Source organism: Ostrinia furnacalis, unplaced genomic scaffold (genome assembly GCF_004193835.3).
Source record: "Ostrinia furnacalis isolate ACB-3 unplaced genomic scaffold, ASM419383v2 OfSCF6681, whole genome shotgun sequence".
NCBI lineage: Eukaryota > Metazoa > Arthropoda > Insecta > Lepidoptera > Crambidae > Ostrinia > Ostrinia furnacalis.
Genome location: NW_021136920.1, coordinates 617855 through 689943, shown reverse-complemented (window position 1 = coordinate 689943; position 72089 = coordinate 617855). Strand labels below are relative to the sequence as shown.

At 36.2% G+C, this 72089-nt stretch overlaps 1 protein-coding gene across 1 annotated transcript; it reads right to left on the bottom strand.

Annotated features, from left to right (window-relative positions):
- Positions 1–50142: 50142 nt before the first annotated feature.
- LOC114362673 (uncharacterized) lies at positions 50143–52393 on the bottom strand. The gene is made up of 2 exons (XM_028318144.1): positions 51506–52393; positions 50143–50393 (listed from the first exon to the last, which is right to left on the bottom strand). The coding sequence occupies exon 1, from the start codon at positions 52253–52255 to the stop codon at positions 51521–51523; it is 735 nt and encodes a 244-aa protein (XP_028173945.1). The 5' UTR covers positions 52256–52393; the 3' UTR covers positions 50143–50393; positions 51506–51520.
- Positions 52394–72089: the final 19696 nt, after the last annotated feature.

Here is a 72089-nt window from a genome sequence, read left to right as displayed (position 1 = left end):
TTTTCTGCCTCGGCTGAAGTAAGCCGAGAGCCGCGTGGGTGAATTTCGTGATAGACGTTTACAGCACTTGCAACTTACTACGTTCCCCGCGGGCTAAAACAGGATCTTTTTCATTCGTCTACCTATCGGAAAATCTAATAAAATTATAATAAAAATAAACTGTTTTAAAAACAAGCTTTTATTCTGAATTTCAAAAGCTTGTATCGCGCATGGAATTTATTCCTCTTTTTCTTTGTTTGCGCTACAAGCTTTCTAAATTCAGAATAAAAGCTTGTTTTTAAAAAAGTTTATTTTTATTATAATTTTATTTTACACTTTTTAGTTATTATCTTAATCTGAGGACCCTGGACATTATCTAACACTTAAGTGCTCGAAAAGACAAATCCAACGAACCCAAACTCGATGAGTTTCCGCCGTTTTGTTTAGGAGTTCCTATGGCCACCTCCCGACTCCATCATCAGACCAGCTCAATGGTTCCATAATATTGCAGTGTCATCGTACTTACATAAGTATACCAAATTTCAGCTCAATCGGTTGAAGAGAACTGGTCTTAAATTAATTTGCAAGATTTGTCCCACACATACTAACAAGTGAAGTCAATATAAAGCTTGTAATAAAAAGGGTTGAATGGTACTTCGAACCTCATTTTTGCACCATATCCGTCTTGAATAATATAGTAATTCTATTCATATTATTTGTATAAATATTTATTGTTCATAATGATTATTAATTTTACTTGGCAGTTGCCTAATTTCTGTTGTAAATTGCAGTTCGGATAACAACGCTTATATTATTATTTCCATCAGCTCCGATATTATCCTAATTTCATATTAATAGTCCACTCCGTAGCATTTTAGCTTGTCATAAAATTAAGCTAACATTAAATTGGCACGAAGACTTAACAACAAAAACGGTAAGTTTAAAAGGATTTTGGGAAGTTAGTGAAGATGTAAGTAATATCGTTTCAATTCATCATCATCATCATCGTCATCTCATTTTTTAAACTTTCATGTTTGTGACCACGGCTACACCATAGCAGCCGAAACGTCAAGCCTAGAGTACATAATATCACTCATTAATAAACATCGCGTTAAGATTCGTGTCTTACTAATTTAATTATCATCTCAGCCACAGGACGTCCACTGCTGAACGGCCTCACCCAATAACATCACCCTGATGGTAACGGCCTGCATCCAGCGCCTTCCTGCTACCTTATAAAACCTTTCGTTTCAAAATTTTAAAAAGAAAAGGCTTGAAAAATCTGCGGAAATATTATATGACTGCTTTAATTACCTACCCATATCTCCTCGAAGGGATGAAAAGTGAGCTGAAGGTTGAAGGTTAAAACCTGCTACATGTTTTTACCCCGACTGTACCAGACGTGATTGATATGAGGTCACATTGGTCGATTGTCTATAGTTTATGGCCCGGTGCTTTTGCGAGCTTTTACAGGAAAATACGTTGCGCTCCAATATGTTGGGGGGTAATTTATTGGACGCAATATCACCTATGGATTGAAGTAGTCATATCTCAGGTGCATGTAATGCAGGTGACATTTTTGCTATACGAGAATAATATTTTATGAGTGATTGTACTGAGTGTTTTAGAATTACTGTTACTTAAAAAAATTAGTTATAACGAGAAGTTTGTCTATTACCTAATATAAACAAATGCATACACCTATTTGATCTCGAAGTATAAATATCCATTGGTTGCTGATAAATACGTAGATTTTTGTTCTCACATAAGTTAATAAACATTTTGGTATAAACAAAATACCTAGGTTAAAAAAAAGTGTTAACATTCTTAATCCTATTCAACCATTCATCAACAGTGCGCTTGATAAGTTAGAAATTAATAAAAATAATCACTTACCCAACTTTCCCGAACTTCACCAAAACTTTTTACACGCCACCGATCTAACAAATCCACTCACACTATCAAATATTTTCTCAGTTATGAACTTTCAATTGTTTTTCACGCTGTCATTATTTCGAATTTCGAACGAGTTTCAACATCGGCGGTTTGAGGGTAGCGCACACCCTCCCCGTATGAAGGTCCCACTGAAACTGCGTTGAAACTGAGTTGAAGGTGGTGAGATCCCATCGCGCACACGCGCACAAATTCCCGTAACTTTTCTTTTAGTTATTTATTACATCTTGATTGTGTCGTTTATTTGGCAGTAGTTTGTGATCGATATTTTCCTTGTAATCACACTGTTTGTTAACGTTGACAAATAGTGTTTTTGGGAAAAATAAAAATTATTTAAGACATCAAATCACGAAGGATTCCGTACAGGAAAAGTTGGAGAATTATCCTGACGTCTTTTTTTGTAAACTGTTAATTTTTGTTTGTTTTTTTAACTTCATGCGGCAATTCTGCAATACTACTAAAACTACTTATCTGCCTTTTGCGGTTCATGAGACATAGATATTTCACTGATAGATAGGAAAGATAGCGAAGGTTGAAGGATCCTGTTGGCACCCGTTGGGTACGGAACCCCATCAACTCAATAAAAGGGTCTACTTATTCCGAGAAATAAGAATTAAGCCTATTAAAATGTGTTGAGTCTCGACGATTCTTCAATAAAATTATGGGAAAGAAAATTCGATTTCATGGTCGAGAAAAAGGAGTAATTTATCAAATTGAGCATGTAAAACGATTACTTATAAAGATTGCAGTTCGTTCAATTTTATCTTTTGTTGAATTTTGGGATTAAATTACTCGATTCTAACAAGAAATTACTAATGACGAATTACGATAATTAATTTAAGTCTAAAACGTCTATTGTAGCTTCATTATTATAATAAATACAGTGTTGTTATGTACAAAATATCCAACTTTTGAAATGAGAGAATTACCTAGGAATAAAAAGAGACCTTGTTAGTTCAATTTTTAATTAAAACCACAGGGAAAGTTCATTGTAATAGATTCAGGGCCATATCTAAGGCTGAGTTTCATCACCTTATTTTAACCGTAACTACGTTAAATATAAATCGTATAACTATAACCGTTTTTTTTTTGTATCTATGGAGTTTGATAGACTTTTGATGTTTGTTAAAGTTAAAGTAAGATGGAGCAACCCAGCCATACAATAGTTTTATTCTGATGCATGCACGTTGCACACAAGCTTTTCTTTCAACAATACCGCGGCATTATGTGTAAGTTCGGTTATTTTTGTGTCTGTACAATGTCTTATTAATACTTACTCTTACATTCATTCAAATCAGATACAATTGTATTTCAGTTGCTTTAAAAGCTTCACCGAGTCGATAAAATAAGATTTAGTACTAAGTTTGCTCTGTACCTTTAATACCGGCTACAATGTAAAGCCAAGCCAAGCGTGTAATTGAGAAAACAAGTTTATTGGGAATAAAAATGAACATAATAACTGTTATCATAAAGCGCAAGGACCAACTTAGTAAGGGGTGTAAATAGTTTAAAAGCCAAGTCAACCTTGAGAAATCGTTAATAACATAGTGGGAATTTAAACAACATTGTTATTTAAGAGCTGGCACGTGGAAGGTGGAAGTTTGGTTAAATTTTAGTATGGCGAGTTTGATATACAGTCTTGATGGCACTCATTAAGGTTGTTAAGTTGAAGTAAATAAGGAATACGAGTAAACTAGCTCTTCACTCTAATTCTCACACTCATAATTTGTCGATCAACTAACGATATGTTATCCATCATACATTTCAGCCATAGGACGTCCAGTCCACTGCTGAACATAGGCCTCCCCCAATGCATTCCATGTTGACCGGTTGGTCCTGCGTCCAGCGCCTTCCTTTATGATATCGTCGGTCCACTTTGTGGACGTCTAACGCTACGTTTCCCGGTACTAACGATATTATATAAATAGTAATTCATGTAAAATTGATAAGCTGATTTTTAAGAGATTTACACAGAACTTTTAAGAGATTTTATATCTAGGAGTAAATCGTGTTAAGGTGTTAAAATGTTCGTTTTCATTGACTTGATTTGATTTGGACTTACGAACAAAGACAATAATTTGTGACTGTATGAACCTAATAACATTTATGATCAATTAGATAACATCATCGCTTCTTTCATTCCTTAAGTACAAAACTGTGGATGTTTGAATCTTGGTTTAATGAAATTAACAACGCTGTTATATCGTCTACAAGTAATCCACTTAGTCTAAATTGGATCTCAATCATCAACTTAAGCACGCCACCCAAATTGAAATATCTGAAATCCTAGTTTCGATCGTTTTTCCTTCTCGACGTGCAAAATTAATGAGCTCTTGAACCACTCCATCAATCATCTGTCATATCAACTATATGATTTTAATTACGCATTTCGCGTTTAATCTGCTGTGCAGTATTTACTAATTAAGGCTTTTATTTAATGAAGTTTTCCACGGACAGTTTTAAGGTTGTTTTTGGACTGTTTGATACGAAACATAGGAAGAAATCCTTCGAAATAATAATTGTAAAATGTCATGTCTTTTGTACGATCATGAAATTACTATAACCTACTCGTACTAATATGTTTAATTTTGCAATACACCACACTTAATCTATGAAGTATCTGAGTTAGCTAAAATGGCCTATAATGTTTTCTAAAACATTAGTAAACGTAAGTCTACACGATTTGTGTCTACACGTGCGTACACGTACACGTAGGTACACTACTCGTTTTCGACCAATTTAAGTTTTACATTTATACGAGTATGTTTTAAAGGTAGGACTTTTGCTACATGGCCTTAATAGGCAGACTAGTTTATCAATACAACCTTTCACTGCTATGAATATTCAAGTTTCAGAAGCGTTTCAAATATAAACTTAAAAGCAGTGCCTTACCTCTAGCACGAAAACCTTTCGACTTCGAATCGTTTGCGTATTCGAATAATTGCCATCAAAAGATTAAAAGATTTAGTATGAAAACCCTGTGAACGAAACGTAAAATGAACATAGTAATGAGGAAATAGTAACATGAAATTTTGAAAATCGAGATCGTCAAAATGTTTTCATTGAATTCGAAGGCTGGGTATACAATTTTGTCGAATACGCAAACGGTTCAAAGACGAAAGTTTTTTGTGCTAGAGGTGCTGAATGAAGTCTGAAACTCGCATAGCTGCTGTCCGTAAACTGCTGTAATATGACGCTTGTGTGCTTGCTGAGAGCTTTGCTGAGAAATGGGCAGAGATAACTTTTTAAAAAAATAAAACCGACTTCAAATGCGTGAACACAAAAAAAAACTAAAAATTGAAAATATTGGGTATAAAAAAGTTCATCCCCAATTTTCCACCCTTGGGGGTGAAATATTTTCTTCAAATTCGCATGAAACCACCCTTTTGATAATACCTATTCAACAAAAAAATAATCGTTCAAATTGATTTATAATCGGCGGAGATATTGCGTATAAAAAAGTTCATCCCCAATTTTCCACCCTTGGGGGTTGTTTTTTCTATTATTAAATTTAAATGGGACCACCCTTGAGGTATTACCTATACGCAGAAAAAAGATTTGTTCAAATCGGTTCATAATTGGCGGAGTTATCGCGTAACAAACATAGAAAAAAAAAACATACGGGTCGAATTGAGAACCTCCTCCTTTTTTGAAGTCGGTTGAAAATGGGACTTATGGACAGCGACGGAACGGAGTAAGAAACGGATATATGTTTTAAAGCAAAAATTTAAATTTTTCTTAACAAGAGGTTTTTTTTTTAATTTGGAGTAAAAATTAGTCATTTACTCAAAAGAGAATTTTACTAAAAATGGGAACATAAAAGAATGTGATCACAAGTGGGTAAATATTTAACTTTTTTAACTTTTTCAAAGGATAAGAAAAATAAAAACAATAAAATAAATATGAGATGTAATAGTAGTTTAATCGGTGCTAAGGTAATTAACGAAGCTAAAGGAGAGTCCGCTACGCAACCTCGCCGCTCATTTTCCTAGCTATTTTCTCGTTAAAAAACAACCATATTACTAAAAAACTTTGTATAAATTTAGTGTATGAGCTCTTAAGTTCTGGAACGGCCAACATCATGGTTATTACATAGACAGTACAAGCTTTGGTCAAATAACTCTGAAACAACTTTACATTGGCAATAAAACTTGTCATCAGAAATTCTCATCATAAGTTATTACTTATAACTTGGAGCAGACATTCTAGCTATTAACTACAATGTAACATTGGTGTAATGTTATGGTTTTGACAATGTTATGATTTAAAGAGAAATTGCGGTTTGGCTTTTATTGTCACTGTTTCCCTGACCTTATGACGATACAAACAGTATGAAGTATTAACGCCGGCATTCACAAACATTACTAGGTGTGGTCTCACAGTGCGCGTGGACGCATAGGGTGACACACGAACGAATCACTGAGCTCTATTCAACGCTGTGCGTTCGATTTGCTGCTTCATGCTGCTGCAAGAATCGTTTGTGAATACGGGCGTTGAAAGTGTGATAGTGAAGTAAGTAATTTCATTCCAATATTCAAGCGTTTACTTAGTCTATTCGTATTTTTTTTTACGAGCACAACGCCATAAGTGATTTATAAATACAGATTATACTTATTTATAAAATAAACATTCTTATTGCTTTTTAATGTAATCTATATATATAAAAATGAAACCCGTTTCGCGTTGTCACGGCATCACGTGTGAACGGCTGAACCGATTTCGATAATTCTTTTTTTTAAATGTTTGTGGAAGTCCAAGGATGGTTCTTACGGAAAAAAATATTAAGAAAATCTCTACGCTAAGGCGGTACGAAGTTCGCCGGGTCAGCTAGTTAAAAATAATATTACAACCATCATGCTAATTATAATCTTCTTTTTCCCACATTAGCGAGTTAATGTACCTGTACAGAAATATGAGTGACTCTCTTTTAAGTACTTTTTACCTACCTACATTCATGAGTGAAAATGCATTTTTCATTAACGATTTCCTTGGAAAATGATGAAGCCGTTCCGACTATGTAGTCAGAAAAGCCGTTGTTCCGTTCAATCTGTATTCAAGCATACTTCGAATAGTTCTGGAAGTTATCACTCGTTTTTCAATTAGGTTAGCTAGATGATGATGATGATATTGTGATCGTCTGTATTCAATTTCAACTTATATGAAGTACCTACTTACTACTAGTTTTTGCCCGCGACTTCACCCGCGTAAACGGTCTGCTATAAAACAACTTTATAGCCTACGGCTGTTCCCATCTCCAAAAATCGTATCAAACTACATAATAATATTTCAAAATAAAGTTTCATATAATCGATTATATATCGATTAATCGGTTTCAAAAAGCTTACTTACAATAGAAATGATTGTTTGAAGCGTAAAAAGCTCAGAGATAGGCAGACAGTTGCTTACTTTCGCATTATATGTATAATGTGTAAGGTAGTATGGATGATAAGTTACGTAACAGATTTCCCGATATACCCTGAGGTTAACCGAGCCCGTTGTGAATGACGGGCGGAATGCTCGCTGCCGCTAGACATCGCAGTATGCAGCTTGACTGGGCTGTGGCATTTCCATGAATGCTGTGAAGTGCCTAGACTTCAGTGATAATGCCCTGTGTCATGTCATGTGTTTTATTATAATATCTTTACTTTTCATTTTGATTTTTTTACAAAATTCTCACTATAATATATTTTTATTGTGCAAATGCGGGTGGGTGAAGAAAATTGAACAGACGTCGTCGGGTCGAAGCGTTTACCTTTTTAAAAATGTTTGTGTGTTACCAAATCCTGTTCTAGCTAGAATTTATGTCATATGTTATTATTTATGACATGATTGTAGTTTTATTTCCTGATGAAGGCAGATTAACGTTTTTTTCATTTTTGAATGCTCGCACATGTAACACGTAGGTATGTATGAGTACCTTGGTACTATTACTTATTCTGCGGTATGAGATTAACAGGGCTGTAGCATTTCCAGGAATTCTGTGATGTGCCTAGACTTTAAACGCAGTTCAGTGTGAGGGTCGTTGTTTTATTTCCTGGAAGCAGATATTACGCTTTTTCAATTGTGAGGGGTTCGCGGTTTTAGTGATGGATGGTTTATTTCGTGGGAACAGTTTTATTGGAGTGACGCTGTTCTGGTTCAATAAAATCGTATTTGTAGTGACGTTTTTTTTTAAAAAAAAAAGGCCTCCGCAGAATAAAAGCGTCCTGTTCTGGGACCTACTTCAGAGCAGGACACAATGCTGAGCGGATGCCATTTTGGTTCAAACATGTACAAGTGTACTTTGTAACTGTAAAGTTGTAATAATTTTGTGTTTTGGACCAAATAAAGATGTTTAATTCTTTCTTTCTAGTAATTTCAGTAGTTCACCTGCTAAATTATTATTCGCCGACCAGTCTGGTTAGACAAATCGTAATCTGATACAGTATTTTATAGCAGGCGTTTTGTCAAACTATCGTAGCAACTTGGCCTGCATCCGAGTAATTTTGATAGATAAAATGTAGCTAGCTATTACCAAGAAATTGTTACGTTTCATCAAAGTAGTTATAGTCTCGAGGAGAAATATTTCTTGAATTCACAAATGAATGATGATTAACAATAAGTTACTTCTTGGAAAGTCAGTTTTACAGCAAAATTTTGACTGCAGACTAGCTCCTTCTAAACATTTTCTGAATAACTATTTCAAGGTTCTGCATTAGTACAAAACTTTGAAAATACTTTGTGAAATTACAATACATCAGAGAGTTTATTATTTAGGTAATTTATGCAAGTTTGGTACGCTGGGAATGTTCTAGACCGCCTGCAGCTACAAACACGGACCATGAAATTTCCTAGGAATTCCAAGGCAAGTTTAAGGACAGCATAGAATTAAACTACTTTATGAGCTCTACCTACAGTTTCACGGTGTAAAATAACGTTTCACAAGGTTTCACCGTGCTTACTTTATCTTAGAAAAATAACCGCTCCTTAAGCGGTATCATAATTTTATAATAGACTAGTAACTCGCCCCAGCTTGACACGGATATAAACCTTTCTTATGAAACTATCTACTATTGCTGAAAACTGCAATAAAATCCCTTGAAAAGATCTAAGCGTACAGACTGCGGGAGTGGCTTTGTTTTATACGATGTTAAGATAATTTATTTTGTAGTTATCCCTGTCAATTGTAATTAACATAAAAATAATTTCTTCTTCTTCTTTTCAGCCAAATGACGTCCACTGCTGGACAAAGGCCTCCCCCAAGGTTTTCCACAATGAACGGTCCTGCGCTGCCCGCATCCAGCAAAAATAATTTAAGTACCTTTAATATTTAGCTAGGTTCCAAGATTTAAAAGGGGTGACTGTACATTCAGCGTCTACTATTTCCTTCTTAACACCCAAAGTAGCCAATAAGTTCGCAACACGTCTTTGTTACAATTGAACTAAGGTTGTGACTTTTTGGCCACTTTGGGTGTCACAATCTTTGACGCTGCTGTAATCATCAACGGCCCTTTGCAGTCCACTGCTGGACTATGAGCCTCCTCCACTATAGTGGAGGGTTTTGCCATAATCTCCACGCTTGGCAGGCGGGTTGGAAATCGCAGTTTAAAAGATTGATGTTTTTCAGAGAGCGCTGCTGCCCATTCTCTGTTTGATGTGTAGTCCCTAAGTCGCCTCTTACGACACCCGCTTACGACGCTTACGACGCTGCTGTAAACTGCTTCAAAAAACCCCCAAATCGAACCAATTCTGAACAGTTCGTATATCTAATGTTGCAATTAATGTAACATGAAAATTAGACATTCTCATATTGCGGTACTAGGTATATAACAAAATACCTGCTCAATCGAAATTGGTAATGCAATTTCGCGTTAACTAATTATTCTGCCGTTGAGTTCGCTCCAGCTCAATATGTTTCAATATTCAGAAGCAATATAGGCTGTCCGCATATCTGGGTGGACAATCTACTCAATTAGTCCCTTTCAACGGCCTAATCTACATTCCTATGTCTATGACAATTGACAAGGTTAGATAGCCAATTTGGTTATTATTGTATGATTATACAGGGTGTAAAGAAAGTACTTTAAAATTAAATCGAGTTAACAATACAAAACATGTGAAAAATCCAATGAATTCAAAATCGTAAATAATATTGATATTTTTTTTTTATTTAGATTCTATTTATTAAGGTGTAGTTACTCGTACTTTATCTCTATCGTTGTCTGGCCTGATGCCAAGTGAGGTTGCGGGTTCGGATTCCACTAGAGACAAATATCGGTGTGACAACTACGAGTGTACCTATTTATTAGTGAAATATTAGTGTGATCATTGGGATAGGCATTTGTTCAGCAGAGGGGTTTTGGTTGAAACGAAAAACTACGAGCACATTAATTGACAACACACCATACTAAACAGGTTTATTGCAAAACTAGCGGCCGCCCGCGACTTCGTACGCGTGGATCCCGTTTTACCCCCTTCATCTATCTTACGCGGTTTAGATTTTTTCATACAAATGTTTTTTTCCGCTAACTCCCGTTCCCGTGGGAATTTTGCAATATCCTGTTGTAACTAAGCTTCAAGTTTACTAAGGTACCTGCATGCCAAATTTCAAGCGTCTAACTTAAGCGGTTTAGATTTTTCATACAAATGTTTTTTCCCGCTAACTCCCGTTCCCGTGGGAATTTTGCAATATCATGTTGTAACTAAGCTTTAAGTTTACTAAGGTACCTACATGCCGAATTTCAAGCGTCTAACTTAAGCGGTTCAGATTTTTCATACAAAACGATTTTCCCGCAAATTCCCATTCCCGTGGGAATTCCTAAGTATCCTATAACCTGCCCAGGAGTATGAAGAATAATTGTACCAAGTTTCGTTAAAATCCGTCGAGTAGTTTTTGTTTCTATAAGGAACATACAGACAGACAGACAGACAGACAGATAGACAGACAGACAAAAATTTAACTGATTGCATTTTTGGTATCAGTATCGATCACTAATCACCCCCTGATAGTTATTTTGAAAATATATTTAATGTACAGAATTGACCTCTCTACAGATTTATTATAAGTATAGATTAACCCTAATACAACCACCTACGGTCTTTTGTATTTGCTAACGTGCCGTTGTCTATACAAAGGACGCGTGTATCTCTAACCAATTTCCCAATTATTAATTTATTCATTCAGTAGGTACAGATGAAATCAGTCCTTTCATGAACACAAGCTCTTTGTTCCCGAATCGATATTGCTGTGGCAAGTGAAATATGAAACGATCGTCTATCGTCCTATTATAATAGTCAAACAACAGAATTCCCAGAAATTTAGTTTCTATACAGTTGGATGCAAGCGGCTATAGCTTACTATTGAACAGGATGAGTTGCACCACCTAACTTTAACGGTAACAATGAAGGTAACCGCTGCTTTTTGTATGGAGTTTGACAGATTTTTGACGATTGTCGAAGTTAATGTAAGATGCTGCAACCCATCCTTAGTAAATGTGTACTGTTACTAAATGGAGAATATCTTCCAATGGAGAGTATCAATCAACAATAACTGAGACAAGACAACTGTTGCCTGCGGCTTACTTAGTTGCCCATGTGTCTCCATCGAAAAACTTATTACATTACCTACAAAAATCGAAAAACTTGTTTTTATTCCATTAATAAGAAATGATATGATCCCTAAGCAAATATTCGTCTCCTATTTCATTTCGTGCACAATTTCTTTTTGCGGCAAAATGTGGCACTGGTCATTCTCCTAAATCCTACACTCATCGATATAACAAAATTTATCGAAATTACATAAACAATTTATCAATGTGGTAACAGACAAACATAAATAACAATATTTATAATTATAAACAACCTATGTGTTACAATGAACTTGAATGTTTCATTTGAACAAAACAATTATCGTCACGAAAAAGCCTGGCACTCAAGGAAATTAGGCTGAAAATCCTTTAAGAGTTTGTGGCACGTACAATTTGAATGAGACATCACGCAATATACGAATTTGGCGACACGTGCTCGTTCCCTAAAATACGTCATTGTCTTTAAATTAATCCGCATTATACATTTCTCATTTACCACTAACAAGGAAATGGATCTGCGATTTAATTCAAAATCGGTGGTTCATAAGACTGAGTTACATTATTTTGATTCAAATTACAAGGAAGAAATTGTGAATCAACTCGAAGGTTCTGAAAGATTAAGATTGTGTCAGAGAGCAGGTTGTGTAGTTGTTGATCTAATTTAGTCGTATTAATCGCTTATGAAAGTCTATAGGCCTTTAAATTATTCTTAAATAAAAACATGATTTCGCATAAATCACCGATGTAGTTAGTGCAAAATATTTTTTTCCGTTCTAGTTACTTTCCAGAACATGAAATGAAAATAATACAAAAAAAAGTTTATCTCTTCTCTTCGCCGATTTGTATTCTGGCAGATCTTTTGTTACTATTTTTGTAGGTAGGTATTTGTTTTTATTATTTAGTTTTCAGTCTTCGAGTTCGATATGCAGTGAGGTTACACACTGTTCGTGATTTTTCTTCCAGCGCGTGGCTATGAAACACTGGCCAACTTATCAAGAACTGGTTTCGCTTCTGTGGCAAAGGTTTCGTTCTAACAAAAAGGCGAAATGAATAGCGGTTGAGGGCTCTAGCTCTCTGGCTTTTTGTTACATGAACGTCGGGTTATTCTATTTTAGAATGAGTTATTTACACAGGACGTTGCTTTATGCGTTTGTTCCAGTCGCTGACCCATCATAAAGTTTGTGCTCTTTTTCTCGTCTGGGAATTAAACTAAAATCATTATGTAGAAAATAGCTTGAGGTATTTTATGGCCAGAACCTTTTTCTTGGGATTAAAACATTAATTTAAACTTAAGCTAAAGGCGCCAGCTGTAGTTGATAGAAATGTTAAGTATAATGTGCGACTTTCAACAATTACGTGACTTGTTGAGGTCATTTTGTAAGTATTATACTGTAGGATTTTCGTTTAAAATGTTTTAATGGACCTTAGTAATTTGATGGATTTGAAGACATAAACAGAATGATTTTTAATTAGAATAGTTTGCGCTATAGGGCTATGTACACAACAACCGATTAAACTTGGATCTCGGGAAGCTCTCGATTCAATATTTGTACCGGTAACCACAAATGGTCAATCGAGACGGATAATAAATAAGACAGCAATAAATAAGAAAGTACTATTTTATCTGCCAGTTGGTATTAACTGCTAAATAGCGATTTGTAAAGTGTAACAGTGACGTGGTTTATTGAAAAATATCCTAAATTGTTTCACTGTGCGGCGGAATTATGCTACAAGAGTAATATTTAAAAAAACGCTCAATTCGTTTCTTTTTTTTCAATTAAGAGATTAGTTAGTGTTAAATTTATTTCTAAGACCGTTTGCATAATGATAAAGCCTTAGTTTTCTTTTATTTTAAAATTTGAAACCGATGGTAAAAATTAAGTTTATTTTGACAGTTAATAAGTGGCGATGTCAACAGCAAAAGTATAAAACACTCCGCCATCTTGTTTCATGCATATCTTTTAACTGAGGAATAAACTTGTCATTTTGACATATTTCCCATACTAAAACTGTCAATATGCCTAACTTATTCTTCAGTTAGTTCAGTTAAAAGTTAGATTGAAAAATCAGCCCTAAATAAAAGGCTGGACACTTAACTTTTATATTACATTGCCTCATTTTTAAATACAATTCATCACTTAGCACAAAAGCTCGGGAAGTATTCCCCGCGTGTCCCTCTAATCCTACGTTTCTAGTGTGACATTGACATTACGTCAATGTCACTATGACAGCAGCTCATTAGCTATATCGATACTGTTATTTTAACGTTTTAGATTTTTCACAATTAACAATACCAAACAAGATGGTCACCTCAGAAATGATATTCCCAGCTAAGGTCCCGTTAATTAAGTCCTGTAGCAGACGTTGCTATTGTCCTGATCCAGACTTAATACTAAGGACCCTGGATATGAATATTCATCCCGACTATTCTACCCCATTAAACATATTAAACGAGATCCATTCATTCCTATTTTACATATTCTATTATTAAAACAGATTGGCTATCAGTAACGGAAAATATTTTTTCACTTTGACTTTAATGAATTTGTAAGCGAGCTTCCACTGAAAGTTTTAATTAACTGGCTGTGTTGGAAATTTTATATTTTGAAATACGTTAGTCTATAGGGTGTAAGAGACGTGTTTTGAAAACATTGACCTGTTGAGTTATTGTCACTTTTAAGTTGAAAGTTATTGTCGCACACTATCGCACTTTTTCTAAAGTTTAACTCATAATTTCAGCTCTGTATTTTACTGAAAATTATAGAAATAATAAAAACATTTCTTAATAAATAAAATATAACTTCACCTAAGCAGTTTGATAAAATTGATTACCCACATAACCTAAATAACTACAAGCACACTGTTTTATTTTAGATACATTAGAAGCAAAAGTAGAGACTACCTCGGAATACATAATGCTATCACTTTTCCTCGCCGCCTCACATTAAATCGACTTATTTAAAACAAAATTATAATAACGTTTTTAATATAGCATCGTAGTATTTACGTTAACAATTTGAAGACGAAAAATACCTCTGGCTTGATGACATCTACCGTAAACCTCTAAGGATTACCAAAAGTTTTAAGCTCTATTTTTTTTATCACAGTTTAATATTCAGATCGATTAAATAAAATATCTTACCTAATATTTGCTCAAAAGATCGGGACTTTTATAATTGGTCTGGAGCTCTAGAGATTTGTTTTTAAACTTGAACTAATGTTTAATTTGCCAAAACGGTCTAGTCATGCATTTGTTTTAAAATGAATTTTCATTCCTTCGGGAATACTCGTGAAGCGTCGGTGCTGAAGGAATCGCTACTCAGTGAAAGTTCTATAGGACGTTCAATTAGATCGGAATTATCTAATCCATTTAACATGTAAATCGATTCACTCAACCGTCCGCATAGAGCTTTGGCCATAGCCAAAAGATATTGACTGGGTTATGTTCGTAAAAGTTCGTAATAATGTTTTATCGCATGATCATAGGTACTTCTTTGCTGAAAAAAGTGGTTCTTCTCATTCAAAGCTATTTTTAGTAACGGATAGTTTCCTATTCATTAGGACTCACTCCTGTCTGTCAGACCCTTTGTCCCAGGAACTCTTGAAGGTGTTAAAATTTATACCTGGGCACTTCTTTTTACCTGACTTTATAAAGATATTGGCACAATTAAAGGAAAAATTCAGAAAAAAGTTCTTAGTTCTTAAGAGGAATAAATTAATGAAATCTTTTTTAGTATACAATTTCGAAGATTTTTTAACTTATTAACTCGCCTACTACTACTGTTACGTAACGATAGTTACGTCACAGAAAAACTTTGGAATATTTAATCATTCTAACAACCGTGGGAGGTAAAAATAGGATTAGCTGCTCTTGTCCATACTATGCTTGAGTCCTATCGTTCTTTAATTAAACTTTTAAGTGTCCCTCGAGAACGGGTTCATTTGTCTTAGAACTGCAGGTTCTATTTGACCTGAGACGGATTGTTCTTCGTTTCACTCTTTTGAATATCGATTCGAATCGTTATTTAAATTTTGATTCAAACTTTTGCAAAAATATTTATTAAAATAATACAATAATTTTTAATGTTTTGAAAAGTTCAAGATTAGGTTTAACAGATTTTATGAAAGCTATTAGTAGGATGTAGGTAGGTAGGTATTAAGAAACTTTAAATTTAAAAGTAACTATACGAGTAGTTTACTGAGTACGCCATCATAATACTAACTTAAAAAACTTTATGTATTCCATTTATCCTACCCCGCATTACTTGAGTTCTTTTGAAGGTAAGTAAATAAAATACAAATCTCTTATTAATTGAAGAAGTTGAGTCAGCACTCACAACTCTCAGAGAGTAATTCAATTTTTAATCAAATCAATTCACTGACACTAGACAATCAAAATATCATTCGATCGTTTTGTATTCCCCAGGAAGGCGATATTGCTGCTACTAACTTATTCACGCACAAATATTTGTATGAGAAACCCTTTTTATCCTGTAGTCCCTTGTCAAACACACCGTATTTGCTATCGGAGGCAATCTGAAAACCGTGAAAAAATTGGAGGAACTTTAGAAAAGGCAGTATACGAAACGAATACGAATTTTCAGGAACAATTTAGTGCGACGTTGCCCTTATTTTAGAAGGTTAGGTTACTTCAAGGATCATGTTGATAAGACTAGTCAATCACTTACAATAGGAGGTCACAATCCCCATCTAATATAGGGTAAGGTGGTGTAAGAGTGCGCGGGCGATAAGAGTGCGCATCGCACGTCACGTCGATCCTGGGAGGGGTATGCGGCTAGCTTTAGTTGTGTTTTGATCTGTTGGTGATAAAGGTTACGCTGCCGAAAAAAAAACGAAATTGGTTAAAAACAGGAGATACCACGTAAGTCGAAACTTTTTTACTCGTTTTGATCTAATTTTATTGCGTTTGGCAAAGATTTCTGTTCGTAGACTTTCAGTTTAACAAAATTATTCAATTTTTATGCAAATAGCTTACCTACTTAGCTAACCGATTCATTTGAAAAACTTGCCCGAAAACTCAATACATGGCGGCAGTGGTTCATTTTGTTTGAAAAGGGTCAAACGTATAAGAGTGCGCGCGGAGTGTGCGTATAAGATTGCGCGCGCACTCTTATACGACGTTTATTTACTGAAGTGTTGTGGGTAAAATAAAATATCATTTATTATGCTTATATTTTATTTTGTGTATTTACAGCATGTCTCGGAGAAAGAAGAACTTCTTCCCGACAAAACAATACGAAGAATGAAGTTGTAAAAGAGTTCAGGTACCATTTAAAAACATGTACTTTGGATTAACCGCAAAGGTATTGCGTGGGCTAGCTTTTGAGTATGCTGAACTATATGATATACCAAACAGTTTTCATGCAGAATCTAAATTAGCTGGAAAAGAATGGTTGAGGTGTTTTTGAAGAGATATCCTGATATATCATTGAGACAACCAACTGCTACAAGCGTTGCTAGAGCTATGGAATTCAACCAGGCACAAGTCGAGAACCTATCACGGAAGATTGGATCGAGTGCTCAGTGTGCCGGTAATGGTGGCATGAACACTGTACTGGCTACTTAGGCTAAGGACTGTATACGTGCGACTTGTGCATTAAGAATTAATCCGCGCACTCTTATACGACTCAACGCGCACTCTTATACACCTGGGTGTATAAGAGTGCGCAATTTTCATTTTTTATATATCTTCAGTTCCTACCTTAATTAATAACATAAGCGTGATTTGTTCTTCTATAATTTGTTGACAGATAAACAGAGTTAATAAATAAATAAAGTTGATTTTTCTAAATGTGGTATTTTATTTTTTATGGGGTCTCAAAATTAAAGTGCGCACTCTTACACCACCTTACCCTAGGTGGTATTATTAAGAGTGGGTACTTCCGTACGTAAATGTTTCTTAAAGCTTTATTTTTTCCGGTTTACTTTAACTAATATTAATAATTCCGTAGTAAGCTAAAATTAAATAATATGCTTGTATTAGGAGTGAATTTACTACAATAGTCCAACCCGCGTTCCTCGGATCACGAGCCGGCCAGTCCGACACTTCAATGAATCTGTTAAGTTGTAAGTTGCCAATAACCCTGTATAACAATATTATTTTATGCACTTTCGAACCATCCATTTCATTGAAAAAAGTGTACAGGTGTGGGTGGAAAGGGTAAAGTAAAAAGCGCATTCTGCGAAGTCTACTAATTGGTAAACAAGCAAAGGTCACGGGTTCGCTTCCGCTCGGTGCAACGTTATGATTTATTCAAACAATTGCAAACTGTCTAGAGATACAAGCTAGGGAGTGAGGGAGAGAATATTTTGCTATTAATTAACCACTTTGTAATTTTTGACACTTAGAGTAGGCGCACACCGTTGATTTTTAGTTGGCCGATAGTTGTGCCCGATTTCAATTTGTATGAAGAATCGGCCAAATTGACACGGCGTAGTGTGCGCACTCCCATACATGCCCATACTGATCAACTGCCCGACTAAACTATCGGCCGACGAAAAACCAACGGTGTGCGCCTACTCTTAGGCTGAGCACCACCTTACTTTAACTTTGACAAACGTCAAAAATCTGTCAAACTCTTCAAAAAGCATCGGTTAATGTTATTGTTCGGTAAAAAATAAGGTGGTGCAACTAAGCCTTAGTTATTTTGACTTTGAATCAAAGAACTGCGTCTGTTCCTTGTCTGTTTTAAGATCTACCTTATAATGTAGGTACCTACCTACTTCCCAAGTAACTTAATAAAAATGCCTGCGGATATAGATCTTTAGATTCAAACCACGGACGTAGTGCGATGGTTCAAAGGTAACAAAGCCCCTTTGAAAGCTCTGAAAGCTTTCGCGCGAGATATTGATCTAATTGCGCCTCTTCTGGGGCATTCTCTCTTTTAAATGCATCGGGATTAAACGTCTTGCCCCCATTTTAGGGGTGCGGTTAACTTTAATTTATGGCTTTGTTAAAATTAACCGGGGGATGAAGGGAGAGTAAGATGTTTGGGATCTTATTGCACGAAATACAGTTAAAGTTTAGAAACTGTTGACTGTGTGGACTAATCTTGGATTTTGATAAGAAAATATAATATTATTATTATTTTTAACTTAACATCGTTGCGCAAACGAACTGTGTGTGCCTAGACCTACTGACAACGACTTTAACATAGTTAATTACCTATCAATATAATAATATCAATGAGGTGTGATCAAAAAACAAAACTATGACAAAACTCTCAGAAAAAATACACGTTTGTTTCATAATCTAGCTGTGCACAAATACGGACGTAGTATTAGGAGGCTTGAATCCGGTGTAACTTAAAAAAAGCACGATTCCAGACCCTAACCTTATTCCTGACCTCAAGCCTAAAAGCTAGCTTTCCCTGTTACCAAAACACTTAAGCCCCAATATGGCGGCGAAAAGTTGCGGCGACCGATGACCATAAACGTCCACCTAATTTATCCCGGTGATCACGTCCACTTCACGGTTCACGTCCAAACAGTACGTGACGGATGTTGTTTATCGCCGTGTTCCACAAATGGAACACGCGTTCCTTGTTTGAGCCATTGTTTGAAGGTTTAAGCCCGGCCTTTGCATAGTTTTTGAGCCAGATGCGTAAAAGCGTTGTTTAATGTTTTTGTACGTTGTGTGGTTATTCTGTTTCTGTGAGCCAATTCTATTTTGCATGACTGGATGTTTATGCTAGTATAAGCTTTTAAATGTCAATGAATACGGCAGAAAAGCTCTTGTAAGCTTCAATTTGAATAAGTAATAAAATATTAACGAAATAAGATCGAGAACAACAGAGGAATAAAATCAACATAATATTTCAACTGTTTCAGATTCAAGATATTTCAATTGAGTCAATTGTCACTATATTGTTCTCAAAATATCATTTACTTAAATATGATATTTACAAAGAAACCTAACAGTGGGTACTAATTTGTTGTTGTTTCTAATTCAAGTTCATTTATTTAGTAATTAACGTTTAAACATATTAAGTACATGTTTCAGTTTTAGAAATCAGTAATAATATAAATCGTTGCATTTGTGTTCATAAACTATTTACCCTTATTCTTTAAAAATAGTGATGTGAATAAGATACTCGTACATTAACATAAAACTTCATCTTGCAGTCAAAAGAACAAGACTTCAACTAACTAGACTTTAACTTCAAACATCTAACACTCCAATTAAATTGAAGTTGATTGTTTTTGTTTTTGTTGCCAAAAATCCCTTGACAGTGATAATTTCAAATTGATGGAAACAGAAAATCTCCGAGTTTTCCAAACAAGGAAATGTGGTTCTGTAAAATTTGGACGTTGCTGGCTGTAGAAGACATCGGGTAGAACCCTTTTCATTGCCTTTAAATTTATTCTGAATCCTCCCTGCATTAGTCTTTTATAAGCGCAATAAGAAAAATTAGAATTAAAAATAAAACATTACGTACAAAAAATTGTTGGGTACACTTATTCTTTGACTAGCGGCCGCCCCGCGACTTCGTACGCATGGATCCCGTTTTAACCCCTTAGGGGTGGAGTTTCGTAAAATCCGTTCTTAGTGAGCACCAACGTTCTAAGGGGAACTCCCATGCAAAGTTTGAGACTCCTAGCACTTGTAGTTTCTGAGATTTCGTGATGAGTGAGTGAGTCAGTCAGTCACCTTTTACATATAAATATAGATTGTAAACATTTTGAAATCATAAATATTTACTATGTAACTACTAGTTAATACTAGTTTGTACTTGTGAATTGGACCGATTCCTTTAAACACGGAATTGACAAAGTTGTCTCAGTTTCGAAGATTCTCGAACATAAGTACTAAAGTGGCGCGTTACACGCTCAATTGGGTAAGGAAGGCAGGTAATCTTTCGAAATGCAAGCAAACGTGTGGACTAACTTCAACGAAAACTGCCATTTTGTACCCAGGGGTTTGTCACGTTCAAAGTCAAGCGCAGCTTATAGCAGTCCCAAACCCAGACAAAGGGTAGTAGAACGTGTTACAAAATAGATAGAAAAAATATCGAAAAACTGTAAAGTAAACATTTACAAAAAATATTAAAAGAGCTAAGCTAATTGAGTATTACTTGTGATAGGATCTTCAAATCGGTAGTTCGACAATGATATCGCTGGGCTTCAATAGTTTATTCATGTTGTCCACTTTCGACTTATTTCACAATCCATACTAAGCTCTGAGACTCTATGAACGAGCACTTACACCGTAATACCTAAATATCAGAGTTGAATAGGCTGAAAGGACATTGGGAACTTTAATATGAGAAAATGCCCCACGGCGGACAAAGATGAAACGTATTTTATTTCAAAGCTTTATACTTGTAGGTATATTCACTTAAAGCGCTATGTTGTGAGATATGGGAATTCTGAGATATGACGAGTCTAAGTTGAAAATATATTTGTCTAAAATGATTTGATATTTTTATATGTTATGTTGTTTGGCATTGCAGAGTAACCAATAAAAGTAAATGAAATAATATAAATAAATAAAAAATAAGTAAAATAATATAAATAAATAAAATATTATAAATACTTAAATTAATATTAGACAACATCTCATATATTACTCCAACCCAAAATAAGTAGCTAAGGCATTTGTGTTATGGAAATCGGGAACGACAAACCACAACACACCCAAACCAGAGACAATGTGATAAGATCGTTTTCTATATTGTCCCGGCCGGGAATCGAACCCGGGACCTCAGGATTGGCCCGGCACATCTTGAAAACCGGTGTGTGCGCCTCTCCGCCACCGAGGTCGTCAAAAATGTTACCTAAATGTAAAATAAAATAAAATATTAAAACTTCATTTTCTCAATATTCCCATATAAGAGAGAAAAAAAAATGCACGGAAATTCATTGGATATTAGTATGTATCATCTGTGATAGGTTTCGTTTGTGTCCGCTACTTTTCGAAAAGTGGGGCAAAAAGTTCCCAATGTCATTTCTGAACTCGTAAAATGTATGCAAACACTGCGAACTTCGTTGAAAGTTTGCAAGCTACCCAGTGCAATAATTGTCTTACAGTTCGTGAAACAGATAACAACATCTTTTTACCACATACAGCTTATTTATTGAATGAATTGTCACCTTTTGTGCCTTTATTACCCTATGACATAACCTGTAATTTATTTAAAGAATCTTACACTACACTAGGGTCTTTTAGAAAAAGGTTGAATCAAAGGTTACTTTGAAACTTTTGTAGCAAACTTTCTACGAGTACGTATGGACATCGAACCGATGACAATGGTCCCTCCATTATTTGGCATCCGAATGTCCATCAGCAAACGAGAGCGAGCTATGTTTTGTGTTCTATTCGCAAGAGAACTTGGATATTCTACACAATAATTGAAGATCTGCTTAAATTACTTCAGGTGACCTACATACTTGTTCGCAAAAACAATTCTTTATTTTTTACAAGTTTTATTCTATCCCAAATATTCAACCAACACGCTTTGGCTAACCTGAATAAAGCGCCCGAGATGCATTTTCTAGTTCCATCTTTTGGTCTTATTTTCTAGTTTTCTGGTAAATAAAGTAAAAACCCAAAAGTACGGTTACCGACATCTGCTGAATACGCTAGCCTGTGAAATATGTTCGCCTCGGAAACGTGTATCGTGCGAGTAGTTCACCTTTTTGCTTAGACCTCGGAACAGAGACCTTTTAGCAATAACGACTGGTGACTGTTATCGCATCGAGACAGCAATATTACCTACACTTGGAATTGAAGTCGACAGAAGGGAATTTCTATTATCTTTAGGTGCTTGCGTGATAAGATAAAACAGTTTAAAGGTTATGTAAAAACGTATTTTCCATGAAGGGCGCTTGAAAAATGAGAGAAAAATATTGAATTGTAATATTTTCAGTGTCTAAAATGAACTAGGTAGTTTTAGTTTGCTCACATTAAATTTAACTGAATTAACTCATAGTTAATTTTTACTTTAATTAATTAAACTACAGCTATTTAACGGTTCATTAGAGGGTGTCATCTGTCTTTTGCGAAACAGTTGAAAAATAAAATAGTAAAGAGGGACATAAGGTAGTGGGGTTGTAGGTATGGATGTTTTTGCTCAATCGCGCAAATTAATCCTACGTGGCATCAAATTGTGCAGTTATTTATGTATAGTTTACGTAACTTATCTTTAAATTAGCTGTCGTCGTTTCTAAAAGCGTGTTTGAACGGCTTGTATAAAGTGTGAAACTACAAACACTATGTCGCGGAGTTGACATGAGTTCTGCACTTGTCCGTATTGAAATAGAAATTGGAAAACTGTTGCGTCAAATAGATATTTGCTTTTCGTTTTGATGCTTATGTGTTGTGCAATAAATATCAGAATATGCAGCTAGCACATTAGAATACCATTTTTTATTGCATAATAAATACATAATGCCGGTGTTTTCTTCATAATTTGTACATTGAATAATAATTTCTATTATTGTATTGTTAGTTTAGCAGCGCAGAAATTCACTCAAATTATGCTCGTAAATATCAGACCTGCCAGCAGCATATAATATAAAAGCATATCTTCGGAACTTTAAATCTATTGATACTACTCCTTTTTTTGTAGACATTGTGTCTTTTCTTTAATTAAAACGTACCTATCTCACTGATCGTACTTTATTGTTGTTGGTTTAACCTTGCATAATACAAAATAGTATACCTACTACAAATTGAAATCCTTTCAAGATTCCTGTTTAGCAAACTAGTAGAGCTGTAGAAGATTAGATTATCTAGATCTAGACCTAAATAGTTTACAAATTGGACTTCCTCGGAGTGCTTTCGGATTGAGAAATCTGGGTCTGAATTTGCAAGATTGGGACCTAACCTTGCGTGAAAGGAAAACAGCAGAATCATTCCAGTTTTTCACACTTTACCACAAAAGGGTAGAACCTTTGTTATCCTTTTTAACCAATCATGATTCAGGCAATTTATTAATATTAATATAGTAACACAAGCTGTGCCCGCGACTTCGTACGCGTGAAAACATAGGACTTTCATACAAACTTCCAACCCCGGTTTAACCCCCTTAGGGGTGGAGTTTCAAAAAAAGAGGTAAGATAGCCAGTTCCTCCGTGGTTGAGGATTCCGGGTGAAGCTCGCTTCCACCTTCGGCCTGATCGTCACTTACCATCAGGTGAGATACAGGCCAAGAGCTTCCTCGTTGTGGATAAAAAAAAATCAGTTCTTAACGAATACTTAGCGAAGGGTGTACCTGTGTACCTACCTATAAAGAACCTTGTAGGTGTTATAGTTTCTGAGATTTCGTGATTAATCAGCGAGTGGTATTTCACTTTTAATAAATATACCTAAATGAAGAAGTAACCAAAGTTACGCAATTATAATATGCCCAAACAAAGGAATAACTCATTTATTATCAAACATATAAAATGCTTAACTGTTTTACATCCACGCGTAAAAAGTAACATCATAACATTTAATATCTGAGAGCAAATAAACTCGGCCCAGGCTGAAACATCAATATTTATGACTGGCAATACAAATAAAAACAATTTTTAGCCGCTGTAGAATGAATGATGAAAAAGCCAAATAAGTCCTACATTTTATTTGCGTTAGCCAGAATTGAAAACAATATTTTTCGATTATTAATAAACCTTTTGTGATAGAACTCATAAAATAAGATTTTAAACATTCGCGTTTCGTTTCAACTATAAAATAGAGAAACACAGGTCTCCTCAACGCATAATATGGAAACAATTAATATGAGTTACATTAGTAATCACGACTTGACATTTCGGCTGCTATGCTGCAGCCGTGGTCACAAGCAGACTGGCGGCTCGCGGCGTAACTCGTATAAAAAATGACGTGTTTCTCTATTTTAGAACTCTGGGCCAGTGTACGGTCCTACAATAGGTCCTCCTCACTTGTCAAATGGGGGTAAGAGAGCCAGTTCTTGCTTGCTCCAAACTATTGCAAACGCTTAGTTCAGCAGCTGTGAGTATAATGTTCAATTCCTCTATGGTTGTTGATTCCGGGTGAAGCTCGCTTCCACTTTCAGCGTGATCAGAGCATTCTATCAGGTGAGTTACAGGAAAAGAGTTTCCTCTTAGTAGTTAAAAAAGTAGGTACCTTTTATATAAATGTTAGTTTAAACGACAAGACCATTAAAATTGTGCTCCAAATTCTTATAATTTCGAAACTTTTTCTAGTAATAAAAATACCTCTCTAAGCAAAATTTTATTACGGATTCTAACTAAACGTAAAAAGAAGACAAAACGGGAGACTGCATGCAAAATGAAATAACTGAGCGAACGTTATACTGACGTTACGCACGGTTGTGTAATAAGGAAAAAAATCAAATCATCCCCCCGAGACGCGGTGAAATATTTAGGAACGAAGTTATCTTCATTTTACGTTTGTACTTTGGTTTTTAGAAACCATGAAATGTTAGAGATGATTTGAAAGAGGGGTATTTTGATGTACTAAACGTTCATGTGCTGTAAAGGTTTGATATTTATGCTATGTTTTTATCATTCGTACTATTGAAATTGGCTTATCATTCATGACATACTACCACTCAATCCATGAGGATTGTTTTTAATCTAAGGATCTACGATAGATATTCAGCTGTAGATATGTATTTCATAAGAAGTTAATGTAATGTATTCGCTTAATGAATCTATTTGCTTAATCCTTCGTCAGCAGACGTGCAGCGAAGCGGCGGAATCCGAGTGACAGCTTATAGAATCGATAATCGATATACAGCTGATAGCGATTGCACTAACTGAATAGTTATAACAGTTAACGGCAGTGGGATATGTTGTACTCCAAAATTTATTTGTAGTATCAGAGGTTTAACTGACTTTATCGTACGTTATGAACTGTCAAATGATTACGATTGCTTTACACAATTCCACCTCAAAAATAGTAAGTTATTTAATCATCTATTTTATCTTTAATGCAATTTAAATTGATATTTAATGCGAGCTGCTTAATTCCAGGAAAAATTATCTGCCAGTTATACTTTGTTAGTAATTTTCATATCATGATCTCATTCATTAATTCATTGCTTCATTTCATAAGATATTATAAGCACTAACAATAAATCTACTTCATTTCCAGCTATCCAATGTGTGACAGCTATAGAGCTTTGACACAGAAACGGTGAGTATAAAACAAGTAGAGGTACGAGTAGATATAGATCTACCTCTACTTGTTTTATATTCACCGTTTCTGTGTCAAACTTTTTGTAATAAACTTGGGGAAGTTTTAATTTAAAAAGGGGCAGGCATTTGCAAGCCGCAGTTGGCTTCAATCGACGTTCCGAACTGGCAACATTCTGCGGATTTTGATACCTGAAATCAATTTAATCAAATCAAACGTGTGCGTGGGTGTATTTATTCTGTGGCGTGGGCGAAGTCACAAAAAGAAGTAATTATCAAAAAGTTTGAGTACTATTATATACTAATATCAATTTAAGTTTATTTGTAGAAATCATTATTATTAATTTAAAAAAAATACATAAGAAAGCTGAGCACCAAACAACCATAACCATAACATAAAACATTTTAGCGCGAAAATCTATAAACAAAAGACAGTTGATAAAATAATGTCCAATAAAAACTAAAAAAGTTTCTTAGTGACCAGACTCTTAGCTGAAAAGTTTGGCAGTCTATGGCCTCAATATAAAACGTATGAGGAATCACATTATTTAAGTTGCAAAACATGTTGTTTGCTTTCTTTGTAACTAACAACCTAGGATGGCCATTAAGAGAAAGATCAGTCTTCCATAAGTAACTAAACGCAAAAGTTTTATACAAGAAGTTATAGACTCAGTACTACTCGATCCCAGAACTTTCACCGTATAATGTTTGATTTGATACATAAACATAATACTACGTTTAAGTATTTTGTCCTATTACAAAAGAAAACCATCGAAAATTAGGTACTGCTATTTGTTTAAAATTACTGCAATTTAATTTATTTGCCTTCTTCTTTGGTAATGTTATTGTGTACGTAAAAAAACTCAGGACCTGAAAATATTTTGTTTCACAAGAAAACATTTGGATGAAAAGTTACAGGCAATATCAAAGCGTTAATAAGTATTATTAGTCACATTTAACTTCAAGATTCATTACCATTCTTTAAATAATACCCAAGCTTTTCGTTTTATTACAAACGATAGGAACAAATGAGTGTGATCATAGCTCGTAACTTGCTAAATGCTGAGCCCTCATTAGTGTTCTCGACTGGTCTTACTCTAAGAAATACACTAGCATCCATTTTAGCTCAGAGCTAAAAGGGTGGGCGTGTGTTACAAATAGTATTCTTAAGACGTACAGTGGTATTATTCATTTAAAGCCCCCAGCTCGATGGACCGACGAGTTTAATGATAGATCGCCCGGAGTCCTGCCAGCAGGACTTAAAGTACTTCCGGTAGGACGCAAAATTAAAAGATCACAGTTTCGTAAGTATACATTGTACAAATTTCAAATTTACACGAAAAAATAGAGTGTTTCTCTCTCTTTCACCCAATAGTGCCCAAGATCGAAAAACGCGACTAACCGTTAGTCGGAGCCCGATGGCGCACGAGTATACACGGGGGCAGCGCGTTCGCGCTCGCGCGACACATTTTGACGCGCCGGGCGTGGAGTCGGCAACATTTTGGCGATAATATTATAATGAATGTGAAGTATTCCAGCCTAATCAAACATTTATAATTTATTTCTTGTTTTTGTTTTTAATTTGTAGTGTATTTGTAAGTGATAGGTGTAATTTCTAATACAAAGTGACATACCAAAGTAATTAATTTAAAGTTCCTTATTATAGTTCCTATTAGTTAAGTTGAAAGAAGATAAAAAAGTTTATAATATATTAAGAAAAGTAAAATACTGGTTAAACAAAATGATTCTACGACATGACTTTTTATTTAATAAACACTAACCAAGTGTTTACTACTTCTGGTGAGGATGAGTTCAAATTTGAAGGTCACCGTACTGCTGGAAGGACCAGCAAGCAAACACGTACAAATTGCGTACTGCGGGCAGGACTTGCGATAATCTTCTGGCAGGACGTTTAGAACAAAAGACCAGTCCTTCCAGAAGAGCTTCCAGCAGGACAAAGCACCGGGCGATCTATCATTAACGCCCGTATTCACAAACATTGCTATGAAAGAAAGAAAGAAAGAAAGTGAAGTATTTATTTGGTGCGAGTATTTAAAGCATTACAAATAAATAACAACTTAAGCACTATGACTAAATAATATTTAAGGTCTCACAGTGCGCGTGGACGCACATGGTGACACACGAACCAATCACAGAGCTCTATTCAACACTGCGATTATTTATTTACTACTCGTAAACGACTATACTTAGCATACTTACGTTCACAAAAACTCATCTATCTATACTTATAATAAATCTGTAGAGAGGTCAATTCTGTACATGAAATATATTTTCAAAATAACTATCAGGGGGTGATTAGTGATCGATACTGATGCAAAAAATGCAATCAGTAAAATTTTTGTCTGTCTGTCTGTCTGTCTGTCTGTCTGTCTGTCTGTCTGTCTGTATGTTCCTTATAGAAACAAAAACTACTCGACGGATTTTAACGAAACTTGGTACAATTATTCTTCATACTCCTGGGCAGGTTAAAGGATACTTAGGAATTCCCACGGGAATGGGAATTAGCGGGAAAATCGTTTTGTATGAAAAATCTGAACCGCTTAAGTTAGACGCTTGAAATTCGGCATGCAGGTACCTCAGTAAACTTAAAGCTTAGTTACAACAGGATATTGCAAAATTCCCACGGGAACGGGAGTTAGCGGGAAAAAACATTTGTATGAAAAATCTAAACCGCTTAAGTTAGACGCTTGAAATTTGGCATGCAGGTACCTTAGTAAACTTGAAGCTTAGTAACAACAGGATATTGCAAAATTCCCACGGGAACGGGAGTTAGCGGAAAAAAATCTAAACCGCGTAAGATAGATGAAGGGGGTAAAACGGGATCCACGCGTACGAAGTCGCGGGCGGCCGCTAGTCAATAATAATATCATAAGTTGTAACTGTTCATTTTGAATTTAAAAATCAAATTGGTTTAAAAGCAAATTGCTTTACGTAAAATCTCAAAGCCTAGATTAAATTCTGTCGACTTTTATAGGATGGCATTATTTTGATGATAATGATGATGATAATGACAACACTGATAGCCGCCTTAATAGCTAGCTTAATACTTTTACTTTTGATCACTTTTACTTCCAAACAATCATTATTTGTACGTGCAGTTCAATTTCAAACAGGCGTAAATAAAAGTATTTGTATTTAAATTCAACATTTCTCGTACAATTATGTAATGAATGTTTACGTTATCGCAATAATTTAATCTTTATTAGATACAAGGACAACCACAACGGTAATAAACACGTCATGGCGGAATTTATTGTAAAAGCTAATGGTTTGCAAGTCAGCACGTAATATAATAAGGCACAGAAAACCTAGGCTAAAGAGCCTAGTATTTATTAAAGGTAGACCGACGATTCCTGCATCGTCGGTCTACCTTTTTTGATGGGTGGACGTCCTACGCTGCGCTTCAGAACCTTGTCACACTTGCTGTCCCATCGGCCGTCAGTTCTTGTGCCCTGCCCATTGCCACTTCAGCTTGCTAATCCGTCGGGCTATGTCAACGACTAGTTTTTCCAGTACATTCGTTTCAGCCTAATGACGTCCACTCTGGACAAATGCCTCCCCCAAGGCTATCGCCATCGCCATCGTTAAACTGTGGTACAGTTTCTCCTTTGTGACTCTAATGTCTACTGGACTACGGGTCGGGGGTTCGATCCCCCCACAATACAACAAACACTTTTTGTGTGCGTGAACTGAACATAATATATTGGTCTTGGTGGTGTTCTCTATGTATTGACAAAAAAGTATATGAGAGTATGTTTTTAGCCGTAGGTTCATAAGCTAGAGTGAAGTTTGGAAAATTAACACAATGGCGTTACTGTCGTAATTTTTAATTGTGGTAACATTAAGTCAGATAAAGATTCTTATTTATGGTTTACATATTCTGGTTAATTTTCTCTTGAAATGCTAATATGAGTGTTGATAATAAAACATTAATTTCTAGTCTATGTAATTATTCTAAACAAAAATGTTAACTGTTACCTATTAAGAATACACATTAATTTGTAGTCTATTTAAGAAAAAAAAATCACCAGCCGTTCTTCTCGTAAAATAAAAACAAATTTTTAAATCACTATTAATTAAAATCAGTCTCAGTTACTTCCAGCTTCGTGCAACATTTTATGTAAGTAAGTATACCTACATTTGGACATCACTAAAAATACCTAAAATTATTTTTTACTTGCACCGCACGCATAAAACCCTTTCCCTGTAGCCTATTAATTACTCATTTGTTCCAAATCTAAATAAATCATATTTTCAAAGGGTTGCCAGTAATCTGTTAAAGTACCAACTTCCACACACGTCCCGTGATACCCGAGATTAGTCCGAGGACAGAGGATCCGAACTACAAACGCTCATAATTACCGGACTCGGCAACTGTGGACATGAGCGAGTGGCAACCCTAATTAGTGCCGTCCTTGATTCCCCATTAGCGTTTGTAACAAAATATCGTGCGCTGAAATTTTTGCTGACTGCTTTAGTATTTTGGGGCGAAAATCGTGTGTATTTTTTTAGTCAAAGTTGTTAGGTACAGAGGGAAATTACCCTAACTGGCTAGTTAAAGTAATTAGGTATTATGATAAAAGGAAAGAAAGCAAGAAAGAAAGAAAGACATTTATTTGGTTCCAACTTAAAATAATATAACACACAGAATCAGATAACAAAAAACAAGTACAAGTTAGAACCAAAATTGGCCACCGCTCAGCATGTGTCATGCTTTGGAGTGGTAAATAAAACACAGAACACGACGCTGTTATTCTGCGGTGACCATTTTTGGAGAGAGCTGGAAACAAACATGAGATGAGACAATACACAAAAAACAAACAAAAGAGAAAACACAAAAAAAAATACAATATTAAAAGGCAAAATATCTATAAAATAATGCTCTTAACTTTTTCTTTACATCTGTAAATTGTATTTACAACTGGTCAGTTGTATACGTTTTTGATGCTTAACTTATGTGTCTCTAAGTTTTAATCCTAAGTTATTTGAACCTTCAAAAAGATACCTGAGTAAATTCATTTTGAATATTGTAATGATAGTATTTCTGAGAATAAGTCCGTCTTATAATATTCCATCGCAGAAAATTGTATCTTAAACTCACTGAAGAGTTTCAAAATCATATTAAATTGTGATAAGTCTCAATAAATTCTTTGAATAATATTTTAATATAAAAGTTCACAGAATTTAGTTTCACGGGCAGAATAAATCTTTTATGAATTTAATAGTGTCTTAAGGATAATAATGTTTACTTATTTCAGTAAGTAGCTTATTTTATAGGCCTACATTTTAATGCAGGTCTCCTACCATTCAGTGGAACTTGTGAAGTCTTGTGGATCATGAATGAGTCTTGTGAAGGTCGCGAAATGTTGTGGAAATCTTTGTCAAGCATTGAAAGCCTTTTGGTTGAAACAACGAACGAAAAAATGCTAAATAAGTAATAATTTAGGCAGGAATGATATTGTAACGTTTTGCCTATTAAAATAAACACAATATAAAGGATTGATTAATTTTAAACTTTCGCGTTGCGTAATTGAATTACCTAATTTAAACAGGTTTTAACAGTCCACCACCGCCGCCACAGTGCAACTCGGTCGAAACGTCATGTCAGGCAAATACAGGTAATATTTCAATGTTACCTATCCCCGTTGGTCGAATAGTTTTACTATTTTAAAACTGAGAAAAAATGCAAAAGTTTGAAGCAAGAGTGAAGCAATAAGAAACAGTTTTCTGCTGACAGTGTAGGTAAATACCTCTTACAAAGTCTTGGGCGAGGATCCAACTGGATTTCGAATATCCCAGTATGTATTCGAGTCGTGAAAGTTTTATTCTGATTTTTCGAATGGAGGTTATTTTTGTGTCTATAAAGTCAATACGAGTAATAGGTATTATCAATATTTGTATCGTTTAATCCTCATTCTTTGATGTTCCTACACACGTTTTATTTCTAAAGTAGGTAATAAACTCGACATCAAATGTTCATGGTAAGACATACTTAAACTAACGTTAGTTTTAGGTTCAATATGTTTCCTCATAACTTCAACTTCCTGGGTTTTAATATTGCCAATAATATGGTGCAGCAAGAATACGGGTAAGTTTGGCATGTGCACAGATGAAAAACACATAAAAATGCAAAATTGTGCAGTCAAGTTGAATTTTATGCCCCTTAACGTCGCATAGCCTGAGAGCCATAACACACGAGTGCGATGCGTTGCGGCGCCGCACCGCAAAGATTTCGCAGTATCGCTGGTATCACGCGGCGCGGTGCCGCACCGCTCGTGTGCCCACAGATATTTCTATGTAAAGGTTCGACCAAACCAACGCGTGCACCTCGCGTGAACGATGGCGATCCTACTGATTTATACTGATCGCCATCGCCATCGCGCTCGCGGGCTGCACTAGTTGTTATGGCCAGGCCTGACGACGCAGCGACACCGCTCCGGCGTCGCACCGCCGCCGCGACGTATCGTGTGCCTTGGCTCTTACCATCGCATAGTCAGAGTCTGATGCAAAGCATTCAGTTGGTAGCACCATTATCATAATGGTTTAGTTGAATATCATAAAATCTAATGGGCAGGTGTAGGACTTTAGAAAATTCAATATTATACTGACAAAGCTGAAAGTGCTGCTTTTAGTGGCAAGCAGGAATACGTAGTTAAGTTTACTATAGAGTTTAACTTTACAGGTACGCTAGTACAGCTCAAATGGAGATCAGTATGCGAACCATCAGGTAAACTGGCTGTCTGTCTCAATAAAAATTAAGTAAAACTATTGCGATAGTTAAGACTGTTAAATGGCCAAATTAATCGAGTCAACAGTACACAGTATTACAGTACAGTTACAGTACAGACATTGGACTCAAACACACATTAGCTATAATTGGAAAGTGGGACCATGATTTGTATCCTCTTTGTATGTATGTATTTTCGGTAATCAAAAAAGTCAGTCACGGTCTACCAATAGATCTAAGCTGTAGGATTCATTAACAAATCACAGTAAATCTCCAAATACGTATCGTCTACAAAAAGCTTTATTGTTCCTTAAAATCTGCATCAAGTTGCTTAACTTGCAATTCCGGTAAACCAAGCGAAAACTATAGAACTAATTTGTTGGGCGCTCGCGTCACAACATTGTTACTGAAGTTATCTAATTTGTATTGTTGTTGTTATCTGCATCTTGGGCAACAACTCGAGCTTGCTGCGGATTGTAAGCCCATTTATAGGAGAACTAGCTTTCCGCCCGCGGCTTCGCCCGCGTGGAATTTTGTCTGTCACAGAAAAACTTTATCGCGCGCGTCCCTGTTTCAAAAACCGGGATAAAAACTATCCTATGTTCTTTCCCGGGACTCAAACTATCTCTATGCCAAATTTCATCAAAATCGGTTGCGAGGTTTAAGCGGGAAAGCGTAACAGACAGACAGACAGACAGACAGACAGACAGACAGACAGTATTAGTTGGGATCATTGCAAGTACAAAGTAACTGCAATGATTCTCCTATGTTTGTGTCTGGGGTTTTGTATATTTATGCCAGACATTTTCACTAAAACCCAATGTAAAGTCGATATCAGTTCAGACAATGTTTATTTTAATTGCACGGTGCAACTCATTCGACTTTGTGATGGGGGGGGGGGGAGGTGAAATATGGCAAGTAAAATAAGCATTGTCTGAACTGATATCGACTATACATTGGGTTATAGTGAAATGTCTGGCATAAATGTACAAAATCTCAGATACAATCGTGCAGTACTTTGTAGTTGCAATGATTCTCCTATTGCACCACTTTATTTTAACCGTGACTGTTAACTTACTCGACCGATTTTACCTAAAGCTTGACAGGGCGCAAAATCCTTAAAACTTTTCATTTTGGTTGATTTCATTCTACTGAGGCTTGAAGCTGAAAAAAACTTACCTATACCTGCCTGCTTGCCTGTTGTACCACTATTTGTTATGTGTGCAATAAAGATTTTGAATAAATAAATACCTATGTGGGTAGATACGCGAATTTTCATGCGTACTGTTTGTTTTTAAATGAAAAAGCTATTTTTGTGATAAAATCGATCCCACGAATTAAATTTGCGCTTACCTTTTAATGTCAAATGCCTACCGAAGTTTTTATATGAGGTAATGTGTACAGTTCTGGAACTTCATAAACATCTAGAATATCGTAAGAATCTAATATCAAGGCACAGGAAAAAAATAAGTTACATTTAACAACATCAAAACAAGTCTGATTTCACATAAAAACAACTTTCTAGGTGCTAGAGCATATTATAAAGCGAAAATATTTTTTTATTAAACATAATATTTCGATTAAAAAAAAAGATCGTAACAAACCGTAAACCAAAGTCAGTGGAATACTTTTTTCTTATCTTTGCAGTCATATCGTTACTTGTAACGGCGACAGGTAACATTTCGCTGCTGGCAAATTTAAGACCCAAAAGAGCCATGAATTGGCATTGCCTTCTTAATAAAATTTGCCTGATATGAACGAGAATGTATGAAATACTTACTCTGGCAGTGGTTTACGTGGCATTCTTGATGATCCGGATTGATATTCAGCAGTAAATTCCATGTAACAATCTATTGGATTCAAGTTTTAAATCCTATATAGGTACATAAGCTTACAAGCTTAGTGGCAGTGGGCGGGGAACATACTCGTAGTTCGTAGTTGTAAATGGCGGTTGGGGCAGAAAAGTTCTCGAGTGGCGACCACGGGCTGGAAGACGTAGCGTGGGGGGCCTCCTACTAGGTGGACCGACGATCTGGTAAGGGTCGCGGGAAGAGCCTGGATGCGGGCAGCGCAGGACCGTGCATTGTGGAAAACCTTGGAAACGAACATAAGCTTACACCTTACTATCGTCCTATTTTTAAGTAACTGTAAAATTAAACGTTAAATTTCCTTTGAATTAGTAAGTTGAGTTAGCAACCAAGTGACACAATAAATCGTTATAATAGGTCATAAAAGTGTCCTTGGAGGACTGATGATGTCAAGTACTAAATCAAGCAATGACTTATGGTCGTTTTAAAAGTTAGGTTATTATAATGATTAAAAAAACATCGTGACTATCGTTGGTCGTAAAAAATATCAGCAGTCGTAGCTACGCAAAAATGATTAAAATTGGACTTTTCAATTGAAATATAGCTTCCCCACGTAATTTGATGAGAGTTGAGGTTGCAAAGAAACTTACACTGTAGTGTACGTTTACGAGAGAATCTCAAATTTTTCTTACCGTTACCATGGAGACGTAGGGTGAAAGTACCATTAGTTGACCATACCAACACCTAACCATTATTTAAATATCAACAGAAATTAAGAAACTACGGTAACCTTTGATGGTAGTATTATTATTTTTTATTAATAGTAAGCCGTGTGGTGACGGCAGAGTAGAATACATTTGTCACCAACCCCTACTCTTCCCGCGGGTGTCGTAAGAGGCGACTTAGGGACTACACATCAAACAGAGAATGGGCAGCAGCGCTCTCTGAAAAACATCAATCTTTTAAACTGCGATCTCCAACCCGCCTGCCAAGCGTGGAGATTATGGCAAAACCCTCCACTATAGTGGAGGAGGCTCATAGTCCAGCAGTGGACTGTAAAGGGCTGTTGATGATGATGATGATTAATAGAAAGACAATCTTTAAGAAGTGTCACAAAAAGTCTGCTGCTATTGATTTGCACATAATGATCATGCATATGCAATTCAATGAGGCATTTGAAAAAAAAATCTATTTGTAATATTTATGAGATCTTTCATACTTACAAAATTAATTGGCATATCATTTGTGAGTATATTCCATAGTAAAATCCTAAAAATCGACAAAGAAAGTACCATAAATAATGTAGTTTTTCTTTGCATCTAACTATTTAAACCGCATAATGGTCAACTAGTGGTACTTCCACCCTATTCGTTACTTGAGGAGGAGTAGCAATAATCTCCTGAGGTTTCCTGTGACCCTCCAACCAGAACTACGGTCCTCATTATAATTTAATTTTATTCCATCTCTGATGACAACAATTTTCGGAAAAATATTCCGAAAATTGTTGTAATCATTGTATGTAATATTGTACTTTTTTCCAACGCACACTGATAACTAGTTTTATCAGCTGTTGAAAATGTATTTTAAATGAGTTAGTACATTTTTGTCGGAGAAACGCAAGAATGTATTTTACGTAGGCACCTATATTTTTTGCCGCCTTTTGTAATAGGTATTCTAAAACTTAATGGAATCAATTTCGATTGTGTTTTTATAGTCGTATTTTGATTATAGGAATTACGAAGATAAAAGTATTTACTTAAATATTTTTATTTCTGAGTTTTATTGGAGACGCCAGCCGATTCAAAGTTGGACAAAAATATCTAATGGATTAGAAACACACACCAGACAATAAAAAATATCATTACTTAACACAAAAAAATAATATTTTAAAAAGGACAGTGCCAATCCATGTATGGAAGTTGGACCAAGTGCTGCCCAGAATGAAACTATAGTGCATTTTGTTCCTCAGGCCAATACTAATTTGTAAACCGGAGCGCACTGAAATCTATCCCTGGAGTTAAGAGAAAAATAGAGTTTTGTTTTGAATTATTTACATACAAAATATCATCGATGTATACCTACTACGCATAAGATTTCGCGATTTTGGCATTAAATAACACTCGGTATGTTGAACTTAACCATACTGCATCCGTACATCTTACTTTAGTACGACTTCGACATTATTTATAAGCGATCAAGCGCTGTTTCAGTAGTTTAGTTAGTTGACCGAAATTAATTATTTCCAAAATGGAGCAAGAAGTTTTAGCTTACAATAACTTCAATAATCGATTGTAATACACCAATAAATTGATTTTTCGCAAGGATAGAGAACTAAAACTTCTTGCTTCATTTTGGAAATAATGAGGTACTGGCGCTCTGTAGTACAGGCTTCTCGCCTAGTTCAGACTCCAGTTCTCTCACAATCTTACCCTGTTCAATTAGTACATAGCAATTTGTGTTTCACTGTATTATTGGATTGTGAAAGAAAGAAATAAATGCTTTTTATTATTTATTATTATTATTATTTCTGTCAACTAACCAAATTATTGCAACAGCGTTAGATAGCTTATAAATAATGTCTAAGTCGCACTAAAGTAAGGTGTACGGATGCAGTATGGTTAAGTTTAACATAGCGAGTGTTATTTAATGCCAAAATCACAAAATCTTATGCGTAGTACGTATATATCGATGATATTTTGTATGTAAATAATTCAAAACAAAACTCTTTTTTTCTCTTAACTCCAGGGATAGATTTCAGTGTGCTTCGGTTTACACATTAGTATTGGCCTCAGGAACAAAATGCACTATGGGTGGATTCTGGGCAGCACTTGGTCCAGACCCTGGCACTATCCTTTGCTGTTTTTGTAAAAGTGGTAAGTTATAGGTAATATTTAATTTTGATTATAATATTGAATGCCCACATTGATTGCCCACTCATTAAAATAGTCCCTAACCACAACTGCGAGTGCGTGCGTATATTTCGAAAACCTTTCGTCTATTTTTGTGTTCGCGTGATTTCCACTGCTTTTGTTCGTGTCATTTGATCATAGAAAGTCAGAGAAACATCAATTAATTAGCCAAATGGCTTATTACTATGGTGTTTCGCCAAATATGTTCGTGTTTTAGCGACACGTCCACTACATCAATTTCAAGAGCCGTTATTTTGAGGTCATGGGAAAATGTGTGGAAATTTTTCGTCGCAATTTGTAAGAATAGGTAGTTTTTGGTATATTAATGCCCGTTTTCACCATCAATCCCATTTTTAAGTGACCCCTATGAAATAAAATTCCTGTTATGTGTTACCATAGGAGTCACTTAAAAATTAGGTAGGTATTGATGTTGAAAACGGGCAAAGATGTTGTAGTCTAAGTTTTGCACAATTTACTTACCTTTGGTTCATAAGATCCAATTTGTTTGTATGTAAATAGTATCCCAACCAAGTAGCAACTTCTAGGGTCAAGAAATTTTCAAGATTTCGCGTCTAGTCAGTGATTGACCTTTCACTCTTGTATAGATACATAAAGGTGAAAATACTTAACTAGAAGCATAGATTAACTTAGAATTTTTGAGACAATATAAACTTATTCAAGTCGTTAAAGTTACCCACCCTATTCACGCACAAATTGCACATAGCTGCAGATTTACTAAAACCAAAATGAAGTTAGCTAACAAAAGCCGCAATGAAATGAAAATTGGACTATGAACAGGTGACGTATTAACAAACAAATATTATTGTACCGTTGAATATGCAGGTCCTCTATTGCTATTATCGATGGCTCCTACGTATACTGGCGTAAGTGAAAAAAGTAAATTTTACAGGAGAGCCATTTTAGTGGCCAGAACCATATTTTTGGGCCATATCTTCTGACCTACTAAAACGAATTTAATGAAATTTCACATTTAGCCTTAACATGTAATGCTTTTGCTACTGCTGTTATCAATTTTTATATTTTTCTTATATATTTTGAGATTTTACGCATTGCCCTTTTACGTCGTCACATTTCTATAATTTCATGTATATTGTTCAACGTAAAGAGACTTAAATGACAACGTAAATATAATATTTTAAGCAATTACTCTCTTTATTTATGCATGTAATTATTTTAATTGTTATCATGTGCTATATCAATAATAAATCAGTTAGAAAAAGTTGTTTAATGTATCGTTATTACGTTTTAACGCAAATACGCCCATATACTGTGCTCGAGATTTAGTTAGGTCTTTTAACATAATGTGTCATATTTTTAAAAATTATAAATAACTTGAAAAATCGAACTGCCTAAGGCGGGAATTGAACCCACGATGCCTTAGGCAGTTCGATTTTTTCAAGTTATTTATAATTTTCAAATTAGCTTGAGATGCGACTCTTAACGCTAAAAATTAAATAACTATATAATGTGTCATAATTTATAAATAAAACAATTTGCTAAATATTTTCATGGCTTTATTTAAGATTTGGATTATAAAAAATATATATTTATGTAAGCAACTACTCGTATAGATTGACGAATCGTATGATTGGGCTTTATACGTGGCGTAGTTTTGCACATACGCCTATTTGCCTAAAATTTTATTTTGTATCTAATGGAAAAAAAATTTTTTTTTCTTACTGACGTTATAGATTAGAGCAAAATGAAATCATTTCTTAAATAATTGGAAAAAGGCGTAAGCGGCAGTTTCGCCTTTATACGTAGGAGCCATCGTTATGACAAACGTTACTATTGTGCAAGCACATACATTACCTTACATGTTTGTGTGGCTTCATTATCAATAGACTGGCATAACACGTGATAATTCAGTATTGATTTATAATAGAACTGAAAATGGAATTTCTATTCGATTGAATTGGTAAAGATTGGTAAAGCTTGTTTACCGCGGTGTTCTAATGGTAAAAGCACTAGTTTCAGACCCAGGGATTCCAGGTTTGATTCCCAGTGGGGGCAAAATTTCCGGCTCGGTTTGGTTGACAGGGCTTATTCTAAATCTGCCGGCTAGCCACTATCGTATCTAAGTGCTACCTACTGTCTAGTGTCCACTGCGTGTAGTGTAATAGACAAAATGTTCTTAGTATGTAAGCTCCATATTATAGTAGCGCTAAATCTATCGCCATAACAACAATGTATATATTTATGCAGTTGGAGGCAAGAATGTGCCTCAATGGTGGAGGATTCCGAAGAACAGTTGCTTCTACCTTCAGCTGGATCATCCATTCCATTAAGTTCAGGTAAGATGTAGCGACAAGCTTCCCTCTTGAGGATATGTCAATGGTGGACCAGACTCTATTAGTAATGACCAAAAGTGTAGTGGTTGGAATAAAGGAATGACGGTTATAGTGCAACAAGGTTCTTTGTATTTGGAGAGATTTAGAATGACTTTACGTAAGTTAGAAATGTCAGTATTATTGATGTAATTATAAATAAATAAATAAATATCCTTAGACATTTTACACTGCGCTTCTAGTCCCAAACTAAGCAAAGCTTGTACTATGGGTACTAGACAACGGATATAAACATAGTTGCTTAAATACTTTTTTTTTTGTAAATACATACATTAATTTGATTATTATTGATAGTATTTGGTTCGCTAATGAATTAAAATTGCGAGTATTTTTTATAGAAATTAGATGGGAAAAGTAAAAATGCAAGTATAATAAAAATGGTAATTTGAAAATGCTTCGTGACATCCATCGTTAATCAAGCCAAATGACAAGCTGTAGGCACTCACTATCAGCAGGTTTCAGACTTAAAATATTATTACTATGATTTAGAAATTTCAATAAATTGTCTACGTTCATGAGATCGGTTAGTTATGGTTTCGGTAATTTAGAACATAAATCAAGCTAGGATATCTTTGTGGTAATTTATGTTACCTGATGTATCTTTTCAACTAAAATGAGTGATTTATTTTACCTTACATAATTAACTTTTTTGGGTATTGCCTATTTATCTATCAATTTTTATGATAGATGTACGTGATACTTAAGAAAAATATGGACATGATAACAAACTTTTCAAATTCAATCACTAACAGACTAATAAAATACTTCAAATCCCCAAATAGTTACTATGGCGTATCCGCAAATACTAACCTATCCAATATTCATTTTGCAGAATAGATTATTAAAATTAAAATTTTTCTAATTTTGCGCAGTAACCGGTACGATTTTTTTGAAGCAGGAACAGCACTAAATGATTTTGATAGCTGGCTTTCTTGACCATAAACACCAAAAGGCGTTACATTCGAATATGTGATCTGTCTAATATACGATTGAGTTTACATTGCTTCAGCCGTCAGATTAGGTAGACCAAAATTAAACTCCACCTGAATCTAAATGAATGGCTTATCAACATTTGCGTTGTAATCAATGCTAAGTAGTTTAGGCACCTAATCACATCTTCGCGTGAGTTAGTTGAATTAAATAATAATAGTTCTTTATTTAGTGCAAGGATACAACTCAAGGTAACAAAACTGAAGTTCAAATAACCACCATTTGAACTTCAGATTTAACCTGATTTAAGGAAAAGCAAAAAGCGCTTGCTTTCCATTTTTCCTTTGGCTGTACCTACAGCGGAGAAATTAATGAGCTTCATAATTTTATTGATGTCTGCTTATATTTTTACAGCCATTCTACCTCGTTGGCCACCTAAGGTTGAAATGAATATCAAAAATACTGTAATAATAATATTACTACAATATTATTTTAAAAATAATTTAGCCTAGAACGGTTTGAAGGTGGTGAAAACCGGTATTTCTACCCTATGTGTTGACAACACCCTGTAAAACTGTTTGAATCTGCAAAAACCAAATACAACTCTGACATCTAGCGAGAAAGATTAACAACGTAACAAGGGATGAAATGCTTTCATTATAAAACGCCATCTATCATTAACAAACAACAACTTTTGTTCTACAACCCTTGTCTAGGAAAAGTGGCGGGACATTCGGGAAGAAAATTTTGCAGCTGTTGTGAGAAAATTGTAATAGATGGCGTTAGTGGAGTACTTTGTAATATTTCACCAAAACCTGTAAGTTAGTAGGTAATTCCGTAAAACAACACTAGATTACACTTTATACGAGTAGTAAAAAAGATTACACGCTTAATACTAATATTATTTAAATGAATAAATAGAAATGGTTGTAAAAACTATTAGAGCACTGAAGAGTTTTCAAAAGCCGGGGCGGGGGATCCTTCATAGTGGAAATTGTTATAGCTCAATGTTTTGTCTAAATAGTGCTTCAGATAATTTGCCCGAAGTTATTTTAGTACTTGAAAGTAGAATCTAGCGAGTGCTTGTATAATATTTTTCTCAATTTGGGAATTTCCTCCTATGAAGAAGTCATAATAAACCGATGATATTTTATAGTTTATCATCACGATTCCTTAAAAAACTTAAAACTGAAAGACAGTAATTAAATAGCGTAATTAATTTCACGGCTTTTTAAGTTTCCAGAGCAGTACCTATAACTATAAGTATAAAATTGTTGTAATAATTAGAGAAATAAGGCAAAACGTGAGTGAAATTTTGTTCGAGCCTCCTGGGTAATAAACTTAACCTATTTTAATTAAGTAACAGATGTAACGAACTCGTTGATCGTAAAAATGGCCTAACGCGAAATTAAGACTCAGTACGGCTAGCACGAAAAACTTTCGAGTTCCATTCGTTTGCGTATTTGAATCGCCATCAAAAGATTTAGTACGAAAACTGCAACAGCGCCCTTGTGAACCGAACGTGTCGTAAAGTGAACTAGTAGTATGAGAAATGGTTGCACGAAACTTATTTTGAGAATCAAAACTGTCACGTCATCGTTTAATTCGAAGATTTAGTATCGCATTTTGTTGAATACGCAAACGATTCGAAGATGAAAGTTGTTCATGCTAGAGGTACTGGTTATACCTAGTAAACATTTAGCTTGCGAGTAAAAGATTCAGAGTATTAGTAAGTAGTCCTTAAAATTTAGTTTACTCTCTTACCTAATATTATTGTTATCACTTATCGAAGCTCAAAATTGATTCAATTTCAACCGTATTAGGTTAAGGTTTTGTTAAATATTAGAATTATTGGGATTAAGGATTGGTTAAAATAATCAATTTTTAGACTGAATCTGATCATAGTGATCATGTATCGTAGTTACTTAAACTGTACAAAACGTCTTGAACGTGTGAAGTTTATTAACAATACCAACTTAAAATACTTAAATAAAATTATCATCTGAAAATATTATAATAATATTCACTTGTTTATACTACTAATAATAAAACTTGTCACGAGCGCTTTCATTCCCAAATATCTTTTGTCCTAAGTTTATGAAGTTTCCCTTCCCTAAATTAATATAAGGTTGCAATACGACAAGCGATTTCTTACGTCCCCACTAATTTGGGGTAAAATACCCGAAGAAAACACAAGAAAAGGGGAAACCCGCCTCAGGGAGGTCAACCACGGCTGATATAAAAACCGCTATAAGTGCTAAATTCGCTTACCCCAACTTTTACACCGAGATTTTTCATTTTTTAGACAAAGAGTTTTCTGTTTTGAATAACTTTTTACGTAATTCGTCAAAGACGCAAACAAGTTAAATTAAGTTCAAATGTTATGGATAAGTATATTTTTTTGAATTTTCAAATGTTTTTGTTCATGTCTTATTTTTCACGCAGCCTCATTTTTGTGGAGCAATTTTTCTTTTGCGTCGCGATATTTTTCATACAGTCATCAAAGGTAGGTAGGTAAAAAATGTTATTTTATTTATTTTTAGTTACTACCTACTAGCTTTGGCGTGCTTTGGTTTACCAAACGCAAGCGGCGAGTCAATAGTTGACTCGTAAAAAACTAGTCAGATAACGGTTGATTCAAGTCTCATCTTACAACAACTGAAACTATTGTAGTGATCGTAACATTGTTTCAATTTCCAATTATAGTAACAAATATTTGTCTATTACACTGAACTGAAGGCAGTTAGCCTATAGATGTAAACAATGGTTCTAAGCAACTTATTTGCATTTTTATAAAGCCGAAAGTTTCTAAAGCAGCAACCGTAGCAAGCTAAAAATAGAAGTGACTTGCTACATTAACCCCAACAGATTTTTAAGTAGCCATCCACCCTAATATGTATATTTTCTCGAAACAAACACGTAGCAAGTTACGGTACAAGTGAACTTTGGGTAAAAAACTTCTAGGGGATAATCGCACGAGAAACCCACGTAGGGTTGCCAAGTCCAAAAACACAAAAGCCGGACTTGTTGCTATATTGGCTAGACAATATTTAACCTAAAAGCCGCACATTACCTTTTTAAAAGCCATCATCATCATCATTAATTTCAACCACGTCGTCAGACGTTCACTAATAGGTCTCCCCCAAAATTTCCCCATCACCCGGTTGGTAGCGGCCTGCATCCAACGCCTTCCTGCTGTCTCCATAAGGTCGTCATGTTAAAAGCTGTTAAATACCTACGTTCTAAAAGCCCCAAAATGGTTACTATAATAAAAATATAACGTCATGACTTTACTTGGCGCTGCACTGGCGCAGCAGCCAAAAGCTAGTATGAAAAAATATTTGACAGGACGCGTCCGTAAAAAGCCAGACATGTCCGGCTAAATCCGGACACCTGGTAACCCGAAACCCACAAGCCTTTAAAGGCAACCATTTTAATTCTCAACCGGTTAGTTAAATTGGGACGGGTTTGTAACAGATTTATAACAAGCGATCCCGATGATAATTAACTGATTTTAACTGTGGTTTTGCTTAATGATTTAGTACAAATATGGAGTTCAAAAACCTCAGGATTAGATGTATGTTGGAAAAAAATTCATAACTCAAGAACTATCAAGAGTCTAGTGATGCTCTACCTGTGGGCTTCGGCTTGACACTACTTTTTGGGACACCTGTATAAACCTATAACGTTCAGTTAAAAACAGGTCACGCAGAGAAATATCATCAACATCAATACCATAATTTCAGCCATAAGACGTCCACTGCTGAACTGCTGCCTCCCTCAATGATTTCCACAATGGCTCATTAGTGGCAGCCTGTATCCAGCGCATTCCTGCTATCTTTATGAAGTCGTCGGTACACCTAGTGGGTGGACGCGCAGAGAAATATTCAAAACTTATAAATGTCACCCTTCTTATTCCGCTCCCATACCTACCTCAGGCACTGATTTAAGCGCTAGACCTTATAGTTCTTCTTTTATTCAATCTCTATTCAATTAACAATTTGTCAGCCAGAATTCCTTAAGCATTTTAGACCTGCGAACTAATATAATTTACAGCGCGTTTACAGACCGTCGCCGGCTGCCAAGAGAAATTAAGTCGAGCTACGATAAACTTTTAAAACGGGACATCCTTTTAAATGCTTTAGACTCAGATCAGGCTAATTAGAGACTCCAGCAGAGATAAAGTAAATAAATTTGCTTTAAACTTCTCCAGGTTTGAATTTATCAATGGAGAAGTGTTTTAAATTCTATTAGTTGTTTGGTAGTTCCTTACGAAAATGTTGAAATTGGATTTCTGGGAAGGCTATAATAATAATAATAATAATAGAAGCTCTCGCTAGATGGTTGGCTCAAGGGTCAGATTCAAAAGGCGGTGATCCTCAGCACGGCACGCATTGTCCNGCCTAGTTTGAAATGTGATTGAACGATGACAACTAACAACAGTTGTCAGTTAGGTAAAATTTTATTTTAGTTGGAAAAAGACAAAAAGTGGTAAATGGGTTAACGTGCGGAGGCTGCAAAATCATGTTGTGACGTCACGCGCGAATATTGGAAATTTTTGAAAATTTTAAAATGTCCTTAAACTTCTCGAGGCTCTATCTTCGGTAATACTGGATGGATTGAGGTGAAATAAAAACTAGTGTAATGTGTGTGATCTAAACTTTAAATTAAGTCATAATTTAACTTAATATTACAACTTATGCGTGTTGTCCATTATACTGGTTAGTTTTTCAATTAAACTACGCTTACGTGAAGAAAAAAAAAAATTGTACATCACGTCCTCTCGAAAGAACCACCTTGTCAGAGAAAAATGATAATTTGACAGTGACATTTTGTTTTTTTTACATTAATAAGTTCGGATACCTGATTTTGAATACTTTAAGCCATAGACTATCACTCTTTTTATTCAACAGGCGCGAATTTTCGAACTTAAAATTATCGCTAAAGTTTTAGTTCCTCTGAGGGCACATCCGGCGATACTTACAATTCACCTCCGAAAATGTCTCGGCGTTACTGACTACAAAGTTTCAGTTCCTTCTGAGGCACATCCGGGCTTACGAGGTTAATTTTGTAAACATATAAGTAGATTATACCAATGAAAGTATTTTTAGTGGCATTCCATCCATTCTATTAAAGAACCTCATTCATTCGACCTCTAGACTTGTACAGTGAGAAATGAAACAGTTATCTGCTATTGTTTATTTGGCGACTATGTTTTCATTTGCTCAGTAAAAGTAGTCTGATCTTTAGAGTATGCACTTTCATTATGCATTTGTAATTTAAAATATAATTAATACAGTAATTTCACTTTTTTTTTAACTATGAATAAGTATTTTTGCCTTCACATTTTTTATAATATCATAGTNAGCGTGAGAATACGCACACAGTCACAATTATTTTAGTGTGAATAAAAATAGCATCGAAATTACCTAAACTTGACATGCCACGCTAGACGTAAACGCTCTTAACCGTAAATGTTCGGTGATAAACGCCCCAAGCTGTATAACAGATGCTGTTAAAACAATATCCGAGTGATGTATACAGCTATAGTTTATAAAAGTGCAGTTTTGGGGAAATTGTGTGCTTAAAAGATAATGCTGACTGTGTATTTTGCAGCTTAAGTAATTCATCTATTTAGTTTGTGATGTAACTGTAATTTGGGTTTGTAATGCTGGCTTATTTTAATGTATCAGGAACTTTTAATGTAGAGAATGTGACAATCCTTTCCGATTGGCGGTCGTGACATAATTATTACTCTTTCCTAGTCTCCGCTGTACGGCTCTGGAACGGCCTTTCGGCCAAATTACGCAAACCTTCTTCCAAATTTATTTTCAAAAAGGCTCTGCGCACACATTTCAAGGAATGACCTTTTTCTTCATTTTCTCGTTATCTCAGACATGAGTGATGTGTACATCTATAATACTATTATGATTATGTATTTATGTGTATGTCTATTATATTTATTTGTATTATGTCATTTATTCTATGTAATCTTATGTAGGTATTATCCAAAATGTAATTTTTTTGCACCGCCTTACTCTTTCTGCATGACCCGCGGTTGACTGACAGACAATACCCTCCGGGTCCGGCATTAAGTCCGCCACAGTGCATTGTTTGTATATGTGCTAAAAGTTTAAATAAATAAATAAAATTATGATTACACACAGCCTCAATCAAATGAAATTTGGAGATGACAGGATTCTATTCAGGACTATTACCACCTCTCGTTCCCACCGCTGCAACTCCTGTGTAGTCAGGATCTGCAGCTTGGCCGCCAATAAAAACCCAACCAGTGAAGATCAAGTTTGTGTCGGGGAAAGTTAAATGAAGAAATAATTCTATTGTCGACTAATGTATAATTTATGGTAAATAAACTTTTATGATGATATGCTATGAATATTGAGTTGAGGTCAACCAGGACTGTTGGCACCACAAGTCAATTTTAGCATCCTATTACATAGGCAGCCAATATACACTTTATGTAAGTTGATATTCCGTTAACTCATAGAAAACCGCAAGCCCTAATGAGATCTTAGCCCAAATTCACTTTCATCAGTAGTAACCATGTCGTAACATATAATAATAATAATAATAAATACACTTTATTGCACACCAAAGATAAGAACAGAAAGAAAAGGAACACACAAGGTACAACTAGGCGGTCTTATCGCTATGAAGCGATCTCTTCCAGACAACCTATGGTGAGGACAGTTACTTAAAAAAAAAATATGAAGGGGAAGGCGGTGTCTACACTAAAGAAATAAATGTAAACAAAAGGCATAAANTCATATAATTCAAGTAGAATCTGATTAAAAAGAGAGACCTTTTCGTTCACATCCTCGGTATCGCCAATTTTATACCATTCAGCATTCACAGCATCGAGTTTAAGTGCATCCATGTTAGAGATTGCAAAATCCGGATTTTTCTTAAATCCGGATTTCAGGATTTGTGTTACGTACAAATCCGGATTATCCGGATTTTTCGAATATTGGGTAAATTTTTTAAACCATCAATTTAAATTAAACGTATTTTTTATGTTAGTATTTGAAGAAAAGCATTTTATTTTATTATCGCGCATGAAATTTATTCCTCTTTTTTTCGGTTTGCGCTACAAGCTTTCGAAATTATTTGAACCTTGCATTATTTTTTTCGTTTTAGTACAACTGCATTTCAGAATAAAAACTTGCTTGTTCCTATAAAATATTTTTTTTATTCTTCTTCTTGTCGTGTCGACAACAAACCTACACAGCGTCAGCCCAAAACTCCGCCACAAGAGTGGCGTTGTCAGTAGCCTTCATTAAATCTTCCTGCTTGCAGTTGTTTGGCAACGCAGGGCACGACATCATGTGCTTCGTCGACTGGGGAACAAAACCACACTTGAACTCCAAGTTTGATCCATCCAAGAATCCCCACCTGACACCTGAACAGATTGTCCTTACTACGGCAGACCTGTCCGAAGTCTATAAAGATTTCCAGGTAGGCCAGGGTATCGGACGGGTCCAGTTTAAACCTTAATTTAGCAGCGTTTTTCTTGTTGCGTAAGGATTTTAATTCATCCGTTAACCAAGGTGCAGGAACATGTTTGATTCTGACAGGTCGAATAGGAGCGTGCTTATCGTACAATTCAAGTAGAATTTGGTTAAAAAGAGAGACCTTTTCGTTCACATCCTCGGTATCCTCAATTTTATGCCATTCAGCATTCATAGCATCGAGTTTAAGTGCATCCATGTCTATGCCACCAAAATTGCGCTGCAAGAGGAATTTAGTCTTAGGTTTAGGAGGACGGAGTTTGTATGAGAGGTACACAAGGTCGTGAAAAGAAAAGGCGTCGGCACTGCACTGACCATGCTTGGCCACATGATCAAGAGAGGTGACAATCATTAGGTCAAGCAATGATGGGGCACAATTGGGAAAGAAGTGAGTAGCGTTAAGAGGGAGAATGTTCAGATTGCATGAGTCAATAATGGACCTGAGACGATGGGTGCGGGAGTCGGATTTGATGAGACACGAGTTAAAGTCTCCCATTAGTATGGTGTGAGAGTATAGAGGAGTCAGGTCTTCCAAGATTTTCTCAAAAGCAGAAAAATAGTCTACTCTTAAGGAAGGACTATAGAAGACACCGAGCAGAAATTTTGTATGGGACAAGTTTATTTCAAGGAAGAGGTGTTGTGCTAGTTCAGAAGAAGAGGAGGGAGGTGATGCGTCAATGATTGAGTAAGAGAGATGTGAACGAATATAAATGGCAATGCCGCCCCCAGTTCTGAGAATACGGTCGTTCCGGACTAGTTGGAAACCAGGAAGTGAGTAGGAAGTAGAAGGAAGATTTGGTTTAAGCCATGTCTCCGAGACAAGGANTGTTGTGCTAGTTCAGAAGATGAAGAGGGAGATGACGCGTCAATGATCGACTATGAGAGATGTGAACGAATATAAATGGCAATGCCGCCCCCAGTTCTGAGAATACGGTCGTTCCAGACTAGTTGGAAACCAGGAAGTGAGTAGGAAGTAGAAGGAAGATTTGGTTTTAACCATGTCTCCGAGACAAGAACTGCGTGCAAATGTTTCGTATCAAAAGCAGCCAGCATATCAGGGTAGTGTGCTGGAATGCTTTGTGCATTAATGTGGACAACATTAAAATTTTTTGGCACATCCGAAAACGCAGTGTGGAGTACATCAGAGAGAGGCAGTAAAGTAGAGTGGAAACTGTCATCATTCACTGAACAAGAGGAGAAAGAGTGAAAGTGATCAGATTGTTGGCTATCATTCGCATCGATTGCATTCATATTAGGTACAAATTAAAAAATAAATAAAAAAATAAAAAATTAAATTTGTAAAATAATACGTAAGGTTAACCACAAGTTAGTGCTTGAAACACACCAACCTGTACCTCAACCCACCAGCAGTCTAAAAGAGATGCCTTTACAAAGAAGAATGAGTATGAAAGAGAAAAAGAGAGAAGAAAAAAAATACAATAAAAATTAAATATTTTTGACACATTAGAGTGTGAAACGGAACGTTACTACATTGACAGTGACAATCGATCGTTCAAATTAATAATAGTCGTCAGTCAGCTGTCAAGCTGTCATACATACGTCGTACAAAAGACCGGTTTTTTTTAGTTTTTAGTTCAACCAGAAAAGTGACATTTATATTTAAAGCAAAGAAGTGAGGTAAAAAACGTAAAGTACAAAGCCGTTACAAAAATTAGTCTAATCAAAATTGGATATTAATTTGAGGGTAAAAATCGTACATAAAAACAAACAACAGCGAAGTATGTGGACAATGAACCAAAAAAAAAAAAACACATGCAANGCACATCCAAAAACGCAGTGTGGAGTACATCAGAGAGAGGCAGTAAAGTAGAGTGGAAGCTGTCATCATTCACTGAACAAGAGGAGAAGGAGTGAAAGTGGTCAGATTGTTGGCTATCATTCGCATCGATTGCATTCATATTTGGTACAAAAATATAAAAATAAACAAATAAATAATTAAATTATAAGTAAAATTACACGTAAGGTTAAACCACAAGTTAGTGCTTGAGAATACACCAACCTGTACCTCAACCCACCAGCAGTCTGAAAGAGATGCCTTTACAAAGAAGAATGAAGATGAAAGAGAAAAGGAAAAAAGAAAAAAAAAACAATAAAATTAATAAAATTAAATATTTTGACACATTGTGTGAATCGGAACGTTACACATTGACAGTGACAATCGATCGTTCAAATAATATCAGTCAGCTGTCAAGCTGTCATACATGCGTCGTACAAAAGACCGGTTTAGATTTCAACCAGAAAAGTGACATTTTTATTTATTAAAAAGCAAAGAAGTGAGGTAAAACGTAAAGTAGAAAGCCGTTACAAGATTAGTGAAAATCGTTACTTACTCGAGATATTAATATGAGGGTAAAAAACGTACATAAAAGAAAACAACAGCGAAGTATGTGGACGATGAATCAAAACAAACATGCAAGCAAACCTAGGCAAGGGACATAAGGCCTCAGCCTCGAACTTAGCGGGCAGCGGGGCGGCGGCGGCGGCGGCGCGGGAGCGGGGCGGGCAACGCAGACCCGTTCTCGAAACCAGCGGGCAGCTCGCGCGGCGCTTTAGCGGCGAAGTGTTGTATTCGGGGTTTGTATTGNCAGCATATTAGGGTAGTGTGCTGGAATGCTTTGTGCATTAATGTGGACAACATTAAAATTTTTTGGCACATCCGAAAACGCAGTGTGGAGTACATCAGAGAGAGGCAGTAAAGTAGAGTGGAAGCTGTCATCATTCACTGAACAAGAGGAGAAAGAGTGAAAGTGATCAGATTGTTGGCTATCATTCGCATCGATTGCATTCATATAGGGTATCAATTAGTGCTTGAAACACACCAACCTGTACCTCAACCCACCAGCAGTCTGAAAGAGATGCCTTTACAAAGAAGAACGAGGATGAAAGAGAAAAAGAGAAGAAAAAAAAAAAGACAATAAAATTAAATATTTTTGACACATTAGAATGTGAATCGGAACGTTATTAAATTGACAGTGACAATCGATCGTTCAAATAATAGTCGTCAGTCAGCTGTCAAGCTGTCATACATGCGTCGTACAAAAGACCGGTTTTTATTTCAACCAGAAAAGTGACATTTATATTTAAAGCAAAGAAGTGAGGTAAAAAACGTAAAGTACAAAGCCGTTACAAAAATTAGGCTAGTCAAAATTGGATATTAATATGAGGGTAAAAATCGTACATAAAAACAAACAACAGCGAAGTATGTGGACAATGAATCTAAAACAAACATGCAGGCAAACCTAAGGCATGGGACATTATGATTGACATGGATTATTTCCTACGTTTGGTCCTGGCGTTGGCTGCATCCCGAACCTGCGTCGCGCCGGCGAGCACCCCTGTGCTCGGAGCCTGGGGGGCTGTTGATGCGGACGCTGGGATAACCCTGTCCAACTCCCCCAGCGTCGTGACGCGGTGCTGTGCGCCATCCGCTGCCACGATGACAATGGTGCCGCTCCGGGTCCAACACTTTGAGATACCGACACGCTTCCGGGCCTCCATGAATGTATCGTGTCGTNGCCCCGCTGCCCGCTAAGTTCGAGGCTGAGGCCTTATAATTGATATGATTATTTCCTACGTTTGGTCCTGGCGTTGGCTGCATCCCGGGCCTGCGTCGCGCCGGCGAGCACCCCTGCGTTCGGGGCCTGGGGGGCTGTTGATGCGGACGCCGGGATAACCCTGTCCAACTCCCCCAGCGTCGTGATGCGGTGCTGTGCGCCATCCGCTGCCACGATGACAATGGTGCCGCTCCGGGTCCAGCACTTTGAGATACCGACACGCTTCCGGGCCTCCATGAATGTATCGTGTCGCGACTTGGTCAGGAACTCTGAGATTGTGATCCCGGTGCCCTTCAGAGCTGTCTTGGCAAACCATACCCTGTCCCTGTCGGCCACATCCCGAAATCTGACCAGCATGGGCCTGGTCTTGTTCTTGGTCATCTTGCCCATGCGACGACAGCCACTCATGGCGTTGTTAGGTAGCGTAAGATGTAAGCGCTCACCGACAAGTTTTGCCACCAATGCTGAAGGCTCCTCACCCTGCACCTCAGGAACCCCATGCAGCAACAAAATCTTGCGCCGACCACACATCTCCAATCTATCACACTCCCGCTGGATGAGGTCGGTCTGTTGCTGCAGATTGGATAGCGAAGCCAGAGTGAATTTCTTGAACGCCGCAAACTCCGCTGCCAAGGCTGCCACCGTGGTTGATGGAGTAGCCTGCTGCAGGCTCTTCTGGAAGTCTGCCATCTGAGTTGCAAATGAAGTTTGCATGTCGACAATAGCCTGTTGCAGTGACTCCATAGTTACAGTGTTGTTAGTGGTCTTGTGTACTCAGGAACTGAAGGATTTATCAACGTGGATTTGCTGGTAGGTATATTCGGTTGTATCAACACATATAGACTGTATTTACTTTATAAATAAAATAAATATTAATTAATTTGAACAGAGCCAAAAATTTACGTCTTTCCGGTTTCGCGCCTACCCGCGATTTTGTTATTTATAATATAACTTCATTTTTTTCTTTTATTTAAGCTTATAATCATGTTAAGGTTTTTAGAAGCTTTGTTAAAATGGCTGTGAAATAATAAAAATAATAAATAATATTTTAATTTCATTCATCGATTAAATAAAACGATCAGGAATGGGTGCATTAGGTATGTGTATCGGAAGTGTCGCAACACTCATACGTACGTAACCTAACACGCAGCGAAATATGTGTGCATGCGGTCCTAAATGATGATGATGCATTTTACACTAACTACTTATAAATAATTAATTATTTAAAACTAACTGTTCCCACGGCTCCGCCCGCATTGTTATTATAAGCTCCTTTAAATATATATTTTCTTCTGGATGAAAGGGATTTTTATCTTTTTCTGTAGTCCTACTAATTTTGTATACACGTTATACAAAATTTGATAAAGATTAGTTGTGTAAGTATGACGAAAAAGCTTAACAAACGAACCAATAAACAAACACACTTTGTATTTCTAAATAATGTAGTTAGGATTTCCATCGATAATAATGCTTGTTTACCTACACGTTTTAATACTTAGTTTATAAAATGTTTAAGAGCGTTGTAGCAAAAAGTTGGCGTTCGAATTTTAGGTTTTTATTGCTTGACGTCGCGTAGTGAGTGCGCAAACTGCATTTATCTGTACAATTTCAACGCTGCGTCGACTAAACGATCTTAATCCGTACTTGTATCGTACCTAAGACAGTACATCATACATAATAATAAAGAAATAATTAGACATGCCACGAATATTCGGCTACTATTCGGTATTCGGCCTATTCGGCCACTTTGTTTGGTATTCGGTATTCGGCCGAATAATAGGTACTATTCGGCCGAATACCGAATACCAAATCATTGAAAAAAAAGACACATCATATTAATCAAGATTTGTCTTTATTATCAAATTACAATACTTTAATAAGTAAAATTAATCAGCGGTAAGTTGTGATGGATGAAAACAAGCTTTTCAGCATTTTGACGGTAGCAATTCATTATCTTCAAGAAACGATTACGCTTTTCATCATAAATGATACCAGCTTCAGAAAACAACCTCTCACTATACACGCTACTCCCGGGAGAAGAAAGATAAACTTTAGAAAATTTCGAGAGGTTTGGGTATTGTTTTTCATTAGCTGACCACTTGTAGTAGCCTNTTTAAACAGAGGCAAAAATTTACGTCTTTTCAGTATATAAGATACCACTATAGCGAAATAAATTTGATTTGAATTAGAACAGAGCCAGGATATTTAAAGTGCGCGGTGTTTCCGGACGGATACGACCTGCAAGCTTTCAAGAAGAGAGCGTATCTTCACCTTATAGGCCGGCAACGTACCTGTAACGCCCCTGGGACTACGGGTGTCTATGGGCGACGGTAATCACTTTACCATCAGGTGATTCATTTGCTCGTTTGCCTCCTGTCACATAAAAAAAGTGTCACGTACACTGTAAGATAAAACAAACATGACATAACCTTCACTGGATACACAAGAGTTGCAGCGGTGGAAATGGAAGGTGGGAATAGTCCCATTTCAGATAGAATGCGTTCTATGGTGTTCTTGGGAAAGACACGTCCGACTGTAGACTTCTGAAGAGGATGATGAAGGTTAATTTACACAATATATCTACCCACGTAAAATTGACAGCTTCCGATCTTAGCTCATAGCCTATTTCAGGCCAATCATCATCTCTTAAGCTGACGTACCCTTATTTTTATCAGAGCACATATAAAATAATAAATCATTATATTTCTTTACCTTGAGCTTTTCATTAAGTTCTGCGTGTGCATTTGCTTCCCCTTTATAATCGCAGTCATAAAGACACCACGAACTTATAAATAGCTAAAACTAAACCACCACTGCAGTTAACGGTATAGTTCTCAAGTTTTCAAAACACGATATCGTGTAATAGTGGTATTGTTTAATAAATTCAAAGTTAGGTTCAAAACTGAGCGTGCGCCTATACCGCATATTGTAACCTCACTTTTGTAAGTAAGGCTTAGACCACACTTAGAAAAGACTTTTATCTATACTCGACGCAAAGATTCGTGGCCGGCAGGGCCATAAGTATTTTTTGAAATAGAAATGCACACTCGCCATCATTTTATTAATTATTACATATTATTAACAACGCTATGCCTGCCTCTGTGTGACGGCACCCTTAACCAGTGTGAGTGCGAGAGAAAACGAGATATGCACTGTCTTATTACCTTACTAGCTGACCCGGCGAACTTTGTTCCGCCTTAATGGCAATAAATAACGGGATAAAAAGTATCCTATGTCCTTCTCCTGGCTCTAAACTACCTCCCTGACAATTTTCAGCTAAATCGGTTCAGCCGTTCTTGAGTTATAAGCGAAGTAACTAACACGACTTTCTTTTATATATATAGATTATTACACCGCCTGCCACGAGTCTGCGCCGAGTATAAAGTAAGTAAGTAAATCTACAATAAAATATGCCGGACTAATTTAATGTGCGCTGTGACAAAATAAAGGAGAAATGGATTAGGAAAAAAATACTACATATTTGTGTCTATTCCCTGTTTTAAATAAAATATGTAACACACTAATTACAATTACAATCAATGGCATTGAAAATATTATAGTTGGTAGCCTATACCTTTATGTGGGGGTTAATTTAAGCCTCCATATCCTGATGGGACCACAATATAAAGAAGTTAAAACTGCACTGAATATACCAAAACCCTGTGTTTGACGTGGCACAACCGCATCCAATACCCGCGGTGTCGGTCGGGGATTATATCACTTGCATTAATTTCATTCAATTTGAAACACCTGCGGTCGCCCGCAAGCAGACGAGTTGCTGGGAGTGGTTTAAGTACGGGCTTATCAGATATTAATTTATGACATTTTATAGTAAAAATCTGTATTTAATAACCACCGAATTGATTAAGATGAAATAAGTAAAAAGTTTTAGACCCAAGGAAAAGTCTAGGATATTTTATTGGTTTTCTGAAGCGTGATAGCCCATATTCCACCAGCCTACACTAAACGTTTCGATAATTATTTTATAATGCGAATAGTAGGGACTGGAAGTCGCTGCCTGCTGCTGTCTTTCCTGAACACTATAATCCGGGCCTTTTCAAGGCGAGAGTGAATATGCACTTTCAGGATAGATATTTTATGTATCATTTTAGACTGCATCTCACTTAACACCAGGTGCGATTACGGTCTAATACCTGCCTTGTCATGCATACAAAATCGTCCTCAGCAAACAAGTCAGTGATCTAGAAATAAATCATAATTTTGACATAACGATAGCTCACATAGGTATCGTTCGCAATATTATGATGGTAGTTGGCAATAGTAAGTCCAAAAACACATCTCAAGATCCTAATTTGGAATTTACAGCTATTTGAATAAATCTAATCCGTGTGGTTGAACCTTTAAGCCCGCATATGAGATAACTTACCATGTGTGCCTACCACGCCTACCGCATGCTTAAAAAGTTGTGTAATTTTAAACTGTTCAACCTAAATTCTGATTTAGTGCAATGCTCCTGAGAATTATTTGAAGCATTTGATCACAATAGGTACATAAAATATTAAGGCCGGGTAACAGTGAAAATGGCGAAAATGAGGTTTTCATTTTTCATTTTTGAGGTACTAAACAGTAAAATAAAAGGCTAAGATTTTTTTTGGGCATAGTTGAGGATATTTTCTAGGGCTATTAACGGATGGAAACACGATTTGATGAAGTTGACTCGATAGAATAAATTCCCAAAGTTACCTCTATTCGTTTTCTAATAATGGTTTTATTTTTAAAATAAACGATTTGAGANTCAATCGCATCGAGGTTCTTTATTTTTGGTATTTCGTAGTAATCGCATCACTACTCTAAGAGATTCGTATTTGACCTCAATCGCATCGAGGTTCTTTATTACGATTTTGGTATTTCGGTAGTAATCGCATCACTACTCTTAGGAAATACATAGCTTAATAGCATTAAGGTAAGATTCCATGAACACGGTATGAACTTCATCACAGCACAACTCACATCATATTACGTACCTATGTACGAGCACAGATTGAACATAGTCGAAAACATTTTGCCATTCCTTTTACAGTTGGGTAAAAACAAAATAATTGTTTTGAATATTCCCCAAACTTATCTGCCTCTCAGTCGGTACACTCTTGCCAGAGTCAGAGTGGTCGTAGTCATCATTGTGATTCACGATGAGTGATGTTTTTTGCAATACGGCGCGATTCCTCGCAGACTGCAGCTTGCCAGGCACTTTCGGTTTAAAGAATCTTTATTCTCATAAGAACAGGGTAGTTCACTTACATGAGATTATAATAATTTACAACAATTGTCTTGTGACGAAGCATGCGCAAAGCCCACAAACAAAAAATAATGTAGGTATGTTACGCACGCCTAATCTATGAAGATCGCTGCATCGACGCTGACCCAGTTTACCCAAATCAAGATTGCACATTGCACTATGGACCGCGCGGAGCAGCATCAGCAAAACGCGTCTCTCTTGACAACAGCATCAGCAAAATGCGCCTCTCATGACGACAGCGGCGACGTTTAATTAATTTTACCAATTTTTTTATTTATTTATTTTATTTTAATTATTTTATTTGTTTAACAATGTTTCAACAGCATTAAATCCCAACTAATATTATAAATGCGAAAGTAACTCTGTCTGTCTGTCTGTCTGTCTGTTACGCTTTCCCGCTTAAACCTCGCAACCGATTTTGATGAAATTTGGCATAGAGATAGTTTGAGTCCCGGGAAAGAACATAGGATAGTTTTTATCCCGGTTTTTGAAACAGGGACGCGCGCGATAAAGTTTTTCTGTGACAGACAAAATTCCACGCGGGCGAAGCCGCGGGCGGAAAGCTAGTTGTACATAAATGTGCAGGAAGATACAACTTGAACATAAGCCAATTAAAGAAACATATTCTATTACTAAAACATTTTTAAATAAGTTAATAAGTTTATAATCATATTTGTTTCACACTTCGAGACGGTATCACTAGCTTACCTAATTTTACTTTTATTGTAATTTCTTTCTTTTAAATTAAATTTAATTAAATAAAGTTTGCTTTTTCTTGGAACCTCCGGTTGCAGCTAACGAAATTGGCGCAGTCGGCAGGATATTCGCGGTTAGGCCCGGGTCGCGTATGAAGATTTCCGTTCACCGAGCCCTCCGAGTGGCTATCAAGTCGCGCTTCGAATATCCGAACCTACGGGAGCTACAGTCCAGAGGTGAATCAAGCCATCGATTCGTCCAGAAGAAAGCAATGCTGTAAGTCCTTGAATCTTTCAAGTCCTCTGCAAGAAAGGATTTTTTCCTGGCGGCTTGGTGACTGGAATTGAACCGCCACCGGTGCAGACGGAGACGATGGTGAATTGTCTGCACGTGGAAAAGAGGTTGTCCGGCTTGCAGAAATTTATATAAGTTACCGTTCCTTGTGTGAAATTAGAAAATGTAAATAAAACAGCTCCCTCTCAATTGACACACTGCCGTAAACTTAATGCAGTCACTAAAGGTGATGCTTACGCTATCCCGTACATACCTCAAATTTTAGACAGCCTTAGAAATGCTAAGTACATCAGTTCTGTGGATTTTAAATCTAGTTTCTGGCAAATTAAATTAGACGAACAGTCACAAGAGAAAACTAGTTTCACTGTTCCAGGGAGAGGCTTGTTCAAATTTAAGGTAATGCCATTTGGTCTTTGCGGAGCACCTGCTCGTCAGCAAAGATTGATGGACATGTTGTTCGGAACGCCTTTTTGTAGTGACATAACTAAAGGAATGATCTTTTGTTACGTTGATGACGTCATAATAGTTGCAGAGGACTTCAATACGCACTTATTATTACTACAGCGACTGCACCAACGTATCCAAAGTGCAAATTTGACGATTAACTTCGAAAAAAGTAAATTTTTTAGACAGTCGCTGAAATATTTAGGGTACATCGTTGATGAGTATGGTTTGAGGACAGACCCAGACAAAGTGCGTGCAATTCTTGATTTCCCGGTACCAAAAACTTCGAAAGAGGTTAAAATGTTTATTGGCACTTGTTCTTGGTACCGTCGGTTCATCCGGAATTTTGCATCCATTGCTGCGCCTTTGAATGCCCTCACCAGTACTAAGACTAAATTTTTGTGGAACCCAGCTGCACAAGAGGCTTTTGAATCTTTAAAAAATTGTTTGGTCTCTGCTCCAGTTTTAGCATGCCCAGATTTTGAGAAGCCCTTTTCTGTTCATTGCGATGCGTCAAGTTACGGCATAGGTGGTATGCTAACCCAGACAGTAGACGGGAATGACCATCCTATTGCATATACAGTGTGAGTCACGTTAAAGTGTACATATGAAAATATTATATTCTTTGCTTAATTTTATCGACAGAAAACATATTAAAATATTTTTTAAAAATTTATTTAATTTTTTATGGAATATTTAAAAAAATTGTTCCCTACTGTGACCCCCGGGTAAACAAAACCTCGTATTTTTTTTTCTAATTGATTTATAACAATGAAACAACTTTAGTAATGATGCCTAATAATTAGGCGACTCGTTAAAATTAAAATCCATGAAAAAACTGCTCTCAATCGAGAATCAAAACGTATTATTTACCAAAATTTTGATTTTTTTTATCGTTTTTTTTCACTAATCTTAAAATTTCTTAATAAAACCTCCTATTTACCTACATTTTTTATTATTTTAAATTATTCTACATCGTATTAGCTATCGAATGGTAAAAATTGCAAGCTTGTAACTCAATTGCAACACTTCATATTAATTGTTTTAAAAAGGGTCTTTTTGTGTTTCGTTACTTTCGCTCGCTATCACACCATCATTTCATGATTTCAAAAATTATTGCTAACATTTTAAGATTTATAGCGATTTTAGGAACTACTAATGAAACAAAATAATGTATTTAAAATAATTTATTTAAAATAATTTATTACTGTTATCAAATTTAATGCATCAGATGTTCAAAATGTCCTCCTCGCTGTTGTAGGCACAACGTCGAGCGCAGCAAAATTTGGTTTGTCGCTCTGCTTATCATGACAGGATCGTTTCGGAGGTCATTTGCACAATTAATAATGCGGTCACGTAAGTATTCTTCGTTAGTTAAAGGTGTCCTGTAGACGCGCTGCTTCATTGCCCCCCATAAAAAATAATCGAGAGGCGTCAGATCAGGGGAGCGCGCAGGCCACCATACAGGGCCTTGCCGGCTGATCCATTTGTTGGGATAATGTTCGTCTAGAAAAGATCGAACACTTCTTGCATAATGGGCCGGACATCCGTCCATCTGAAGGTACATACCTCGGCGTGAAGCCAGAGGTACGTCCACCAACAGTTCAGGGAGGTCAATCAGAAGGTTTAGAAAACGTTCACCAGTCAACGTTCCCGGCAATATGACTGGTCCAATCAACCTATCATCGATAAGACCAACCCAAACATTTACAGAAAACCTCACTTGGAATGTGGATGACCGTTTTAATTTTGGATTTTCTCCTTTGGCGCACCACTTGTGCAGATTTCGGCAATTGGTTATACCGTCTCTGGTAAAAGTAGATTCGTCCATCCATAGAATAGTTTTAGGAAAATTTGGGTTATCTCTAATTTTTCTTAATATCCAGGCGGATATCACGCACCTTGGCCGATAGTCTATGTCGTCATGAAGATGCTGCACCCTTTGGTAATGGTAAGGATGCAGCCCTTCTTTTTTTAAAATGCGCCACACCGATTTTTGCGAAATTTCATGACGCAGAGCCAGACGTCTTGTACTTAGCGTTGGATCAGCATACAAATCCCTCAGCACAGCTTGTTCAATAGCCACATTAATAATAACTCGAGGTTGCTCGCGACGATTTATACTTGATTCAAGTCCAATAAGAGTAAATCTTCTGTGAACTTCTTGGAAGTTGCGGGCAGAAGGCATGGGTTGCCTCCGAGGAAACGCAGCCCTGTAGGCCGCGAGTGCCGCTCTCGCACTTCCTTGTCCAACTCCATAGTAAAAATGAATATCGGCAATGTGTGCCGGGGGGAATTCACTTAAACGTGGCATATGCTTTTGATAATGAAAAAAAAACTATCAAACATTAATACCGGTGTCTATTATTTTCCAGGCTACTTTAAGAATCAAAGATGGCGCCTCCGCTGCTATTCAATTATTTCCCGCCTTTTTAACTTTAACATAATTTCAATAACAATTACTATTTAACAAATACTAAAATTCCTAATTTAATTAATAGTATGAAATTATATCATTTCATTACTTTATTAAATTGTTATTTACAAGAAATTAATTAAAAGTATGTGTTTTCACCATTAAGTCCACAGACTAGAAAAAATCGTACATAGTTATGTTTTTTTTAATGCAAAGACATTTCTNCGCTGTTTTCGGCGAAGAATTGCGCGCGCAGATTTTGACAGCGCGAAATACCTACTTTAGAAGAAATACCAAGCCTTAACTAACTAGCGACCCACCCCGGCTTTGCACCGGCGTTAAGTAATACGTATAATATTCCTCTTAAATCGCTCTATCTACTCGTATTAAAATAAATCGAATCAAAATCCGTTGCATAGTTATAAAGATGTAAGTATGTCTTGTATATGTAACCGTGAAATTGTGAATTCCGTCAGATTATAATCTGACGTAGTTAAATTACAATCCAACCTAACCTAACCCACTGGTAGTTTACAATCTAACGCGTTATATTGTAAACTGACAGAGTTCACAATTTCACGTTGACATATACACAGGTCAGGGACAGACAGCGGAAAGCGACTTTGTTACTATGTATAGTTAAGGTCTGAAAATTTTATTTAAAGGGTAAACTTGGGTGGAAACACGAATGTGTACCTACTTATTAATTATAATAATATGCATAAAGAAATTGTGCGTTTCAATTTCACTTATTTACCGTTTTTCTACATAAAAACAGGTGGCTCTAGTATAATTTTCCTGAATGTTGTACAATTCTGAGATTAATTAGGTAATACTCAATTCGTTTTCCGCCTTCGAATTCCCCAATCATACATTTTTAAAGGAATCCCTCCGAAATCTATCAGGAACTAAAAGTTACAAGGAAATAAGGGCAAGGCCGAAGTTTCAATTTGATTTGAATTGGAATTTATTTGATTTTCACTCGAAAATAAACTTGGCGGATTGATTCCGTTGCGGACCGAGTCCTGTCACGTACGCGGGTTTACGGTGTTTTTTGCAGGAGGTATCGATCGTTCATTCATTCATTCAAGAGTCCCCTCGGTTTTTGGATTCATTAGGTCTTTTAAAAGACTGACGCAAATTTTGTGTAACTATTTTGTGTAATTGTATCACCTGATGGTAACTGACACCAACCCGGGGGAGTTACAAGCGTATTACCGGCCTTTAAGGTACGGTAAGTACTATTGGCAATAGTGTTAACTACCCATTGCTGGTCATGTCTCCTTCTATCGCAAAGAATCACCATTTGATGAGAGCGAGAGCAAAAACGGAAATGGATAGTTAGCACTGTGGCCGATAGTACGCTCTCTTCTTGAAAGCTTCACACACACAGTTCACAATATTCGCTAGTTTCAACCTAGTGCCGTTCACAGATGGACAAAGGCTTCACCCAAGGATTTCCAGAGCGACCTTTACCAGTTAAGTAAAATAAGTCTTGTGTGAGGCTACACGATTAATTAAATTAAAAGATTTTAGCATTTCTTAAACTACAAATAAATAAAGTAGACTATCGTGAGAATCACAGAACTTTCGATAGGTTCGTTATAATATTAATGATGACCTTTTCGAATCATCTCCTGAAACATAATTTTTCCATTTGCGTATCATAAATCTAGTTATAAGAATCCGCCGAATTAGCCGGAGAATACAATTAAACTTTGTTAATTACAAAAGAGATTGAAGAATATGGAAGCTTTACCTAAGGCCCTGTGATGTAACTTCCGAACAAATTTAGTACTTTTAAGCCTCGGATACCTCACTTAAAAAGAATATTCAAGTTTGAATATTTACGGAGTTTAAAAGCACACAATCGATTTTTAATTAATATTTAAAGAGGAAGAACTTGGTTGTCTCATTGTGCAAATAATATTATTCATTCATTCATTCAGCCTCTGTAGTAAGACCAATAAAATTGTGTGTGTGAACGGCAAAATTATCCAGTTCAAAATCTAAATAACAAAACCAGCTATGATAATAGTAGTGACCTTGATATAACACCTGTTCCCATACTAATATATCCCAAAAATAGTTCTGTACCTGTAGAAACTAGGTACAGGTACTATTAATCGAACTTTTAATTCAATTCGGAAACAGTTTTAAACTTTCCGACAGTTGAACGATTTTCGCACACAAAATGGCCGAAAAGACTGGGAAGTGTATGACCGATTTTTAGAAATCTATTGAGAAAATTCTAATTACGATTACTTTAGCAATATCTATCTTTTGTTATTCAACTCTTTCACTGACTTCTTGTAGCATTACTTATTTTTAATCAACCAAAGTTTTACCTATAAAATTAGGACTATCACGATCTGGAGGGGTTCGATTCTCTTATGGGACACATATTTAGTTTTTTCCTACCAATTTGATCAGGACATTAGAACATCATCAATTTGATTGTCCAAAAAGAAACACGATTCCGTCATTCAGCGGAAAGAAGCCGGTTTTTGCCATTTCAGGCATCTTCATTCGTTTCAGTCGAATGACGTCCACTGCTGGACAAAGGCCTCCCCCAAGGATTTCCACATTTCCATTTCAGGAATCTTAGCAGCATAAAAGTCCGACATTACAGCCTCAGTTCTTCGAAATATTTTTTTTGCATTGATCTGCTATATCAAAAAATGAAATTCATTACGATTACGTTTATTTCAAACAATTTTCAAAACAAAATTTAAATTATATTGTTTGAAATGTTCCACAAATGGCAGCTGCCCAAGAACCATTTATGGCTCACTTGTGCAGGCTCTGCTTAATATTCCATCTCGGTCCGTGTCGATAAAAATATCATGAAAAGAAAACTCCTTGTAACGCACTCCGGGTTTCAATTCGGCATCCACGAATATTTGACGGTTCGTTTCGTGGACGCTACTTTGGAAGTAAGTGAGAGAAGCTGGCGAAATTAATTCCCGACCGGCAAATGGTTTTTGTTTGAGAAACGTCAATAGAAAATTTGATTTTTTTTTCCAGGAAATTAAAATGCTTGTTGCTCATTGGCAATGCCTTTTAGTGATGCACAAAAATGTTCCATTGTGATAAGTTGTATTTTTGTTGGTTTAAAATATTACATAGGTACCTATAAAAATGTGAACTAACTAGCATTTACCTATTTATTTTAAATAAACAACTTGAAAAAATCGAACTGCCTAAGGCGGGACTCGAACCAACCAATTCCATTTGTTTATTTAACCCGGCGTCAATGACGCTGGGTCATAATGACCCGAGGCATTTTCAAACGTTCATAATTTTTTTTTGCGTCCATTTTGTCGTTCGAGCGTTCGTATAGCTGGAGATAGAACCTCCCTAAATCCATTCCGTTAGTTAACGTATTGTGACTCCGCTTGCGTAGCGAGATACACAGGCTTCAAATTAAAACGGGTCATTATGACCCGGCGTCATCGGTGGCGCGGTGATTTTGTGACTTACTTTTATTCGCTTATTTTGTGTTTAGTGCTAGCTTATGTGGTTTTTTTTAAAGTTTTAGTCAAAATGTCTTTGTTAAATGACCCAGCAAGAATGTAGCGTTGCTAGAAGAGTCGAATTCCGAGATTGAAGAATTTCAGGCTGTAATAGCCAGAAGTTAGAAATGGCAACGAATGTGAAAAAGACGAAAGTAATGGGGACTCAGTTTTTAGATAATCTCGAACTTGCATTAGTACGACGCCAGCAAGTGCGTCATGCCACATTTACATGCCCAGGTCATTTGATTATATACTGCACCAGTTGCAGCAGTTCCATGGCTCTGAATGATGAAGTAGAAAATTGATCTCATTGTATCTGCATATAAAAAGTTGATTTTATCTCTTTTTCACTATATAACATTGTTGATTCCCATTTATACTAAAAATGTTTACCAAAAACAAAAAATATAGACTCAAATGTATTTCTATACGTGATTTTTTCATGTTTTGCTTAAAAATTCATAAAAAAATATTTATTTCATGTATTCGTTTTATTTTTGTTTTATTAGCTCAGTAAAGAACCCTTTATACATAGACAGTAATCAAAATTAAGATTACTTGTACAATTTCCTGAAAAATGATCGATGAAATGTGGGTCAATATGACCCGGGGTCATCGTCTTTGCAATTATTTTCACGTCATTGGCGCCGGGTTAAAATTTAGTTTGAGAAGCGACTCAATTCGCAATAAATTTTAATGACGATTTACCTAGTTAACCTAATGAAATGTTATTTGCGAAAAAATACTGACTGATAGCCTGTATTTTTAAAGAACGTTTTTCCTTGAAGACTGCAATGCTGTGATCAGCAGAAAACAACGTTGATGGCAGGTTATTAACCGAATTACAAAATGGTAGGAAATTCGTGGAAACCGCTCCGTGGTTGATCGCCACTCATCAGGATGATGAAGATGAAATTTCATTTGACTGGACGAAAACGCGTTAATGGCAAATGTTTGGGTCCCCTACAAAGCATTGTTGTGGCTAATGCCAAATTTAGTTTAAAACTTTGACATTAGTTGAGCAAAATACTTCGGACAGCCATGTCTCTCTAAAGGTACAGTTACACATGCTCATAAAATGTCATGCTTAAAACATGAAGCATGCTCGAAGAACTACTTAGATAATATCGTGCCCTTTGTGACCAAACAGCTGCACGCAGGAAGATTTAATGAATGCTTCAGACAACGCCATACCTTTTACACAGTTTTGAGCTGACACTGTGTAGATTTGTTGTCGACGCGACAAGAAGAAGAAGCATGCTTATTATTAGCAAATATTTCGACACAAAATATTTCTACATAGCAATTGCTTAATAGTGGCATGCTTTTAATTCGTACCAGTAATGAGCATGTGTAACTGTACCTTTACTATAAATTCAAATCACTGCGAATACATCTGTGCAAACTTCTTTTCACTTGACCAGGTGGTTCCGTGATGGTAATTCTCGTAAAAAATCACCTCAACCATAAAGAAGATTTCCCCCTGAGTGCTATTTAAATGAATATTCAGGGTTCGGTGCGCGAAACTTCGAAGTCCCTTAGTTCGAAGAAAACTCATCAGTTGCGGGCCCTATAGGTGATTTGTTTCAACTTTGTTCCCCGAAGAGCTAGGATGTAGGAAAAAGAGGGTCTTGGAATACCTACGCGTTCTAGTTAACCTATTGAGTTCTTTGCATTTTTTTAAATAGAATGCCAACAGGCGTCGATTTATTTATCCTAAGTTAGTGGATATTAATCGATTGTTTGGCACATCTTTACATAAGATTTTAGTTTGTATTTGGAACTTTCACTGTATACTAGCATAGGGGCTTATTACAAAAAGTTAAACTCCCGTTGAACCCCTTGTTTAAATTTTAAACTAATTGACATTTCCATAATAAATGTTCTACGTGTGTTTCATTTTTTTTTGTAATATTATGGCCGAAAGTGTTTTGTTTCAGGCCGAATTGAAGTCTCATCCTTTTGTTGAAGTTAATTAAAAATATGTTAGTTGAGCAGAGATAATTTAAATTGACTGCCTTTTTACTTTCATTGTAGATCGTAAATACTTTCTTAATATTTTTAGTTAAGGATTTAATTAAGAAGCACCATATCCAAAAAGACCTTTCTTTCTTAGTTCTGATTCCCAGTTAACACGGCTAATTAGTTAAGTCTGGGACCTCTTTACAGTCTGGAAGGGACAGGCTGGTAAAAACTTAAAAGTGGTAACTTAGATCACTACCCTCAACAGTATTTTTAGAGTTCCTCTGAAAAAATTGAGACTTATTTTGTCATACGGCCCACTGAAAACTAGCGTCATGGCCTTTGACATCGTGGCTTTCGTCACTATGACTTATGACATAGGTACCTACCTAACATTGGACGTTTTTCTTCTTTGAGCCAAAGAACACGATGCGTTGCGGTGGCGGTGCGATTTAACCACTAAAAGCTTTTTACCACGGATACATCCCGTTTTTTGCAGGATCCTGTTTGATTAGTAGTATTCGTGTTTTAATATAAACCTTCACACGAACGCCTCGTTTGCAGTGTCCCACAAATGACCAATCCGTTTGAATTTGTAATTCGAATTTCAATAACACTGTGTTCACATGACAGTTCATTTTTGCAGGCTGCATTACTGAATCCGGCAAAACGAGCCCTTAAGCCATTGTTAGCCATGTAAGTACATCCTATCGATTTGGCAGTAGTTTAATGTTATCTGTAGTACTTAAAAATGTTTTTCACAAGTAAGCAATTTCAAGGGTTTTATTCTTAATCCACCGCTCGTTAAAGCTTTTAAGATCAGGTTCATTACGTAATTAGTTGAAATTTCCGAGGAAATCTCCGAACAGTGTTCATGAAATATAAATTACCCTTTTAAAAGGCTAATTAAAATATGATTATGCGCTTATTAACGTGTCAAAGACAATTTCCATGAGGAGACAGGTAGGCTTAACGTGATTAAAAAGTTAATTAGTAAGTGATCTTGTGATCATGCAGGTAAACGGTTTTTGAAACCTACAATTTTTATACCAATTTATGTGTCCGATTATCAAATTGAGTTTTTAAGAAAATCTTTAACTTTTAGTGCCACATTTCACATGTATTTTATTTTTTTACGAGTAGATACACAAAACATTACTAATGAATAAAGCATGTACATGTTTTATACGTTACGTATATGTTTCTTTCTTTCTGTCTTCCACCTTTCTAGTTACCGAACTGCGCATTGCCGGCTAACTCCATTCCTCCTCTGTTATTCCCCAACTGTCAGTTTTGTCTCTTACAAGTCTTACAACCGAGCTAACTGCGCATCACGCTGGAATGCGACTCTCCCTCGAACTCCCTCGGGTCGTACAAGTAAGCCTAGGATGCGCGCCGCGTTATGCGTTTACCACGCCATTTCATCGATTTTACGCGATAGGATTTTAGACGTCAAATTAATGTTGAGGTCTAATACGAGTATCAAGGAAGATTCTATCACAGTGCGTATCCTAGCCTGGCTAGACTTGCTATTACCTAAACGATTATACATTCCAGTGGTTTACCTTCCATTCGTGTACAGTCGTGAGTCCCCCATTGTAGACCCGCACGGGCCTGTAGCTTCAAATCGCCTCGTTAGAACTTCGTCGAGTGCTCGTTAGAGAATTTGCATATGGAGGACACGTCGCTTTGCTTACGGTTGCGAGGCAAAAATTATGCTGCTATGGTTTTGGGCACATGAGTGGGTCAGGTGAAAATGTTCGGAATCCATCCTCTATAAATTAAAGCTAAAGATTTTAAAAATCTTTAGTTACATAAAACGATAGTAAATAAAAGTTTAATTGTTCGCATTTCATGTAGTGTGTTGCCAACCTTAAAGTTAGCTTTTGTCAATAGGGTTATCCAATAAATTAAATAAAATTGCTTTATGGACTATGCCAAAACATGCTCAAAGGTACGCGTATATATCGACGGGTCCCAAGAACAAAGTCGTATCTTCAAAGTTGTCTAGTTGCAGTAGGAAGCATTAAAGTTACGCATGTGAATTACGTATCAGAACATCATAATTTGAAGTAAATTATAGTAAAAAGTATTTGTTTCTTTTGTTTACTTGTTTTTGCTGTGTAGTGTTTTGTTTTAAATATGTATTTTATTTAAAATTGATTCTTATGTAACAGTAAGACTTTGTTTTCTGGAATATTATATTATAAACTCAGACTTAACTACATATGCGACTTTGTTTTATGGAATCTTTATAGTCACAAAAAGTAGTATGTGTACAAGAGACTATGTACTTTTTTTTTTTTTTTTTTTTTTTTATTGGCTCGCACGGCTTGTGCATTTGCCACGACAAAGGTAGGGAAACGAAAATGTAGGAAATATCGGAATTTCGGAAAAAAAGAAAGGATAGGATCAATATAGGTAGGTAGGTAGATGTAATAAGATATTAAAAATATTATAATATAAAATATATATATGAGGTACAAAAACTAAACCTTTATATCATTTTTAGATAGGAATAAGGAGATACATTTATAAATATCTTGATCGTTTGTGCATAAAAGGGTATTAATACAAGTGGGAAAAGGGACACGGAGGGTTAACAATGAGGACATAAAAAATGAGCGATCATACTTCGGACAGGAAAACAGGATATGATTAATATCACCTACTTCAGAGCCACAATCGCATAAATTACTATCAATTATTTTAAGTCTAGCTAAATGAGCTGGTGTACANCGTTTGAAGTAGTATCACAACAATCATTTTTTCCATTTGTAGCGGTAAATCTAAAATTATTTTCTTTCTTGATTATGCAGACATCGTAAAACATATACTGTGACACTAAATTTACACTTTTTATCATTAATATGACTCAGAATAAAGAAATAGTTTTAACCTCCAAAATCGACCGTCACTGCGGAGTACAAACTCGTGTCTGATTGTTCGTCGGAATATATTTCAGATAAGGTGATGTTCAATTAGTTATTTCATAAAGTAAAAATGATATTTAAAAAATAATTACACATATATATAGCTACTGTGATACTTATTACATTTGATCAAAAAACTATAATTCGTCTTATAGTAACATACGTGTTCGTTCTACGGACCCGTCGATATCATTTCATCCACAAAGACGCGCCCCACAAATTTTTGGTTGAGGGAAGCGCGGGGTGCGGGGAATTTGATCCCAGCAATCCGAGCGTCATTATTGTAGAGTGCGTGTGCACTCATGGATAATTTGGCGTGTACCGATAACACTCAAACATTAGAGGAAGAATGGTGGGGCCTCGTCTTGGTGGATGAAACGATCTATACACATCTCTTCCTCTTTGCCGTTTTCTATTCCCATGCCTGTCATGTCATAATAAAGACCCATTGAAATCCCTCAGTCGTCAAACGGTTGGAACTTCGAATCCTCTGTTGAAAAAGCTTTAGAAACTTTAAATTCTCTTTGCTGTTCTGAACCGTCAACGAATCCGACGCGACGTCTGTCAACCGTGACCACCCATCGATCATCGCGTCGGCGCTGCTGGAATAAGGTATGGTTTCGAACACGGCAGTCAGAGACAGAGGAAACTTCTTATTATTGCAGAACAAAGCAAGTATTGACTGCAATCACCCCTGATGTACCTAGGTAACCTTCCTAGGTATCATTTAAAAAATAATAATTCCATAGCGCTTATCAGCTTGTCAATCTCAATACAGATTGAAATGGACATAAATACCTAGTAGTTATTTCACAAAAATAAATACCTTCTTAAGTCTAAAAATTATCATTTTCCTTATTTTCAAAGCTCCAGCTGTCCCTTTTCAGCGGACGTGTGACTGAAGTGACCATCCATTTTAATTTTATAAGATATTTTTTTTTCTATTAATCTATTTTAAAAAATGTTACTTATATGTTATTAGGTACTAAAACTACATTTAATAAATTAGAACCTACAACATAATAATGTTCATTTGCGGCGCTGCACCGCAAGGATATCGCGCGACGTGACGCTGCACAAATATTATATTGTGTAAAGGTTCGTCCAAACCAATATATGCAGCCCGCGTGCACTATGGCGAGCCTAGTGATTTCTACTGATCGCCGTCGCCATCGCGCACGCGTTGTTTTGGACGAACCATAAGACGACGCAGTGACACCACTCCGGCGTCGCTCTGCCACCGCAACGCATCGTGTAATTTGACTCTTAATAAGTAAAGGAAATAATTCAAATGGACAAACAAAACACACATTTAATCTGAGATTTTATTATAACCTACCTCTGGAGGTACCGAAGAGGACATCACTTCGCGCATTGCCAAGGCTAGAGCTACCTTCGCACAACTTCGCTCCGTATGGCAGTCACGGAAACTGACCCGAAGGGTCAAGATTAAAAATTTTCGGGTCCAACGTTAAATCTGTGCTGCTCTATGGGTGTGAAACGTGGAAGGTTACCAAGATCATCTCGCACCAGCTGCAGGTCTTCGTCAACCGCTGCCTTCGCCGAATTCTCGGCATATACTGGCCTGAGAAAATGTCCAACGTCGAGCTATTGGATCGCTGCCACGAAATTCCGATCGAACAGCAGATCAAGCGCCGCAAGTGGAACTGGATTGGCCACACACTCCGAAGGGATCCCGATCACATCTCCAAGCAAGCTCTGGATTGGAACCCCCAAGGAAAACGCAAACGTGGTCGCCCCAAGCAAACTTGGCGGCGCACTGTGGCAGACGAGGCGAAGAAAATCGGCAAGACTTGGAGCGAGATCAAACGGGAAGCTCAAGACCGAACGCGATGGAGGACTGTGGTGGACGCCCTCTGCCCCATCTAGGGAACATAGGACCTTAAGTCAAGTAAGTCAATCTGAGATTTAGCTGATTGAAAAATACTGACACATATTCGACAGTCGTACCTGAGTCAGAAGAGGTCTGTTGCAAATTATCCAATATCCTTATTATCATCAACTTTCATGGTACCCCTAAAAAGGCGCCATCTTGCTCTTTCGCTCGGCCGTAATTTATTCTTTCCTCGGATTCAGACGAACTAACTCTTTGTTATAAGTGGGATTTTATACGATCCGCAATAGGGGCTTCTTTCTATGCGGTGTCTTTTAGTATTCCTGTAATGCAAGGATGTCAGAGTGGTTAATGTATTTTAAAATTGCGAAGCTATCCTAGTCTTTTAGCTAATGGAGAGGGATCCTCGGATAGGAAGCACTTAAGTACCTTTCTAATGGTTCTCATTTGAATGAGTTGTATTTACTATCGGTAGAGATGTTTTATTCTCAAATATACGTTTAACATGGGTATTTTAGCGTGCGCCACGCGGATTTATACGGGGTTAATTCGTTACAAAAAATACATGTGTGGCGAATCTACTTGCAATTTGACTACTATAGGTACATACCCACGTAATACCTTGGTTATGCTATTGTGATATCTATGAAAATAAAAAGTTATAGGTACATACTTACTAATTTGACTGCACCTCAGCGCAGCGCATCGTAATGAAAATCGACTGTATTAAAAAACAATAAAAATTTGCTTAATTCCACACCTTTTATTTTGTTTTCAAGCCAGCCTTTAAATACGAATTAGCTTAATTATACACCTTCTTTTGTTTTCAAGCCATTAGAGCAGCTTAAACTCTCCTTACTATCTGGCTATACGAAGAAATTGAACTCAATAGTTCTATTTACGTTTAGTATTAAAACACTTATCTAAAGCTTAGGATAACGCTGATAATCCATCCTCGCAGATGGGGCTTAAACTTAATCCCAACTAAACTAATATTGTTTTTGTAATCTGACTCGAAGATTAAGGTAGGTTTCAGCTTAGCAAGAAAGTGCTGTATGCTAACATATTTGCGTACATGATGTTATGTGTAAAGTTAAAGATAGGTTGCTAGTTGTACCTACATAAGTGAGATTAATAAAACTGGTGGCGCCTAAGATATTTCTTCAATTAATTTTGAACTTTAATTGTATCACAATAAGTTAA

What these genes read in the sequence shown, in the direction of transcription:
- LOC114362673 (XM_028318144.1), bottom strand. Translation starts at nt 52,255, where the DNA reads ATGGAGTCACTGCAACAGGCTATTGTCGACATGCAAACTTCATTTGCA.